Raw genomic sequence first — 72089 nt, forward strand, 5'->3', positions numbered from 1 at the left:
TAAAGGAAAGACTGGGATCTATCCCCTTTTCAAATCCATTCCTGGCCTTGGCTTCTAAAATCTGTCAGATAAATCTTTCTATGTAAACGCACCCTTAGTTCAGACAAATCGCCATGTTACACGGCCTGATTGACAATGTAAATGAGCACCAATCTGCTAGATCGACTATTACCCAGCTCAATAATCGTGCAGCATGGACTGTATATATATTTGTTGTTAGCGATGTCCGTGTAGCCCTTGTCTTTAGTGTAAAATAATAAAGTATATACATACCTGCTACGCTCCCCAATGCTTCTACCCAGTCCCGGTATCTTCCTGGCTGCTGCTGCCGGGATGATACCGAGGAGCAGGCAGAAGCACCGGAGAGTGTGGCAGGTATGTATATACTTTATTATTTTCTTTACACAGCCATCAGCCATCAGCCGCACATCACTATTACATGTAGAGATATGCAGTCGGCGACTGATGATTTTAGGTCAGGACCAAAAGACACGATCGCTCTTATTACACGGAGCAATAATCCACTGAACGGTCCTGATCCGGCAGATTCCGCTCAGTGTAATAAGGAAGAGCAGCTACCTAAACTCTTGTATGTATTTAGTGCTACGCCCACACTGATAGAGAGAAAATATTTTAAAAGAATAAAGGTGATGTTAAATGCATTAATATGGGGACGGAAAAGAGTAAGAACAAAACTGGAGAACTTATGTATCCCAATGACAAGAGGTGGATTGGGGGTCCCAGACGTGGAAAAAATACTATTATGCTTCTCAAATATATTGGTTGGCCAGATGGAAGCAGGATGGGGCAATAGCATTAGTAATGGAACTTGGGATATTTTTCAAATCCTGGAGACAGGAGTTCTGGGGAAGAAAGCTTGGAGTAATGTGGTCATGGTAAAGACCTTAGGGCCCTATTCCACCAGACTGATTATCGTTCAGATTATCTTTAAATCGTTCGAATCTAAACGATAATCGTTCGGTTGAAATGCAGTTAACGATTAACGACCGAACGAGAAATCGTTGATCGCTTTATAAGACCTGGACCTATTTTTATCATTGCTCGTTTCGTAAAATGTTCGCAAATCGTTCGCATTGAATAAGACATTGTTCGGTCGTTCGCAGTAGATACGAACGCAATAGCGAATAAATAGCGAAGAAAAAAACGATTACAATTACGATCATAAGTAACGTTTATCGTTCCATGGAAATGAGTGAACATTTTCAGGTCTTTCGCAATAGCGGTCGTTTGAGATCGTAAATCGTTAACGATTATGCAAACGATAATCGGCCGGTGGAATAGGGCCCTTAGTTAGAACGTGGGAGTGGGTAAAAAAAATCTCTAAATAATCAGGGAGTAATGGAATTTGCCCCATTATGGTTAAATGATGAGTTAGGAGAAGTTAGGAAATTGGGAGTAGTAAAAGTATTGGATGGGGTGGGGGTGAGAACAGAGATATAATGGACGGAAACATCATAAGAGTTGGGACAGTCTAAAAGCAGAATACAAGATAGAGGAAAGACACTGGTTCTCTTATGTTAGATGCAGAAAAGCGTTAGTTGCAAGTCAGAATAATAGTAAGTTGCAAGGATGTAGCCCCAGCCCATTAGTTACAAAATTAAGGAGTGGATCAATTAAAAAGAAAGAGATCACAACAATATACTCGCACCTTATAATGGAACAACATATAGGGACTAAAAGTAAGGATAAATGGGAGGGAGTAATCGGGAGGATAGATGAAGATAGGTGGGAGAAAGTGTTGAGAAGTATTAAGGAAGTGTCAAGAGTGGGTAACTATAGAATAATTCACTTCAACTGTCTCTGCTTTATATTTATTGGAATTCTTATCAAAAACCTCCCTTTCCTTATTAGCAGAAAAATGCTGGAGCCGGATGAGATGTGAAAGTCACCGCCATCAATGCTTTTGTCTACTTGGTGTTTTCCGTCACTTTGGGACCTTGGTGTGTGCTCTAGGTATGGCGTCTTTTCTTTACATATGTGTTGTGTGTTTTGTTACGTTTCTTGTTTTTCACTTTACAGTTCATGTGATTGAGGTTGGTTTCACACAAGACAGTTTTTTTGGAAATCTGCCGCTGTAATTATTGAGCCAAAGCCAGGAGTGGATCCGGCAGGTAGGAGACATATAAGCGCTTCCTTTATTGTACCCATTACTTTGAATCCACTTCTGGTTTTGGCTCAAAAACTGCAATGGCAGCTTTCCAAAAAAACTGGCATGTGTAAATCCAGCCTCAAAGGGAAACCAATGAATCACATGATCTGCTATGGGGAAAAAACCACAAAAATCAGACACAAGAAAAACACTTTATTTAAACAAAATGCGGCAAGGTTTGCTAGAAAACAATACAAGTAATGTAACATGAAAAAAAGAGAAAAAAATTCAAATCAACTGGTGACTGAAAATGCCAGAGATTTGTAATCTATGAAAAAATGTCAACTCTGCCATTACTTATCAGCTGCTGTATGTCCTACATGATGTGGTGTTTGCTTACTAGTCTGGAGAGCAGGAGAGGTTTTGTATGGGGATTTCCTGCTGCTCTGGACAGTTCATGACATGGACAGAGGTGGCAGCCCCTTTTAAAAACGAAAGCTCCAAATGCTGTTTTCATAGGTTTAATTTTTAATACCAGATCCCCCTGCAAACTTGTCTGTGTGACTGATTATATTACTATACTATATGTTACTGTGAGATACTTACTCCAAATGCTCCAGACGTTCATCGATGTCGTCGCTGCTGTTGGTGATAGAATAGGGAAGATAGTGAGAACCAAACACACATTAGAGACATCAGTTTTCTGGCCAATAAGAAAAGGATAGTTCTGCAAACATTTTTTTTTCTTTCAAATCAGCTGGTGCCAGAAAAGTGCCAGAGATTTGTTATTTACTTCCATTAAAAAAATCTGAAGTCCTCCATTACTTATCAGCTGCTGAATGTCCTGCAGGAAGTGGTATTCAGGAAAGGTTTTCTATGGGGATTTGCTACTGCTCTGGGCAGTTCCTGTCCCAGACAGAGGTGGGAGCAGGGAGCAACTGTGTTAGACTGTAAAGAATACACCACTTCCGTCAGGACATACAGCAGCTGATAAGTATTGGAGATTTTTTTTAATAGAAGTAAATTACAAATCTCTGGCACTTTCTTGCAACAGTTGATTTGAAAAAATTTTTTGGCTGAATTACTCCTTTAAAAAATAAAAAATCTCCTTACACTAATTTTCATAGGCTTGTTGTTTAAGACGAGGCTATGAGATACTTACTCCCAATCGTCCGAATCCTCCGCGATGTCGCTGATGTCGCTCCTGTTAGTGATAGAATAGAGAAGATAGTGAAAACTTAACACACATTAGAGACATCAGTGATGATCGGGGTCTATAGGGGAGGAATTATAGGGTCACACAAGTTTTACATTTTTAGTTTTACATTTAACCAAATGCTACAAATTTTGCTAGAAAAAATACAACTAATGTAAAATTAAAGGGATAGTTCAGCAAAAAAGTTTTTCTTTCAAAACAGCTGGTGCCAGAAAGTGCCAGAGATTTGTAATTTACTTCCATTAAAGAATCTCAAGTCCTCCATTACTTCTCAGCTGCTGTATGTCCTGCAGGAAGTGGTATTCTTTCTATTGTGGAAAGCAGGAGAGGTTTTCTATGGGGATTTGCTACTGCTCTGGGCAGTTCCTGTCCCAGACTTAGATGTCAGAGAGCAACAGACTGGAAAGAATACACCATTTCCTGCAGAACCTACAGCTGCTGAGAAGTACTGGAATTTTTTTTAATAGATGTGAATTACAAATCTTTGGCACTTTCTGGCTACAGCTAATTTGAAAGAATTTTTTTTGCTGAAATACCCCTTTAAAAAAAACTCCTAACACTGTCATTTTCATAGGCTTGTTGTTTAAGACGAGACTATGAGATACTTACTCCCAATCCTCTGTGTCCTCCTCGGTGTCGTCCTCGCTCCTGTAAGTGATAGAATAGAGAAGATAGTGAAAACCAGACACACATTAGAGACATGAGTTTTCTGGCAGAACGTCATTAATAAGAGACAATAATGATATTTAGAGACATCCTCACGATGATCGGAGTCTATAGGGGAAGATGCAGTAAAAATAAATAGAAAATAGGATTCTATGTCTAACTAGAGCGCCCCCTATCCTGTCCTCCCCACACTCCTCTCTCTATACAGGATGGTTAAAGAATAAACATGTATTCCCAATACTATAAGGTTTGAGCCCTCACCAGGGGATGTCCGCAGCCTCGTCCTCTTCCTCCTCTTCGTGAGTCTCACTGTATATAGATCAGAAACCAGCTCGTGTGTTAAATCTGCCCCATAGTGTTTGGGGATATGTGAATATACATATGTGAGTGTTTGGTGGGGAACACAGATATAAATGGACTCATATTGTCATATCATGTAGATGGATGATTATATCTCTGCTGCTTCTTCATACTTACACAATGGTCTCCAGGCTCGGGATCCAACTGTAGAGCGGGTACTTGTCGTCTCTGTAACAGAGAACATAGGGTTGGTTAGGAGGATTGGTACTTGGTCCCATTTGAAACTTTCAGAAAATGTTATTTATTGTGACCTCTCAATAAGAACATGAAATCCATCAGGATATTTATTAACCCCTTGTCATCACTGCCAGTTTTCCCCTTGAGGAATAGGCCAGGAATTTGAAGCAGGATCTGCTCTTAGGGTGTGTTCACACTTCAGAATCTGCACGGATAATCTCCAGTGTATTCCGCCGCTCGCCCCTGCTCGCACCCGTGTGCCTCTCCACCTGTCCCATAGACTCCATTCTATAATCGGGCGGATTCCGACATCTGCCCAAAGAATTGACATGTCAATTCTTGGGCGGATGGCGGAATCCCCCGACCATAGAATGGAGTCAATGGAACAGGAGGAGATGCGAGCAGTGGAATCCATGGCAGGTTATTCGTGCAGATTCCATAATGTGAACACACCCTAAATTTCCGCGTGAAATTCTTCCCATAAATTATGAATAGAACAATTTTCTATTGTGTTCAATGGGATTTCCGCTCTGTTATTCACACAGCAGAATTTTCCATCAGAATTTTCTGACACGGATCCGCCATCCGACAAAGAATTGACCTGTAAATTTTTTGGGCCGATTCCTCCAGGGGAATCCTATAGAAGTCAATGGGGTTTGAATTCTGCTCCTATTCTGCCAGAGCTGAATAGAGGAATTTCAAGCAGAAAACTTTCCTCTTCAATTACTTACTAGTAACCCGCCTCGGATTAGGCCACACGCGCTGGACCACATCTCCACCCGTGCCATAGACTCCGTTCTAGTGACAAGTCAATTCTTTGGGTGGGTGGCGGAATCTGACCGACCATAGAACGGAGTCTATGGAACGGGCAGAGATTTGTGCGAGCGGGGGCAAAAGCTATTGTAAAAATGATTTATTTGATTTTTTCTGCTGTTTTAATGTGGTGTAATTACCTGAAAATCCACGGGGCGTCCATCACGGCCATCTTCCACCTATTACATAATAATAAAAAATAATTGCATATTATAAAGGGGATATTAGTCTGTCCTCCAAGTGCTGCATATTGGGGGAGGTTTTATAGAAACATGTACATTGGAAATCCACTGGCCCAGATTTATTAGACCAGATGATGGGACTATAAATGCGCTGTTAGCACTGGGGATTTGGGATGAGATGTGAAAGTCACCACAATCAGTGATTTTGTCTTCTTGGTGGTTTCCGTCACATTGGGACCTTGGTGTGTGCTCTAGGTATGGCGTCTATTCTTTACATATGTGCTGTGTGTTTTGTTAAAGGGGTACTCCAGTGGGGGGGCACTTTTCTACTGGGACCGGGGAGGAGGTGGCCGAGGAAAAAGCCGTCCACTCACCTCCCCGGTTCCAGCGGCGGGTCCCGCATCGCGGTGCTCCGGTTCCCGATTCCCAGCCGCTTCCGTGTGTCTGATGCGGGCCTGAGACGTGACTTCTCAGGAGCCACTCAGTGAAGGAGGCGGGATCTGAGCGGACTTGAAACGGATCCCGCCTCCTTCACTTCAAATGGATGGATGACATTTATATTTTTGTATATTTATTTTTGATTGTTGATATGCAATGACATTCGTTGTAAAGAAAAAAAAAGTTTTTGTTTTTTCACTTTACAGTTCATGTGATTGAGGTTGGTTTCACACAAGACAGTTTTTTTGGAAATCTGCCACTGGAATTTTTGAGCCAAAATCAGGAGTGGATCCGGCAGGTAGGAGACATATAAGCGCTTCCTTTATTGTACCCATTACTTTGAATCCACTTCTGGTTTTGGCTTAAAAACTGCAATGGCAGCTTTCCAAAAAAACTGGTATGTGAAAATGCAGCTTCAAAGAGAAACCAATGAATCACATGTTCTGCTATGGGGAAAAACCACAAAAATCAGACACAAGAAAAACACTTTATTCAAACAAAATGCTGCAAGGTTTGCTAGAAAACAATACAAGTAATGTAACATGAAAAAAAAAAGAAAAAGAAAAATTCTTTTAAATTACCTTGTGCCAGAAAATGTCAGAGATTTGTAATCTATGAAAAAATCTTAAGTCTTCCATTACTTATCAGCTGCTGCATGTCCTGCATGATGTGGTGTATTCTTTCCAGTCTGGAGAGTAGAAGGGGGTTTTCTATGGGGATTTGCTGCTGCTCTGGACAGTTCATGACATGGACAGAGGTGGCAGCAGAGAGCACTGTGTCAGACTGGAAAGAATACACCACTTCCTGCAGGACGTGCAGCAGCTGATAAGTACTGGAAGAGTTGAGATTTTTAAGTAAATGACAAATCTCTGGCACTCCAAAATGCAGAAAGCTCCAAATGCTGTTTTTCAAAGTTTTGTTTTTTAATACGTGATCCCCTGCAAACATGTCTGTGACTGATTATATTAATATACTATATGTTACTGTGAGATACTTACTCCAAATCCTCCAGACGCTCATCGATGTCGTCGCTGCTGTTGGTGATAGAATAGGGAAGATGGTGAGAACCAAACACACGTTGGAGACATCAGTTTTCTGGCAGAACTTCACCAATAAGAAGGTAGTAGAAAGGATTGTTAAGCAAAAAGTTTTTCCTTTCAAACCAGCTGGTGCCAGAAAAGTGCCAGAGGTTTAGAGATTTGTAATTTACTTCCATTAAAAAATCCCAAGTCATCCATTACTTATCAGCTGCTGAATGTCCGGCAGGAAGTGGTATTATTTCCAGTCTGGAAAGCAGGAAAGGTTTTCTATGGAGATTTGCTACAGTGCAGTTCCTGTCCCAGACTTAGATGGCAGCATAGAGCAACTGTGTCAGACTGGAAAGAATACACCACTTCATGCAGGACATACAGCAGCTGATAAGTATTGGATATTTTTTTATATTGAAGTAAATTACAAATCTCTGGTACTTTCTGGCACCTGTTGATTCAAAAGAATTTTTTTTGCTGAATTACCCCTTAAAAAACAACAAAAAAAAGCTCCTAACACCTGTAATTTTTATAGGCTTGTTGTTTAAGACGAGACTATGAGATACTTACTCCCAATCGTCCGAATCCTCCGCGATGTCGTCGATGTCGCTCCTGTTAGTGATAGAATAGAGAAGATAGTGAAAAACTAACACACATTAGAGACATCAGTGATGATCGGGGTCTATAGGGGAGGAATTATAGGGTCACACAAGTTTTATATCTTCAGTTTAGATTTACTCACCCGAAATCCGATTCTTCATCTGAAGAAAAAACAATAGAAAAGCGTTAGTTTAGAGAACTGCTTTATACATTGTAGAGATACATAGATACATAGAGATATTATAGACAAAACTCACCCTCGCCGTCATCCAGTCCAGCCTGAAATAGGAAATAGAGAGAGTAAGCAGAGGACATTGGTATATTGCTGAGCATGAGACCTCCTTCTGTGCCCATCTGACCTATGTGCTTGGATGGGATAGGGTGTAGGTGGGGGCACTATTACACTGCTCATCCAGGATTAGACACACACTCATTTCTTCCAAAAACAGACGGGGGGCTGATTTAGTGGGCTATGAAGTAAAATGGTCAGATTTGTAATCCCGCTGTCAGTCCGCTCTGTGGAGAAGGTGGGGGGCAGCCCGAGGACCATATGGATAACATCTAGGTTTTTCCATGTGGTCCTGGGGCTGTCTCTACCTTTTCCATGGAGAGGGCAGACAGCGGGATTACTAAGCCGATCACATTGCTCTTGCATACTGCTCCCCAGTATCTTCATTGCTTCTGCCCGCTGTCCTTAGCCGCTGGTGGAACTCCAGAGATGGTCTGTGAAGTTCCACTGGCAGCTGCGGACAACGGGCAGAAGCCAGGAAAATATGGGGGAGCGGACAGAAGCATCGGGGAGCGGGCAGAGGTATGTATATACTTTATTATTTTCTTTATACAGTCATCAGCCATCGGCCGTGCATCATTATTACACGTAGTGATGCGCAGTCGGCGGCCAATGTTTGTAGGTCAGGACCAAAAATAACCAATCAGTCGATGATCATTGTCTTTATTACAAGGCGCAATAATCTGCAGAATCGGAGCTCTGGCTAGGAGGACCCCACTCTTTTCTAGCTGAGTGTCTGTTTGTGAACCGGCACACTTATGTTTGTGAATTTTCCCATTGGAAAATTTGCCCTTGATCCAATATGGTGGCCATCAAAATGGTGACCAGAGTCTGAACATCGGCTGTTGTTCCTGCACTAGCGGCCGTAAATAATGGACAAGTCAATTGATTGTGCAGCTGTAGCTAACAACCGCCATTGTTCAATACAGCGTGTGAATAAAAAATGCTGTTTGCATAGAGTTCAATGCAGTGCAATCTTTTATCACAAGAACGGCCATTCTTGTCATAAAAAATACATTGTGTGCACTTAGCTTAACACTGAAACTGGTGTCGCCGGCCCACAGCAACCAATCACAGCTCAGCTTTCAGGAGAATCTGTCAGGTCCATACCAGGTACAGAGCTGAAGACACAGGCAGAGAGGCGATAGAGAGAGAATACAAGGGAAGCCTGGGTCTTTGTCTAATTGCTGCATGGTATAGACCAGTCCCCATATGTATACTGCTAGTAGATGAATGGTGGTCTGCTCATCCTGAATGTGCAGGGTAGGAGGATGGAGATAGTAGGGAGCAGCTTTGTACCTAATGGGCCCCATGTCAGGTGCACCAAACTACCCCTGCTCGCTCAGGGACCTGTCAGGGCAAAAATGCCCTAATGTGGGTGGAGCCATATGCTACACCCAGGGCATGTGACTGTGCCAACATGTGATGTTCTTTTTGGGCCATTTTTTGTGTGTATTTTTTTTACAACTTTCTTTGTTTTGGCGCCGGCTACAAGCTGCCGTAACAATCTCCCCCGACTATTCCTTGTGGATGGAACCAGTTGGGAGTAAATGATAGGGTGACCATAGGGCATTGGAGAGGAATTGGACCGGGCAGGGGTCGCTTTTATTAGGGTGCTTACACCCCGACAGTTCTCTGAGCAAGCAGGGGTAGTTTGGTGCACCTGACATAGGGCCTATTAGGGACATAGGTGCTCCCTACTATCTCTACCCTCCTACCCTGCACCTTCGGGATGGGCAGTATACATATACATATACATTGTACATATACAAGCAGTATACATATGGTGAGATCGTCATATACTTTAGTACAGGGGCGTTGATAGGGTCCTAAAACATCCGGGGTATGCCGTCATAAGCGGACAGTAATAATGCCTCCTGCTGTGTCCCCATATAGTAATAATGCCTCCTGCTGTGTCCCCATATAGCAATAATGCCTCATGTTGTGCCCCCATATGGTAATAATGCCCCGTGCTGTACCCTCCGTATAGTAATAATGTCCCCTCTGCTGTTAACCCGCAATTAACCCGACCACCATCCCCACACACACTACCCCACCTGACCCCCTCCACTATCACACTACCCCACCTGACCCCCTCCACACACTACCCCCCACATGCACACTATGCCCCCCCCCCCCCCCCCCACACACACACACACATAGTTCCCCTTATGGTAGCTAATGCCCCCACAGTACCCTATATAGTAGCCAATCCCCCCATAGTGCCCCATATATTAGCCAATCCCCCCACAGTGCCCCATATAGTAGCCAATCCCCCACAGTGCCCCATATAGTAGCCAATCCCTTTATAGTGCCTGGTATAGTATCTAATCCCCCCATAGTGCCTGGTATAGTATCTAATCCCCCCAATAGTGGCCTATATAGTATGCAATACCCCCATAGTGCCCATATAGTATCCAATCCCCCCATTAGTGCCCCATATAGTAGCCAATCCCCCCACAGTGCCCCATATAGTAGCCAATACCCCATAGTGCCTGGTATAGTATCTAATTCACCCATAGCGCCCGGTATAGTAACTAGTGCCCCATATAGTATCCAATTCCCCCCAATAGTGCCCCATATAGTATCCAATACTCCCCAATATTGCCCCATATAGTAGCCAATACCCCCATAGTGCCCTATGTAGTATCCAATACCCCCCAATAGTGCCCTCTATAGTAGCCAATACCCCCATAATGCCCATATATCAAGTACCCACCAATAGTGCCCCATTTAGTAGCCAATACCCCCCCAATGGTGCCCCATATAGTATCTAATACCCCCCCATATAGTAGCCAATACGCCCCAATAGTGCCTCATTTAGTATCTAATCCCCCCAATAGTGCCCCATATAGTAGCCAATACCCCCCCTAGTGCCCTATATAGTCACCCAATCCAGCTCCTCCCCTCTGTGCAGTGCCCTACTATTGCCACCAACCCGGCCCCCGCACTTCCCCACCAGAAAAAAAAAACAAAAGCTCACCTGTCACCCGTTCCCAGCAGCTCCTCTCCCGGCAGTGTGCGGTCTCCAGTGATCTTCCGGCGCAGGCAGCATAGTACAGAGACACTGCTTGGGTCGCTTGCCTCTGCAGCCTCTATAATTTATGATAAAGGCTGCCTGACACATCCGGCACAGGCAGCGTCTCTTTACCATGCTGCCGGCACTGGAAGATCACAGGAGACCGCGGGCCGCTGAGAGAGGAGCTGCAGCCGCAGCACTGCCCGTTCCAAAAGTGTCTGACAGTGGACAGCCTCCTTTTGACAGCCACAGCAGCCCCACGCTCCCACTCTGTGCTGATTGGATTGGAGGAGCACGTCCGGGCAGGCAGTAGGTGAGCTGTGAGCCAGATGCGGCCATCAAAAGAGCCACATCTGGCCTGCAAGACCGGGGCAGCAAAGATCTGTGGCAGAAGCCTCAGTGTTAAACAGAGACTCTATGAGAGGGCTCACACGCTTCCTCTCTCCTCCGCTCTCCGCTCCAAGAATTGACATGTCAACGCCGCTTGACATTGAGGCAGGCGTCACCCGTACAGTTTGGGGCCTACAGTATAGCAGCTATTTGCCAGTAAATGTATGTTACACCTAATAATATATCAGAGTGCATTCTAATATATATATATATATATTAACCCCTTAACGACATCGGGCGTAAATTTACGCCCTCGCAGCCTGGTACTTAACGCACCAGGGCGTAAATTTACGCCCGATGTTTACCCGACCGCTGCGTGTAAACACGCGGCGATCGGGTAATGATGGCTGCTGTTACTAACAGCAGACCACCATAGCTTGTCGGCACTGGGGGGGGATTAACCCCCTCCGTGCTGACGATCGCCGCTATTAGCTGATCAATTCAGATCAGCCAATAGCGGCGATCTGCAGCTTTTCGGGTCATCGATGACCCGGAAAAAAATGGCGGTCGGTGCTGTCCGAGGACGGCACCGACCGCCATTACTGATAAAAGTAATGGTGGCCCGGTGCCACGGTCCCGATCGCCGTGATCAGCCGGCCGGGACCGACCGGCCGATCGCGGTGATATAAGTGTAGGGGGGGTCCAGAGCAGGTATTTGGGACATACTCACCGGATCCGGGGTCCCGATCGGCGTCTTCCGGGTCTGAGGCGTCCTATTCTCGCGTCGTCCTCTTCGGCTATTTCCGTCGCTCCCCTTCGGCTTTTTCCGGGTCCCTCGTCGGCTTTTTCCGGCTTTTTCCGGAATACTGCCCCCTAGCGGCTGATAAGTGTATATTATACACTTATCAGTAGCTACAGGGATGTTCAGCATGTAGAAAATTGTTTTTTTTTCCAATATTATTATTTTTTTTTTTTTCCCGCACCCTACCGCCGAGTGCTGATCAGCATTGCACGTAAGTGCGCTGCTAACCAGCGACTCATCCTTTTTGGCGTAGGGTGTTTTTTTCTATATCCTACTGCCACGGTCTGCTGATAACGCATACGCTATTATTGTCTCCGACACCAAAACAGCCAGTGAGGATGAATGGGGGGATCCTTTTTTCCTCCATTCATCCTCATCCTCATCATCCAGTGACGTGTCTGGGGGTAGCGTAGCGTACGCTGCCCCCCAGACACGTCTTTTTCGCCAGTACCGTCCCAATAAGAGATGACGGTATGGCGTGAAATTCTACAAACTCTGTGTACACTTACAGGGTACACTTACAGATTTAGGGTACGTGCACACTGCAGAATGGCGAAGGATAACCCTTTGTGCATTCCGCAGCTGGCACCTACCGGCGGACTGATGCAGGCGCGTGTCTCCACCCATGTCATAGATTCCATTATATGCACGGGCAGATTCCATTGTCCGTCCAAACAATGAACACATTGGACGGAGAGCGGAATCCGCCCGTGCATAGAATGGAGTCTATGACACAGACGGAGACACGCGCCTGCATCAGTCTGCCGGTGGGTGCCAGCTGTGGAATGCACAAAGGGTTATCCTTCGCCATTCCGCAGTGTGCACGTAACCTTAGAGTGTATGAAGGAAGGGACACCCGAATCCAGCCCCCAGATGCCCCCCCCATCATCAGAGTTAGTGGGAAGATCGTTCGGGAACTGATCTTCCCACTGCTGGATAAAGGTTACCACCCGTACGGGGATAAATTTTATACCAGCACCCCCTCTTCTGGTCCCTCGCTGCCCGAGCTACTGTACCTTGCGGCACGATCCGAGAATATCAGAAGCAGTAATAGAGCCCTAATATTTAGCAGCCATGGAGCGGACCCAGCGCTTCTGGATATGAAGGACCCCGTATCGCACCAGGACAACATTTTCCAGGTGACGTCCCCACACTGGAAAACAGGAGACCCCAGAAAAAGTGCAGAGTGTGGCGGACGCCATTTTCCAGTGTGACACCTGTCCTGATCACCCCGGCCTCTGCATACTGGATCGCTTCAAGGCGTACCACACGTCATTGGAGTTCTACATTTTCTAAATTCCTTCCCTTATTCCTATTTCAGGGCTCACGTTGATCCAGGGATTATTCTGATCGCCATTATGGAGCCAGGAAGGAATTTTTCCCCTGTGATGAGGCTACTGTCGTCTGCCTCACAAGGGTTTTTTGCCTTCCTCTGGATCAACACAGGTTGAATTTGATGGACATCTGTCATTTTCAACCTTATAAACTAATAATTGGCCTAATACCCCCAAATAAATTAATAATTGTCCCTTTTCCCCAACTAAATAGGTATGGCCGCCATTCCCATAAGAGGATGCCATGATGCAATTACAAAGCCTCTGTGCGGCCAGGACAGTAGAAACCCCCCACAAGTGACCCCATTCTGGAAACTACACCCGATAAGGAATCTAACAAGGGGGGCAGCGGGTATATGGCCCCCTGGTGACGGCCACATTTGGGACGTGAAAATGAAAAAAATGGTATTTTTTATTTTCACGGCACATGTTCTACATATGTGCCTGTTACCAGTGGGGTCCATATGCTCACTGCACTCCTCGTTAGATTCTGGGGTTAGATTATGGGGTGTAATTTCCAGAATGGGGTCACTTGTGGGGGGTTTCTACTGTCCTGGCAGCACAGGAGCTTTGTAATTGCGACATGGTCTCCATCCTCCATTCCAGCCTCTAAATGGCGCTCTGTCCCTTTGGTGGCTTGCCTTGTGCCCATATGGCACATTATGTCCACATGTGGGGTATTTTCGTACTCAGGGGAAATTACCCTACACGTTTTGCGTTCATTTTCTTTTTTAACCCCTTGTGGAAATGGAAAAAAATCAAAGCTAGACCAACATTTAGTGTAATTTTTTAAAAAAATTTTACTCTAAATCATTGATCTTGTCTTGATTTTTAAAAAGATAAAAAAGATAAAAAAAAACACAAAATGTGTAGAGCAATTTCCCCTGAGTACGGAAATACCCCACATGTGGACATAAAGCGCCAGGCGGGTGCAGGGTAAGCCTCCAAAGGGAAGGAGCGCCATTTGTTTTTTTGAGGCTGGATTTGGCTGGAATGGATTTCGAGGGCCATGTTGCATTTAAAAGGCCCCTGTGTTGCAAAGACAGTTGAAACCCACCACAAGTGACCCCATTATGGAAACTACACCCCTCAGGGAATGTAGTGAGCATATGGACCCCACTGGTGACGGGCACAAATGTGGAACAATGTGGCGTGAAAATGAAATATTATATTTTTTACACTATAATGTTGAACTAGCCTTGAATTTATCATTTTCACAAGGGGTTAAAAGAGAAAAAAAAACACAAAATGTGTAGAGCAATTTCCCCCGAGTCCGTAAATACCCCACATGTGGACATAAAGCTCCATGTGGATGCAGTGCAAGCCTCCGAAGGGAAGGAGCGCCATTTGGATTTTGGAGGTTGGATTTGGCTAGAATGGATGATGAACGCCATGTCGCATTTACAGAGTCCTCGTGCTGCCAAGACAGTGAAAACCCCCCCACAAGTGACCCCATTCTGGAAACTACACCCCTCATGGAATCTAACAAGGGGTGCAATGAGGATATGGACCCCTTGATGACGGGCACATTTGTGCCGTGAAAGTGAAAAAATGAAAATTTTCACTTTCACGTCACATTGTTCCACATTTGTGCCCGTCACCAGTGGGGTGCATATGCTCACTGCACCCCTTGTTAGATTCCTTGAGGGGTGTAGTTTTCATAATGGGGTCACTTGTGGGGGGTTTCCAGTGTTTTGGCAGCACGAGAGCTCTGTAAATGCGACGTGGCCCTTGAAATCCATTCCAGTGAAATCCAGCTTCCAAAAGCCAATTGGCGCTCCTTCCCTTTGGACGCTCGTGCTGCGCCCGCTTGGCACTTTATGTCCACACGTGGGGTATTTCCGTACTCGGGAGAAACTGCGCTACATGTTTTGTGTTTTTTTTTTCCCTTTTATCCCTTTGTGAAAATGAAAAATTGAAGGCTAGAACAACATTTTAGTGTAAAAAATACTTTTGTCTTTTTTCACGCCACATTGTTCTGAAAATCTGTGAAGCACCTGTGGGGTCCAGATGCTCACCGCACCCCTTGTTACATTCCTTGAGGGGTGTAGTTTTCTAAATGGTGCCCCTTTAGGGGTGTTTTTTAGGTTTTGGCACCCCAGAGCCTCTGCCAACCTGAAGTGGTACAGTCAGAAATGACCAAATATAACAGAGCCATTAAAATTCACTAGGCGCTCCTTTATATCTGAGACTTGTGGTTGCGTCAAATAGCGCAATAGGGTCACATATGGGGTATTTCTATAAACTGCAGAAACGGGGCAATAAATATTGGGGTGGATTTCTCTGGTAATTGGTTTATAATTATGAAAAATATTGGATTACAATAAAATCTCTGCACAGAAAATTAAAATTTTCAAATTTCTTGCACACTTAGCTTTTATTTCTGTGACTCCCCTAAAGGGTTAAAAAAAACTTTCTAGATGTGCTTTTGCAGAGTATTGGGGGTGCAGTTTCTGAAATGGGGTGCTTTGTGGGGCTTTCTAACATACAGTCCCCTCAAATACACTTTACACCTGAACAGGTCTCTAAAAATATCTGATTTTGACATTTTACAGAAAATTTGGAAATTTGCTGCTAATGTTTTACGCTTTCTATTGTCTAAAAAAATGAAATATAGTTTAATAAATGCTGCCAACATAAAGTAGACATGTTGCTAATGCTATTTAATATATAATTTATGTGGTATAACCATTTTCTGTATAAGCAGAAAAGTTTTAAAGTTGGAAAAATGCATTTTTTCACAATTTTTAACGTTATTTGGGGTTTTTTCATAAAGATTCGTTATAAGTATCGACTCCAATTTACAAGAAATGTGAAGTACAATATGTCACGAGAAAACAATCTCAGAATCAGCCGCATAGGTAAAAGCATCCCGAAGTTATTAATGAATAAAGTGACACTGGTCATATTCATAAAATTTGTCTCTGTCATTAAGGCCATTTCAGGCTCTGTCCTTAAGGGGTTAAAGGAGTACTCCAGTCATCATGCAAAAAATAAATTTATTCTTTGAACTTATCTAGCAGACAATACACAGAATCCTGCTGACATGGTCATTTTTGTAATTACATATCAATAAATAGTTGTACCATGCCGGGTTTGTTACAGCGCGCTCTCCTCCAGTGCTCTCCTCCATTTGCGGCAAATCCGGAGCTCCATGCTGTCTCACACACGGAGAGTGACCGGCACAGTTCCTCACCGCTCACAGCTAGGCCGCTATGGAGGATGGCCGGGCTGCTGTGCACTGGGGGGGGGTCCATAGCTGTGCTGCTTGACAACGTTCCGGCTGTACAAGCAGACGGGGAAGCCTGGCTCCACTACTGGCTTCCCCATCTGCCCGTATAGCCAGGACAATGTACAGCAGTCGTTGTGCCTTCCCCTCCATAGGCCATCCCCAGGACATTGTGCAAGAGAAGCGGTGGCCCCGTTTATCCATAGGGCACCTCCCCCTTGACAAACCCGAGCGACATGTCAGCGGTGCTGTATGATGGGGGATTACACTCCAGGCTTCCCCATCTGCCTGTAGAGCCCGTAGAGGGACAATGTCCAGCGGCACCCCTCTTGTATGTCAGCATCTCAGTGGCTGTGTAATGGGGGGGGGGGATATCACTGCAGGCTTCCCTGCCACCCCCTCTGTGACTCTCCAGCTGTTAAATTCTTTATTTAGAGAAACAGCAGGGAAACACAACAACACTCCAGTGCGCCAGTACACATAGCAAGTTGCGCACCAAAATAACACAGGAGCAGCTGTGTACAACTCCCATTATGCCCTGGTGACATTACATGACGGGAGTTGTAGTGATGCAACTTGGAGAGCTCCAGATTGCAGAACTACAACTCTTATCTTGTACTGTCACCACAACATGAGGATGGGGCTTGTAGTTATGCAACCAGGAGAACTCCAAGTTGGAAAACTACAACTCCCATAAAGTGTTGTCCCCACACCATGATCATGGGAGTTGTAGTTCTACAACCTAGAGCATTCCTGGTTGCATAATTACAACTCCCATCTTGTACCATCACCACAACATGAGGATGGGGCTTGTAGTTATGCAACCAGGAGAGCTTCAGGTTGCAGAACTACAAATCCCATACTGTACCATATATATTATAATTGTTTTTTATTATTTGACCTTAGAGATCACACAGTAGATCCTGATCCAGTGATAGCATTGTCACATATTACTGCACATCTGGATAAAGTCTTAGGCCAGGCCCATGTATGTGTGCTATGTGATTTCTCCCTCTATCTTATAGGAGTATATTCCTTCCTATGTCCGCAGAGGTGCTGGAGATCACATAACACACACAGTGCATGAGCCCGGCCATAGACCACAGCCACCACCCAGCAGTTATCATGGCCAACTAAGCCCCGCCCCCTGCATGGAACATGGCAAAATGGCAGTTGGAAATGGCTGAACATGGGGAATAAGTAACAGGGTGTAAGGTATTTATAGCTCCCCATTCTACACATCTCCTCCCATCACCACTGTCTCCTATGGGGGGGGGGCACCTATGTGATCATGTGACCAGGGAGGAGTATCTACAGGTACAGATACTCCTGGACAGGACACCCCACTATGTACACAACCCCATCTCTATACAAACATCCCACAGTGTATCCTATCTGCTATACCCTGCTATACTGGATGGGGAATTCTCACTCACATGTTCCTCGTAGACAACGGGAAAGTCCGTATCCTCCACGAACTGGTCCTCCTCGCTGTAGATGATCTTCAGCTCTTCCTCCATGACTATAAGTCTTTTTCCGTAGTCAATCTCTCACAAATCGCCTATGTGTGTGAGAAAATAAAAGATTACATGGAGAAAACTGATTAAAAATAGAAAATAACAAAAAATACCAGGAGCCAATGGATATGCATACTTACAGTCCAACTCCTAATAAAGCTCTGAAGGGTCCAGTTTGTAAACAAATTACATCATGATTTTCAATAATCTTTATTTAAACATCTTAATACAAACACGTGTACTAACCATACAATGAACAGTCGGCAATTGGCAGGAATTAGGGTGAATAAAATCTTGGTCTATGCGCTCGGCTGTAGTTTTTTATTATGATTTATACTGATATTTGATAATGTTGCTAAAAAAAAAAAAAATACATTTAATAAAAGGTTCCAGTCCCTTCCTATAAGAATAGTTTTCCCATATAATTACTATTTTATTCATAGTTTTATATAAGGGTAATAAGTGATTATTATTACATATCTGCCGCTACTTTCCCGCCTGCTCTGCCTGTGTAGGGTTCAGGTCTCTTTTGGGGTTTAGTGTTTATGTTCATCTTGACTATTGTGCACAGTTTGCCATAGGCGGCCATTATAACAAATATGTGTATGGAGAAGTCCAGTCTCCTACACTCAATACACTTCAGCCTGTGACAATATGGGGCATTGCATCTGGTTACAGGGGGCATAGCTAACTACTATTGTTATTGTATATGGCGACAGAGAGCCTCTCTAGCTACATAGGGCATTGTTTCTGGCTTCAGGGGCCACTGTATCTGGGTAAAGGGGCCATAATGTATATGGTTAAAGGAGACATTGTGTTTTGTTATGGGGGCATATCTAGTGGTAATGGTCATTCTGACTGGTTATAGGGGCATTGTATCTGGTTATAGGGGTATTGTATCTGGTTATAGGGGTATTGTATCTGGTTATAGGGGCATTGTATCTGGTTATAGGGGCATTGTATCTGGTTATATGGGTATTGTATCTGGTTATAGGGGTATTGTATCTGGTTATAGGGGTATTGTATCTGGTTATAGGGGTATTGTATCTGCTTATAGGGGTATTGTATTTGGTTATATGGGCATTGTATCTGGTTATAGGGGTATTGTATCTGGTTATAGGAGCATTGTATCTGGTTATAGGGGTATTGTATCTGGTTTTAGGGACATTGTATTATAGGGGGTTATATATTGTATCTGGTTATAGGGGTATTGTATCTGATTATAAGGGCATTGTATCTGGTTATAGGGGCATTGTATCTGGTTATAGGAGCATTGTATCTGGTTATATGGGTATTTTATCTGGTTATAGGGACATTATATCTGGTTATAAGGGCATTGTATCTGGTTATAGGGGCATTGTATCTGGTTGTAGGGGTATTGTATCTGGTTATAGGGGTATTATATCTTCTTATAGGGGCATTGTATCTGGTTATAGGGGCATTGTATCTGGTTATAGAGGTATTGTATCTGGTTATAGGGGCATTGTATCTGGTTATAGAGGTATCGTATCTGGTTATAGGGGCATTGTATCTGGTTATAGAGGTATCGTATCTGGTTATAGGGGTATTGTATCTGGTTATAGAGGTATTGTATCTGGCTGCAGGAGGCACAGTGTTAAATTGGTGGGAAGTAAGTGTAACTTTCTTTCTGTTTGCAAGGCATTGTTTTGGGTTATATGGGGCATTGCTGGCTACAGGGGGCATTGTATCTGGTTTTAAAGGACATACTGTATCTGACTACAGGGGACATTGCATCTGGTCATAGGAGGCATATCTGGTTATAGGGGGTGTTGTATCTGGCTGTAGGGAGCATTGTATCTAGCTACTGAGGCATTACCACTGGCTATAGGGGTCCTATCTGTCTACAGGGACCACTGTATCTGGCTGCAGGTGGCATATCTAGCTACAGGGGCCTTATTATTTTATTATTGGCAAAAGGGGATGTTATTATAGGGGAATGTGGTCATCATAATGGATTATGGAGCCTTGTTTCTGGCTGCAAAAGAGTTTTATTACTTGTTACAGGGTCATTATTGCTGACTACTGGTGACACTATTACTGGGAATGGGGGCTTTATACCTGGCTACAGGGGGCACTATTACTGGGAATGGGGGCACTATACCTGGCTACAGGGGACACTAATATTTGAGAAGGAAGCATAATAACTGGGACATACAGGTCAGTTACATTGTTATTGAGGATCTGATCTAGGAAGGAGCTGTGACAGAGCCTATGGCTGCAGTGGGATCTTAGTCCTTGGGGGTCTCATTGAGTAAATCATATCACTTGGGGGTACTCTTCTTCCTTCTTTAATACCTGACCCTCTGCATCTCTTTCCTTCTGCCTATGGAGACAGCATATGGAGACAGCATCCAAAAATCGTGAAAAAAGTGTAGCTTTATTCACAAAGCCATGCAACGTTTCGGCTGTACATCAGCCTCTCTCAAGCATAAGTGATAAGTTCCAAAAAGCAGTCTTTAAATACACAAGTGAAGTGCATACAGTGTAATTATGTAATTAATTTATCACAAACATAATCAATATATTCACAGCAATCAAACAACATCATAAGGGATACGATATCTATAACTCATCAGCAAGGTGGCAAACATAATAAATAAATGTGATACAAGTGTCATAATGTGAGCATATATTATCTACAGTGAGGCAGGTTAATTATACAGTGTCAACATGATTAAAAACATGATTACCAGTCATGCCGCCCAATGGAGATGGCGTCCTGCATCGTGTAAAGCCGGTCAGTGCATACTGGGCATGCGTGGAACGTGTACCTTAGGATGCGGATCACGTAGCTGTAGCCCACAACAACGTCGGAATAAGCTGAGCTGTGATTGGTTGCTGTGTGCAGTTTACAACAGGTGTATATTTACACCCTTTCATAAATCTCCCCCTATGTGTATATGCTCCGGGTTGTATGGGTAAAGGATTACGTTGAAAAAACACTGAGTAACAAGGAATGTCACCATTCTCGCCAGAAAAAGAGATCAAAGCGTAGCATATCTCCTTCTGTTTCCCAGCCTGTAAGTACGGTCTTTTTTGCTGGAGTTCCCTTTCTCCTCCTCCGGTTCAGTCTGTGAATTATTTTTTTCCTAGGGGTCTATTGTAAAGGTGATTAATGAAGATAGATCATCGTCATCGTCGGAATAAGCTGAGCTGTGATTGGTTGCTGTGTGCAGTTTACAACAGGTGTATATTTACACCCTTTCATAAATCTCCCCCTATGTGTATATGCTCCGGCCGAGATCCCATAGAAGAAAAGACAACGTATGATTCCGTAAAAAGTACGGCCGTTGTTGCCAATTTCAACAACTGCCGTACTTTTACGGAAACATACTTTGTGTGAACATAGCCTAATACAGGATGTAACTCAGGATCGGTACAGGATAAGTAATGCATGTACACAGTGACCTCACCAGCAGAATAGTGAGTGCAGCTCTGGAATATAATACAGGATGTAGCTCAGGATCTGTACAGGATCAGTAATGTAATGTATGTACACAGTGACCCCACCAGCAGAATAGTGAGTGCAGCTCTGGAGTATATTACACCTTTGTTCATAGGCTGAGCCTAGTGTTGCAGTTTAGCCCCATTTGACACTACAGATGACATGTAAGTTACGTTTCAAAGATTTTTATTGAAAGAATTTTTTCATACAGGAAATTTTGTACATAAACAATAAAGATATAGGAATACAAAGGTATAGGTAGGAGTGGGAACCACCATATCATAAATCGGTAAGTAAGGACCAGGGACCAGCAGAGTCCATGGGTCAACGACCCCTCCTGAAGGGGGTAGAGTATCGCCTTTGCTTGTATTCCATACGGTATTGCAGATCAGGGCGATAATGGCTTCCTTGTAGGTGGTCCCGTTAGGATCCAACAGTAATCACATAGAAGAGGTAACTGTAACTTTGTAAACAAGACGACCTGTCATCAGGTCAAACAGATCAACCAATCAAATAGAAAGGCAGGGCAGCGTCCCCAGGCAAGTAAAGGTAGGTATTGTACACAGTCGGGGGGGGGGGGGGGGGGGGTTAGGTCAAGTAGCTAGTACTCCGTATATTAGTTGTACCCATATATGAGGCAATCAACAAAGGGCGTTGGCAGAAAAGGGGGGGGGGGGGAGGGGGGGGATGGAAATGTCTCTATGTGAGATCAGGGGTCAGGGGTAGTGTGGTGTTTACTGTTAGTCCACACCTCCTATGATGACATGTAAGTTGTCTCTTCTGCTTGGAGCATACAAGTCTCTGTTACAGTTGAATGTGGATCATCAGCTGTGGCCGCTCTCAGCCTCTTAGCCCTATTACACGGGACGATTATCGTGCAAAAAATCGTTAAATCGTTGTATTTAAACAATAATCGTTTTGTGTAATTGCAGGCAACGATCAAAAAATCATTCGTATGTCGTTGATCGTTGATTTAGATCTGAACCTAAAATTATCGTTAATTGTTCGCTAATCGTTCTCTGTAATTCCGCGTTCGTTCGCTCAAGTTCCGCATTTTTTCACTAATCATTCACTGTAATTGCACATTGTTCATTGTTTTTCTGGGATCAGAAGGAATAAACGATCATAGTAACGATCGCAATAACGATCGTAACTAACTGTCATTCTGTGTAATGTGGTGAACAATTTCAGGTTAACGATAAACATATATCTCGTTTGCGATCGTTAATCTTTAAAAATCGCTCAGTGTACACCTCTAGGATGAGATGTGACAAGTTCAATGAAGCTGCAGGATCAATACTCCCCATCCTCGTCTTTAATAAGTAATGGTGCAGGGGCGCCTGGAAAGATGCCCCTAGGCGACTGCCCACATGGCCACCGCTCCAGCACGGGCTCACCGGGAAATGAAGGATCCGGTTTTATCTTCTATATCTAATTGTGTAAAATAAAATCTGTGCAGTGTCTCCTTGGAGAAAACGATTCAGCTCATTTACATCTCACCTTGTTTCCAGGCTAAAAATAACCCAAAAAAGCAGGTGAAAATATACAGGATATAAATGAGGGCACCCAGCTTTCCCACAACCCTGCAGCCCAGGGATTGTATAGTCATTGTAGGAGTCTGGGAAAGCTGGGTGACAAAGCATGAAGGAGCTGTAGTTATACTCTCTCACATCCTGCTCTCCCAGATCAGACACTAATCCTATGTATTACTGGGAGATATGGTGCGTTTACACAGGCAGATAAATCTGACAGATTTCGGATTTGAAAAGAGGAGAAATCTCAGTCTCTCCTTTGTGACCTGTTCCCTGTTTATAGTCTGTTTCTGGCTTTGGCTTCAAAAATCTGTCAGATAACTCTGTGTAAACACATCGATAGATAGATAGATAGACAGATAGAATCTGGCATATATATATGTAAACATAGAATAGCATCCACCTGCGCCAGCCTCCAGTATTTAGGCTTATAGGGAACAGAGTTTTTATGTGATATGCTGCCCTCTTGTGGTAGAAATGTAGAACTATAGCTGGGATGATGCACTGCTGATTTTTTTGTTTGTTTGTTTTTTACATATAACTTGAGCACTAAAATCGTTACCCCAGGTCACTGCGCTCATGCACGCTACAATGGTCGGGATAGGAGATAACTCCAGTCTTGGCTGTTTAAATCTTTGAAGTTGGGTAAATAGTGAAGGGGTTATAAAGATCATTGTGGGTCCATCAGATGACAAACACTTTTTCTCCATGGCAGTCATGTAGTTTATTACATGGGCTCCTACCTATGTACAGCACTGAATATTCCTACCTTTACTGTTGCCTACTGGATTTGCATGGGGCTTCCTTGCTGCTTTGATAGGACCCTAGGTCTTTGAGACTTTGGGCGTTTTTCAGGTCTGCATTTTTCCCCTGATGCTGGAGCATTGTCATCTCAGCCAGTCAGTGGCTGCAGCTTCTGTTTTGAAGGCTCCATCTTTGAAGAGGCAGAGCCTAGCACACTTGTAGCTCAGTGCACCAGGCTCTGCTGAAGAAGAGACGTCGGAGGAGAGTATCAATAGCGCTCCCCTTCTTCTCCCAACACTGCACCCATCCCAGCAAGAAAATGGGGCAATTAACCCCCTACCTTGCTGGGAAGGGTACATTGTGACATCAATGTGCCCCCCCCCCCCCATGGGGTTAAGTGAGGATGGCATGCATCCTCACTTAACCCCCTGGGGGCCACATGGTTCAGTCTGGCACACAAAGGGTTAAGTGTGGATGCCATGCATCCATACTTAACCCCTTGTGTGCCATACTGTAAGCTGCATCTGCCAAGATGCTGCATACTGTAAGGTGCGGAACACCTGTCACAATGATGTGGGCTTTTTGTCTGTGTTTTTCCCTTTTGTCATTCAGATATCAGTATCCAGAGGATTATGTTGGATTTGTTGGACTACGTCTATGCCCAGCATTTTTTTTTTATAAAATGATCAAAGAGGGGTGTGGGGGTGTTCTTTTTTAATAAAAAACTTTTCTCTATTGTCTCGTGTTTTATTTTAGGCTTAGTAATGGAAGCTGTAATGTAATGGAAGCTGTCTGACAAAATCAATTAATAAGTCGGGGAATAGTTTTAACGTGTATAAAATAGCTAACACTAACCCCCCCCCCCCCCCATTATTACCCAAGTCCCAAGTACCCCCCGCACCAGTGGTACTGGCAAGAGCCGGGTACCAGTAGCCAGGTTTGACACTGTGGGACTACTGGTACCCGGCTGTCCCCAGTACCCCTGGTACAGTGGGTATTGGGGTAATATTGGGAGGAGGGTTAGTGTTAGCCATTTTATACCAGCTAACAATAGGCACTGACTTAGAAATGGATGTCGTCTATCAGACAGCTTCCACTACTAAGCCTGAAATAAAAATAGAACAATACAATAGAGAAATGTCCATTATTCAAAAAAGAACACCCCCACACCCCTCGCTGACCATTTTATTTAAAAAAAAAAAAATGCTGGTCATAGCCATAGTCTACCGAATTTGATGCAGTCCTCTGGATACGGATATCTGAAAAATAAAACACACAAAAAAGGCCCGGGGAGAACACCCATCATTGTGAGAGGTGTTCTGCACATTACAGTATGCAGCATTTTGGCAGATGCTGCTGACAGTATTCCACACAAGGGGTTAAGTGAGGATGCATGCCATCCTCACCTAATCCCATGGAGTAAGGGGGCACATTGATATCGCAATGTATCCATAATTGCTGCCCTCCCTTGCAGAATTTGGTTGCCGTACTAGGGGGGAGAGAGGGAGCCCTATTGATACTCACCCCAATGTCTTCTCTCTTCAGCAGAGCCCGGCACATAGAGCTACTAGTAGAAAACCTGAAATTAATTAATAGAAGTAAATTACAAATCTCTGGCACTTTGACACCAGTCGATTAGAAAGAAAGTTTTTTGCTGGCATTGCTCTTTAAGGAAGTATGGAGTGGGTATATCTGCAGTTGTCACCCGCTCTCTCACTCCAACACTGTTCGTTTAACCCCCTAGATGCTTTACCCCCAAGCAATGAAAGAATATGGTGTCAATCAGCTGTCTTGGCAGCCTTCTCAAGGCTTCTGTAGCTGCCATGATAGTTTCCCTTTAATAGGAGAGCAGTCACTAAGACAATGCTATCTAATCTATGGAGAGAGGAAGTTCACAGCTCCAAATAAAGTCCAAAAGTTTATTGCATGTCCATAAAAAGGGCGTGTATTTTAAAACTTTTGTATGTATTTTATGGACACCCAATAAACTTTTGGACTTTATTTGGAGCTGTGAACTTCCTCTCTCCATGATTACCCAGCTGGTGGTGTAGCCCAGCCCTCTACACGTGCTCCAGTCCTACATTGGGAAACCATTGACTCTACTACGTTACCCTGCACATGGTGAGCTGACTCAGTTTCCTTATTCCCTATTTAATCTATGGCCATCATATTATAGAGCAGGAAGAACAGAGCGGATTGATGTATATCTTTGTGCGAACAGATTCGGTGTAACTTGTTGATTGAAATCCCTGACCATTCTGTGGTAAAGAGTCCAGTGGGCGGAGTCACTAAAAATCTGATTTCTGTAAAAAAAAACTTTTCCCACATTCTGAACATTAAAATGGCTTCGCCCCTGTGTGAATTATTTGATGTTTAGTAAGACTGTATTTCTTTGTAAAACATTTCCCACATCCTGAACATGAAAATGGCTTATCCTTTGTGCGAATTATTTGATGTTGAGTAAGACTGTATTTCTTTGTAAAACATTTCCCTCATTCTGAACATGAAAATGGCTCCTCTCCTGTGTGAATTTTTTGCTCTATATACAGACCAATATTACTGCCATAGAGTAACCACCACATAATGACTCTAAATACACCATATACAGATCAATATTATGCGGCAGTCACTGTATGGCAGTAATATTGGTCTGTATATAGTGTGTATATATAGTCATTATGTGGCAGTCAATCTATGGCAGTAATGACTGTATATACACACTATATACAGACCAATATTACTGCCAAAGAGTGACCACCGCATAATGACTCTATATACACTGTATACAGACCAATATTACCGCCATACAGTGACCACCACTTAAAGTGACTGTACCACCAGGCCCAGGCTGAAGCACTGGAGGCGGGCCGACCAGACCCTTAGTGGGAGGAAACCCCAGCCCCTCCATGACGTGACTCCATTAGAATCAATGGAACCCTATCATAGAGGGGCAGGGGTTTCCTCCCACTAAGGGTGGATTGGCCCGCCTCCAGTGCTTCAGCCTGGGCCTGGTGGTACAGTCACTTTAAGGACTGAATACCACTTTATTTTTTCCTCAATAAAATACACCGTATCACCTTATTGACATTATAATACACTATACATAGGAGCTGCAGCCAATCACCGGCCTCAGTTACACTATACATAGGAGCTGCAGCCAATCACCGGCCTCTGTTACACTATACATAGGAGCTGCAGCCAATCACCAGCCTCAGTTACACTATACATAGGAGCTGCAGCCAATCACCGGCCTCAGTTACACTATACATAGGAGCTGCAGCCAATCACCGGCCTCAGTTACACTATACATAGGAGCTGCAGCCAATCACCGGCCTCAGTTACACTATACATAGGAGCTGCAGCCAATCACCAGCCTCAGTTACACTATACATAGGAGCTGCAGCCAATCACCGGCCTCAGTTACACTATACATAGGAGCTGCAGCCAATCACCGGCCTCAGTTACACTATACATAGGAGCTGCAGCCAATCACCGGCCTCAGTTACACTATACATAGGAGCTGCAGCCAATCACCGGCCTCAACCATCCAGCCCACACCCTATACACATGACATGTAACACACACTACATTCATGCATTATACACATAACATTCAAACACATTACACACTACATGTACAGTACACTTACTCCCTCTAGCAGCATGCTGGGTGTAGTGGTCCTTGGCAGGGCCGGACTGGCACTGAAAAGCAGCCCTGGCACACGAACCCCACCAGCCCACATATAAATCTCCCCGCACCCATTACACCAAATTTTTCAGATACCAGGTGTACGGAGGTGCTGAAGAGTAATATCACCCAGCAGACTATAGAGAGTACAGCAGCGATCAGATGCAGCATATAGAACAATAACTGAGGATCTGTATGCTCTCCTGTCAGTTGTCATTCATAATAATAAAGGTAAAGGTATTTTTGCTCTGAAAACTATTCAGCCCATTCTTCAAGAAACACAGCACCTCAAGAAACACAGCACCTCAAGAAAGTTATAGTACTGAAATAATTCCGGGGCATCTTTCCTTCCTGCCTCTGTATTGTGCTGTTCCCCTGTTATTCCTCCTGAAAATCTATGTATAAATTTCTGACTTGTTGTTCCTGTTCCCCTCGTTCCTAAACACTGACCCCGTCCTATCACCACTCACATTATCAGACTTGGAGACCCATCCTGGTGAGCAGAGGATTGGTAACACCCAGATGTCACTCAGGCCCGGCATACATAGTGTGTAGTTATATTGTATTATTGTGTCTCTAAAAGTCTCCATATAGACCAGGCCTGTTATCTTACCTTTCTGGGAGGAATTATAGAGGAAAAGCACAACACAGAGTTGTGTGTAAGATGCAGCAACTAGAAGAGATATCCCGGCACTCACCCACTTGATAAAACAATGCTTTTATTAATTATTAATCTAACTTATGATGCTCCAGGACTCATGGGCAGCACAGATATTTCCTATAAGAGATGTCAGGAGAGCGGAGAGGGACTCCATCAGCCAGGGACTTTCATCTTCTCTCATCCCATCTCTAAACTATGACTCAAGCACCCTAAAAAAAAATCATACCCCAGACATCTGAATAAATTTATATCCCAGACCCCTTAATAAATTCATACCCATGTAAGCGCAGTCCACCATGTTAACATACCCCAAACACCAAAAGAAATTCAGATCCCAGACTTCCTGTCCCCACACAATAACCACACGGCTTAACACCCCTGAACCCCAATTCTTTCTAGTGCACCAACACCCTACTCCCATTATTTATAGTGTGCACCTCCTAACTAAACTATAGGGACTGAGAAGGTGATGCACCATAAAGGATGGGGGGAGTATACAATGAACAAGTATAATCCCACACATGGTACCATCATACTGACCATATCCAGTACACACAGACCAACTGTATAGGAGGGTTAAATGATAACACCACACCATTACCAGGTATTACCACCACATAATAACTATATGTTACCATTATAGTCTTACTAAATAAAACAAAAGGTAATATTACCAATAACACTATACAGGGAGCAAATAATGCTGCCATGCCATGACCACACATCACCACTACATAATGACTAATACCATCATACTGTGTATAAAACCCTTTATGTAGACCATTTATACCTCCATACATTGAGAACAGTACAGCAAAGTTACAGTACATTGAGTGACTCACAAGGGACGTCTTCTCTGACTGGAGTCTTCCTCTTTTGTTGTCTTCCCCACTTGGACCAATACATCATGATGACGTCTTCTGGTCACCACTCATCTCCACAGAATCTGTCAGACACACATTTTAGGCTCTGCACTTTCATAACACCACCTACCCACCTCTATACAAGTTACCCATCCGAATTGCCCCAAATGCTAATAATGCCCTCCTCGGTAGCCCATTCAGTATTAGTTCCCTTAACAGTACCCCTTATTATTGCCCCATACAGAAGTTACCCCATAATAGTGCCCCTGCACAGTAGTAATTCAATAATGCCCCCGTACAGTAGTTACCCCATTATTTCCCCCATGCTGTAGGTAATCCTATAAGTGTCCAAAATAGTAGTAACTCCCCAATGGTGCACCATAAAGATTTTTAATCCCCTCCTTAGCACCCAATATAGTAGCTAACTCCTCCCAGTAATGCCTCATATACAAGTTTTTCCCTCCAATAGTGCCCCCCATAGTAGCCATTCCCCCACTAGTGTCTCATATAGTATCTAATACCTCATAGTGCCCCGTATAGTATCCAATCCCTCACATAGTTCCCCGTTTAGTATCCAATCCCTCACATAGTGCCCCGTATAATATCCAATCACCAGATAGTGTCCCATATAGTAGCCAAACCCCCCAATAGTGGCCTACGTTGTAGCCAATCCCCCAATAATTTCCCATATAGTATCCAATCCACCCAATAGTACCCCATATAGTATCCAATCCCCCAATAATTTCCCATATAGTATCCAATCCCCCCAATAGTACCCCATATAGTATCCAATCCCCCAATAATTTCCCATATAGTATCCAATCCCCCCAATATTACCCCATATAGTTTCCAATCCCCCAATAATTTCCCATATAGTATCCAATCCCCCCAATAGTATTATTGCCCCATATAGTGGCCTACGTTATAGCCAATGCCCCAATAGTATTATTGCACCATATGGTGGCCAATCCCCCCCCCAATAGTCCCCCTATAGTAGTCTATCACCCAATAGTATTATTGCATAGTGCATCCATATAGTGGCCAATCCACCCCAAAAGTATCAGTGTCCATATAGCCATCCCCCCATAGTATTAGTGCCCCATATAGTAGCCAATCCCCCCCAATAGTGCCCCATATAGTAGCCAATCCCCCCCAATAGTGCCCCATATAGTAGCCAATCCCCCCCCAATAGTGCCCCATATAGTAGCCAATCCCCCCCAATAGTGCCCCATATAGTAGCCAATCCCCCCCCAATAGTGCCCCATATAGTAGCCAATCCCCCCCAAATAGTGCCCCATATACTATCCATCATTGCCGCCCCACCCCCACAGTATGCAGCGCAGTGCCCCCACCGGAAAAATAACAAAACAGTAACTCACCTGTAACCCAATCCCCAGCAGCTCCTCTCCTGGCAGCCTTCTCCTCTGCCATCTTCCTCACCGCGCGTCCTCCTCGGTCTCTCTCCGCTGTCATCTTCCGGCAGGCTGTCCTTCCCTGGAGGTCCCGACTCCCGGCAGCCTCTATCGTTTATCTATCCGGCGCAGGCAGATAAGTACAGACACTCTGTCCTTCCCCGGAGGTCCTGGCAGCCTCTATCATTCATCTATGTGTGTGTTGCACAGATAAACGATAGAGGCTGTCGGGACCTCCGGGGAAGGACAGAGTGTCTGTACTTATCTGCCTGCGCTTGATAGATAAACGATAGAGGCTGCCGGGAGTCGGGACCTCCAGGGAAGGACAGCCTGCCGGAAGATGACAGCGGAGAGAGAGACCGAGGAGGACGCCTGGAGAGGAAGATGGCAGAGGAGAAGGCTGCCGGGAGAGGAGCTGCGCTGCAGCTGGTGACACTCTGAGTTTGTCGGCGGTCCTCAGTAGCGCGGCCGTGGCGCTGCTATGTAAACTTGGCACAACATTTTTTGCAGGCCGGGCGGCCCCCCGGACTGGCAGTCTGGGCAGCCCAGCTGGCATTTGCCCGGAATGCCAGATTGCCAGTCCGGGCCTGGTCCTTGGCCATGACAGCAGCAGCAGGAGAGGGTCATGTGCAGTAAGAGGAGCTGGGGGGAGGGTGAGCCACACATGGAGCACACACCGGAGCCCAGCGTCCTGCAGCCTCTGTGTGACCCCTGATAGCAGCCATTAGCTGTAGCCAGGGATCACTGCCAGAGCCTGCAGGACGCTGTCTGTGCTCTTCTGCCCTACTGTATCTGCGGTTGGGGGCCCCTGGGGGTGTATATACAATGAGGTGTATATACAATTGCAAAATGATCCAAAATTTGCTATTGCTAGAAAACTAACAGCTTTGGTTAAAGAGGCACATGACAGCAACATAATACATGGTGACTTGAAAGACTTTTTAATAGTGGAGCACCCGATTACACCTATACTATACTTCATTCCTAAGATTCACAAGAATCTAAAAAAAAAAACCTGGGAGACCGATAGTATCGGGAAGAGATTCTGTGGTAAATCATGGATCCATATTTTTGGATAAAGTCTTTCAACCATTAGCCGCAGGGGCCAGATCCTTCTTAAGAGACTCAACACATTTCCGGAACATCATCAAATCACTGTCCATTCCATCAGGCACTTTACTTGTCACTTTAGACATTTGTAGCTTATATACGTCTATTGAAATCAGCAGGGGGATGTCAGCCATGATGAAAGTTTTACCTAAACTTCAGATGCTCCCGCAGGAGAAGGAATTTTTACTACAATTGCTGAATTTAGTCCTCAGTAACTATTACTTTGTTTTTGATGGCCAATTGTACATGCAACAGAGAGGCCTGGCGATGGGTGCCAATGTGGCACCCACCTACGCAAATATAGTGGTTGCTGAGTTGGAGGAGCGCGTCATCTATGGAACCCACCACTTCCAACATGTCCTGGGGTGGTGGCGTTCCATCGATGACGTGTTCCTTCTGTGGACAGGTCACACAGTTCAATGAGTTCTTAGTGCATTTGAATAGCGTGGATGAAACAATTACATTCACAGCCACCCACTCACATGATCGTATACATTACCTGGACGTTGAAGTGATCTTAATAGGGGATAGACTGGTCAGCAACATCTATAACAAAGAGACGCACTGTAACAATACACTCAGGTGTGACAGCTGCCATCCCCGACAAATGATCCGATCCCTCCCATATAGTCAGATGATCAGAGCCAAGAGCATCACAGACCCAGAAATGGATATTGTTAGAACACTTGACAAAATGGCCAGGGAATTCACAGACAGGGGATATCCACTGTGATTAGTGGAAGAGAGCAAAGAAAGGGTTAATAGACTGGACAGACATACATTACTCACACAGAGAAAATCCAGAAATTAATTAAATCGTATTCCCTTCATAACAACCTACACACATCTATCCCCGCAAATAGGTCAAATTATTCAAAAACATTGGCAGATTGTCAGGAATAGCTACAAAAATATACATGAATTTCAAAATCCACCATTATTGTCATACCGCAGGAACAGCAATTTAAGAGACAGAATTGTCAAGACGGATGTAGCATTGCCCAAGGAGGACACACAAAGATATTTAGTACCACGTAAAAAAGGATCGGACCCATGTTTATCTTGTGTTAACTGCAAACACATGTGTAAGGGCGAGAAATTCATTCACCCCGTGACCCTAAAAGAGTATCCCATAAGACAGTATCTAACGTGTAACTCGAGTTGGATCGTGTATGTATTATGGTGCACTTGTAAAACAATTTACGTTGGGGAAACCACCAATGACCTTAAAACTAGGTTAACCCAACACAGATATTTGATCCGTAAGGGCAAAATGGACTTACCTGTACCTAAGCATTTCCTCAATGTCCGGCACACCGAAAGGGATCTAAAATTCATGATAATCGATCAAGTTGTTCAGCCAAAGAGGGGAGGTGATAGGCACACACTCCTAAAAAGGAGAGAGAGTGGATTCACAAACATGGAGCATTGGGGCCGTATGGCCTCAATATTGAATATAAAGTTACTAGTGGTATGTATAGGAGATGACTTGCTATTGAACTGCCAAATATATCCTGTGTTTGCATCAACATGTACTATATGAGACTAGTATCTAATGTCCTTTTTTTGCTTAATTTATATATCTTGTGCAAAAGGACGCCGGGATCCATGTCATGATCGGTTGATCACCCGAGCAATAACTAGAGGGTCGTTATGGGAGGTTTTTACTTATATATTTATCCATATGTCTGAGGAGGATACCACAAGGAGAGTCTCCAGGCATGTCTAACCAGAGGGCACGAGAGTACCGCTATGGACTCATCGCCAGGACGAGAGGAGCGCAATAACTGTGATCACTTACCTGATCGATGCGGTTTAGCTCCTGCTCGGAGTGAGACCCAGGCTTGGGACTAATTCACACCGAGAAGTAGGTTGGGAAGACATGCCAACATGAGACACAGCTACTTCATTAAGTGGCCCTCCTACAAGACAGCTACAGCACTCCCCTGGATACGACCTGACCATAATATCTTCATGCCGCATTGCCTACAATGTGAATGAAACCCTGCAGATAGATAGATAGATAGATAGATAGATAGGAGATAGATAGATAGATAGATATGAGATAGATAGATAGATAATACTTATCAGCTGCTGTATGTCCTGCAGGAAGTGGTGTATTCTTTCCAGTGTGACACAGTGCTCTCTGCTGCCACCTCTGTCCATGTCAGGAACTGTCCAGAGCACAAGAGGTTTTCTATGAGGATTTGCTGCTGCTCTGGACAGTTCCTAACATTGACAGAGGTTGCAGCAGAGAGCACTGTGTCATACTGAAAATAACACACCTCTTCCTGCAGGACATACAACAGCTGATAAGTACTGGATGACTTGAGTTTTCTTAAGAAAAGTAATTTACGAATCTTTGTCACTCTCTGACAGCAGTTGATTTGGAAAAAAAAAAACATTTGTCGGAGTATCCCTTTAAGCCTCCATTGATGTACATACAGTATCTGCACCATGCTTTGCCCTGTTAGTTCTTTTTGGCTTTAATGTATCCATTGTACGAGAAGATAGTCAGGGTCCTATTACACGCGCTGACTACGGCCCAATCATTTTAGTTTACTGGACCTATTACACGGCCCAATAATTGGGCAGTAAGGGCTGCATGGACATTGTTAGTGATGTCCCTGCAGTCTTTGCCCAAACACCTTATAACTTACCTCTCCCTGCTCCCGGTCTTCTCTCCTGTGCTGTGCAGATTCCCGGCCCCAGCAACAGCAGTGTCTGAGCGGCCTCTGATTGGCTGAGCGGACTGTTAGCTGACAGGCCGCTCAGACGCTGCTGCTGGGACTGCAAAGCTGCGAAGCAAAGTAGAGAAGACCGGGAGCGGGGAGAGGTAAGGTAACAGGTGTTTGGGCAATCGATAGCCGTCAGCTGTGCACCGCTATTATATGTAGTGATGCATGGTTGGCACCCAGTGATTTTTGGTCCTAACCTAAGCCAACGATCAGCCGATTATCGCTTCAGCGACTGATCCTTGTCTCTATTACATGGAGCGATAGATAGATAGATAGATAGATAGATAATATTTGAATGTTTTTACCATTTGCAGATTTCGGCTGTCCTCAGTATCCCATTCTGGCAGTGGTTTCTACAAAGATTTGGCAAAAAGATGGCAGCTTTTGGAATATCTGTAAGTATTACTGCAGAACCTGGCACTGTATAAGTGTATAAGTTCTAATAAAAAACACATGCTGGGTACAAAAAGCCACACACCTAACATGTAACCAATCTAGTACTTACGACGCTAAGGGCCCTATTCCACGGGCCGAGGAGGGCCCAATCTACGATGTAAATGAGCGCCAATCTGCTATATCGCCGCTCGTCTACTGGGCCTATTCCACGGCCCAATGATCATTGAGCGAGGGCTGCAGGGACATCGTTACCGATGTCCTTGCAGCCCTTGCAGCATACATTACCTGTCAGGTCTTCTGCTCCGCTCTGTCTTCCTCCCCGGGTCCGGCGCGCTCTAGCTTCAGAATGGCCTGTCAGCTGGCTGTGGCGGTCCCGGCCTGTGATTGGCTGAGTGGCCTGTCAGCTGACAGGCCATTCTGAAGCCAGAGCGCGCGGGACCCGGGGAGGAAGACAGAGCGGAGCAGAAGCCCTGACAGGTAATGTATGCTGCTGCTGCTGCTTCTCAAATCGTCGGTCGCCCGCTGCGCACCGCTATTCCACTGTAGTGATGCGCGATGGGGGAACGATGATTTTAGGTCTGGCCCTAAATGAACGATCAGCCGATGACACGATCATCGGCTGATCGTTCTCTCTATTTCACCGAGCGATAATCGGCTGAATGGGGCCGATTATCGTTCCTGTGGAATAGGGCCCTAAGATTAATTAAAGAGTTTGTCTCCCCCCCCTAACCCCGTCCATATACCCTATTAGGCATCATAAACAGGATGTCACGCTGACACTCACCTCTATGGGCAGGAATGTGGAGCTGCTAAGTAATTGTGGTACTCGACCAGTGACGTGCTGGGCTGTTACTGGTGACGCCACTTCTGTGATGGTTGGTCGGTTGTGTTGTACAGCTCTGCCAGGGATGGTATGTGTGATGCCAGTGATAGTCCAGCACACAGGTGCGATGTTGGTACCTGCTTTAGTGTTGTGGCTGGCTGTACTTCCTCAAAATGGTCGGTGACCTTCCAGGCTGTGATGGGTTCCTTGTGCTCTTGTCACGGCAGTACTGAATGGCAATTGACCCACCTGGACTATCGGTACTGCCACCCACAGAGAGGGGAAAAATGACCCAAGGTGTGTGGCGGATGTGTATAGGTGCTGGTGCGGATGGAAAGATGACTGAGTCTCAGTGATAAAAATAGAAAAGCTTTACTGTGCAGTCTCTGAATAATATAAAACACTTTGGCAGCAAATAGATAATCTGGATACGGACTTTAGTACAGGTGATTTTAAGAAACTTTGTAATTCGGTTTATTAGCTGAAAAATACATTTTTATCATGCGAAAGCAGTTTGAAGCTCTCCCCCCTGTCTTCATGGTTCTCTTACGGAGAGGGGAGGGGTTGAGGGAGATGAGGAACCAAAACAGGACAACAAAGAGTTAATTTACAACTACATCACCAGCTATCTCCTCTGAAGCCAGCACTGACCTCTCTGACCTCTGAATACCGTGCCCAAAGTAAAATATGTGACGTAAAGACCTATAGTGTCTGGTAACAACTGTTTGACACAGGGGGCGAGCAAATACAATATTTTGTCACCTCTGGTATCCTCTTTACCATCCTATGTTAAGGACACGAAAGATATGGTTACAAAATTAATGGATCTAACTGTGAACGAAAATACAGTGCTTGCCAGTCTGGATGTGGAGAGCCTATATAGCAATTTACGTCATAATGTGGGGATTCAGGCCACCTCTTATTTTTTGAGCACAAAAAGCAGACACTTTCGGGCACATAATACTTTTGTTGTTGATTTGTTAGAATTCATTTTGACACACAATTATTTTTTGTTTAATGGACAATTCTATCATCAAACACAAGGCACTGCTATGGGGTCTTCTTGTGCATCAAATAATGCTTTTAGGATGGTGGGAGAACACGATTGTTGTTGGTGATGATGATTTGAGTTTGTTTACGTCACATATTTTACTTTGGGCGCGGTATATCGACGACATCCTCATCCTATGGGATGGGGATGCGTCCTTATTACAGGTATTTGTTGACACTGAATAGAAATGATATTGGGATGCTTTTCACGTATGAATTTGGTGGCCGGAGTAGTAATTTTTTGGATTTACAGATCTATATAGACGATGCTCTCTAAATCCAGACTGGTATCTACCGCAAACCAACATCTGCCAACTCTCTGCTCCAATGGAAAAGCTGGCATCCTGGGTCCCTGCGACGTAGTATACCAATTGGCCAATATTTAAGGGCCCGTCGCAATTGCTCGGAAGAGCATAAATTCCAGCTGGAATGTAAAAATCTCTATCAGAGATTTCGGCATAGGGGGTACCCTAGTAAACATCTACGGATGGCATATCATAGAGCTTGCAGTAGTGATAGATCTAGCCTGTTACAGAATACCCGTCCTTGTGAGACGGAGAAGATGATTAGATGCATTGGCAATTATGATGGTCATACGGATAAAGTAATGGCAATTCTGAGGCGGCACTGGCATTTGTTGAAGGCAGACACAGATCTAGCCCCCGTGATTAGTAAACATCCGTGTGTGACTTTTAGGAGAGGTCCTAATCTTAAGGATATGTTGGTGCATAGTCACCTTCAATCTACATCTGGTCCGCGCACATGGTTAGAGAGTAACGTGAGGGTTTTTTTTTCCTTGTGGTCATTGTGGTCTGTGTAGACACATGACCAGAACCAAAATATTTCGAAACCCTGTGGATGGGAGAACATATGAAGTTAGGCAATTTCTGATCTGTAGTAGCAAAAACGTGATTTATATTGCACAGTGTACATGCCCACTAATATATGTTGGGAAGACAACTCAGGAGTTACGTCGAAGAGTGTGAAAACATATGAGCACTATCCGGACAGAGTCAGATACACCTCTGGCGAGACATATCCAACATATTCATGGTGGTAGAGTTGATGATATCAAATTCTGGGGCCTTTGTCAGATGAAATTGGGTCCACGTAAGGACGATATTGATAAAATTCTTTTGAAGGAAGAGGCGAGATGGATATTTCGCCTCCAGAGTCAAGTTCCTCTGGGGCTGAATGAGGGCTTCTCATCTGCTGCTTTCCTCTAATATTTTTGTAAATATATTTTTTACCTGTGAGCAGTAATGTTCTTAGGTATAATCAGTGTCGGACTGGGGTACCTTGGCCCACCAGGGAAATTGATTCTTGGGGCCCACCCAACATATAAAGACATAATCAGCGCCAAACCTTTCACGTTAGTACAGCGACTTTGCATAGAGCTGTGTATGTGACCAGCAACGCTAGTGCACTGCCAGTCACTTATACAGTTGTTACTGATTTATGCAGTTGTGGTAAAACTGCACCATTTAAGTAGAAACTTTAATGAAATTCCAACAATATTGCTGTAAAAACACATAAAAAATGTCATGTGTGAACACAGCCTCAGAAGATGAAGGAAAAAAAGACCATCTAGTCTGCTCCTCTATTACAATCTCCAGCAGAGGAGACCCATGACGGTTTTGCCTCACCACAAGGTGTTGGGCTAGAATAAGACTTTAAAGGACCATCATGAAAGGCATATCAGTGGTCATTAAAGCGTTAAAGAGGTACTCTGGTAAAAAAATATATATATTTTTTAAATCTGATGTCAGAAGTTACAGATTAGTAAATTACTTCTAATTGAAAATCTTCAGTCTTCCAGTACTTATCAGCTGCTGTATGTCCTGCAGGAAGTGGTGTATTCTCTCCAGTCTGACACAGTGCTCTTTGCTGCCACCTCTGTCCATGTCAGGAACTGTCCAGAGCAGCAACAAATCCCCATAGAAAACCTCTCCTGCTTTGGACAGTTCCTGACATGGAGAGAGGTGGCAGCAGAGAGTACTGTGTCAGACTCAAAAGAATACACCACTTCCTGCAGGACATACAGCAGTTGAAAAGTACTGGAAGACTGGAGATTTTTAATTAGAAGTAATAAACAAATTCGTATAACTTCCTCACACCAGTTAGTTTGAAAAAATATTTTTCACTGGAGTACCCCTTTAAGGTCAATACAAAATGTCAGACAGACGTGATTAAAAGTTTAATCTGTCTCAGGGTTGAGACACCCAACAATGTCCAGAATGTCACTCAGTCCATCACAATGCAAGTGAGGGGCTGAGCACTCATTATAGGAGATGGGTTCCATTATAGTCTATGGGCCCGTCATGTGTAACATGACTGATGGAGTGATGATCTAGCCAGCACAGGAGGTCTCAGCACTGACACTGACTGATCAAAACATTTTACATGTCTGCATGATGTCAAAAGTTTTTATAATTGCAGTGGAAAGAAAGCGGTAAGCATGGTGTCACACAGCTAGGTTCACACAGTAGTTTGGTCATTTTTTTGTAACCAAAACCGGGAGTGGATTTGAAGCACAGAAAGGCTCTGTTCACACACTGTTAAAATTTAAAATAACGCCAATTATTTGCCATTAAATGGCGGCCATCCACTAAATTTCTACAGTGTGGGAACAGAGCCTTTCTGTGTTTTCAATTTACTCCTGGTTTTGGTTGCAAAATACTGGGCAAAATACTGAGCAAAAATACTGTGTGTGAACCTAGATTTAGGCTGGGTTCACACCAGATATAACACCGGCCGGTGTTACTGGAGATCATCCCGGATAGTACTGCAGTACTGGCCGGATGATCTTCATTTCTGCTGAATTCGGATGCAGGTGCACCAGTGTGCACCTGCATCCGAATTCACCACTGCACACAATGGAGCGTGTGGCTGGAGCTGCACGCTCCATTGTGTGAACTGCCATGTCTGTACGGCCGCTATTAGTGGCCGCAGAAAAATGCCATGACAGTTTTTTGTGCGGCTGCAGCGTATACTATGTTTATACGCGCCGTCTGGGATTCCATTCATTACAATACAACGTATGTTTTGCATAAATCGCGGCTGTTATTGCAAATTGCAACAACAGCTAAGATTTATGCAAAACATATGTTGTGTGAACATGGCTTTAAGATGTAATCTGCCATTTTATACTAGTAGAAGAGAGAGAACACCATGCGGCGCACATAGCTTATTACTGCAGAACAAATGTGTGTAAGTGGCTAAACTTGCTGCTCACCTTGGGCGGTCATGTTACAAGCCCAAGACCGCCAGTCACTTTAGCGGTGGTTTGTACACCTTGATGCCGCTTGCAGCCCTTTCAACGGAACCAGGAGACTTGGTACAATAATTCAGCAGCGAAGACAGCACCAAAGTAGTAAAAAAATCTTGTGACTTTATTCACTCCCTCTTGTGCAATGTTTTGCCTTACTCAGAGCTAAAATGAAACATCGCGCTAGAGAGTGTGAATAAAGTCACAAGATTTTTTACTACTTTAGTGCTGCCTCTGCTGCTGCTCCGGAGGGGGTGTAGTCTGGTGAGGGGGGCATAATCCTAACTATCACTGATACTACTGCTCCGGAGGGGGTGCAGTCAGATGAGGGGGGCATAATCCTACCTATCACTGATACTGCTGCTGCTGCTCCAGAGGGGGTGCAGTCTGGTGAGGGGGGCATTATCCCACTTGTGTCTGTGTCTGCTGCTTATATCTTTATTTTTGAGTCGGTACACGCGGCCACGTCATCAGCCGCTCAGCCGCGATTGGCTGAGCACAGTTATGCTCAGCCAATCGCGGCTGAGCTTCGGATGACGCTGCAGAGGGCGGCCAGCACTCGGGAAGATCCGCTGGCCGCCCGAAGAAGACGTCACTGCTGAGGATCGGAGACCGTGGTCGGCATGTGACAGGTATGAATAGCGCACCACACTTCCGGGTACACGGGTGGGGGTGGTGGGACACGGGGAAGGGGGCCATTCACAGACATAACATACATTACAAAGTTGTATAACTTTGTAATGTGTGTTATTCTGTGAATAATTTTTTTGCGCCGGACAACCCCTTTAAGAAGAAGTTTGCACTCTGGAGGTCCCAGTTGTGCAGGAGATCCGTGAGGCTTGGGCGCTGATCAGCTGATTCAGGATTCTCACATCAAAGATGATAGGAGTTGTAGTAGACGTAGGAGTAAGACAAATCAATGGATAATGTGTTTCTAAGGGAATCCTCAATAGATCTAATGATCTCATCTGATGAAACACGTCATCCATTGATTAAAGTCTTACTGTTATATCAACTACAACACCTATCATCTTCGATGTGAGAATCCTCAGCTGATCAGAGCCTAAGCCTCACGGATCTCCGGCACAACTGGACCTCCAGAGTGTGAACTTCTCATCACATACATACAGTATACATATATACACAAATAGACATACTGCAGACATACATACTGTATACATGTATACACAAATAGACATACTGCAGACATACATACAGTATACATATATACACAAATAGACATACTGCAGACATACATACTATATACATATATACACAAATAGACATACTGCAGACATACATACAGTATACATATATACACAAATAGACATACTGCAGACATACATACTATATACATATATACACAAATAGACATACTGCAGACATACACACGGTATACATATATACACAAATAGACATACTGCAGACATACACACTGTATACATATATACTCAAATAGTCATACTGCAGACATACACACTGCATACATATATACACAAAAAGACATACTGCAGACATACACACTGTATACATATATACTCAAATAGACATACTGCAGACATACACACTGTATACATATATACTCAAATAGTCATACTGCAGACATACACACGCTATACATACTGTATATCCACAAATAGACATACTGCAGACATACAAACAGTATACATATATACACAAATAGACATACTGCAGACATACATACTGTATACATATATACACAAATAGACATACTGCAGACATACACACGGTATACATATATACACAAATAGACATACTGCAGACATACACACTGTATACATATATACTCAAATAGTCATACTGCAGACATACACACTGCATACATATATACACAAAAAGACATACTGCAGACATACACACTGTATACATATATACTCAAATAGACATACTGCAGACATACACACTGTATACATATATACTCAAATAGTCATACTGCAGACATACACACGCTATACATACTGTATATCCACAAATAGACATACTGCAGACATACAAACAGTATACATATATACACAAATAGACATACTGCAGACATACATACTGTATACATATATACACAAATAGACATACTGCAGACATACACACGGTATACATATATACACAAATAGACATACTGCAGACATACACACTGTATACATATATACACAAATAGTCATACTGCAGACATACACACTGCATACATATATACACAAAAAGACATACTGCAGACATACACACTGTATACATATATACTCAAATAGTCATACTGCAGACATACACACTGTATACATATATACTCAAATAGTCATACTGCAGACATACACACGCTATACATACTGTATATCCACAAATAGACATACTGCAGACATACAAACAGTATACATATATACACAAATAGACATACTGCAGACATACATACTGTATACATATATACACAAATAGACATACTGCAGACATACATACTGTATACATATATACACAAATAGACATACTGCAGACATACATACTGTATACATATATACTCAAATAGACATACTTCAGACATACATACTGTATACATGTATACACAAATAGACATACTGCAGACATACATACTGTATACATATATACTCAAATAGACATACTGCAGACATACATACTGTATACATGTATACACAAATAGACATACTGCAGACATACACACTGTATACATATATACACAAATAGACATACTGCAGACATACATACTGTATACATATATACACAAATAGACATACTGCAGACATACATACTGTATACATATATACTCAAATAGACATACTGCAGACATACATACTGTATACATATATACACAAATAGACATACTGCAGACATACACACTGTATACATATATACACAAATAGACATACTGCAGATATACATACTGTATACATATATACACAAATAGTCATACTGCAGACATACATACTGTATACATATATACACAAATAGACATACTGCAGACATACACAAACATGCAGACACAACACACCTTACATATATACATCTAATCATACTAACACACACAGACTCACCAACATGGATACACAGATACAAAAGCATGCAGATTACACATATAAACCATCTATAGAACTACATTACATAATATACACTATATACATGATAGAAAACACACACTATATATATATATATATCACTCACATGCATAAACACATGACACATGTACAGACACACACTGATGACAGATAGACAAGTATATACACACACACTCACATGTTCAGCAGGGCAGGAAGCTTCAGTCTTCTTGTCTCCATCTTCTCTTCTCCCAGCCAGGCCGGGCAGCCTGCAGCCTCTCCCCATCTCCTGTGCACCGACTGCACACAGCAACAGGAGAGTCACGTGATTGCAGAGGGGAGGGGGATGGAGGAGGCCCTGCTGCTGCTGCTGCTGCTCTGGTGACAAGCAGGAAGAGGTCAGCGCTGAGGCCCAGAGCTGATGTAAGGAGCCAGGTGAGCAGGGGGAGGGGAGGGCCAATGATTATACAAAGAACAGGCCCTGATGCCGTGCTGAACTCACCCCAGCAGTGTGGGAGCTCCCGATATAAGGCAGCTTCCAAACGGGAGGCCCCTCTCTGGCTTAGGGGAAGGGCCCTGCAAGAGAGAGGAGGGGGTGGGGCCCACCGGGGGATCCCCCGGCTCCCCGGTGGCCCAGTCCGACCCTGTGTAGGACATTAGGGAGAAGTTGCTGAGCCAGTGTGATAATAACTCCCCTGGTATCTGACCGGCCATTTATGAAGGAGCAGGAGTCGGGAGTCGGGAGTCGGAGTCGGTCCTGATAAAATTCAGGAGTCAGAGTTGGAGTCGGTCCTGATAAGATTCAGGAGTCGGAGTTGGAGTCGGAGCTGCGGCTAACCGACTCCACAGCCCTGTCTGCAGGGCCATTTCGAAGGAAGTATTGTGCTATCTGGCGTAATCCAAGCCAGGTTCTATTCATCCTTGTTACACCTAGTCGCTGACTAGAGTGCATCCCGGCCAGCTGTACTGATTCCCCTGGATATAATAGCTCTGCATAGAGCTGTGCTTAGTGCACAACCAACTAAGGTGAGTGTGCAGTTACAGGCACCTTGTCTGCACTGTTTGTCTGACCTACTTTATACCAGGGCTGTAAACTCGGAGCTAGTTTTGGGTGGAGTTGGAGTCATGAAAAATTTACCCACTCCGACTGCAGCTTTTAAAAAATCTTTATAAGTTTTGCTCATCAATATATTTTATGAGCAACATTCTAATAGGACACTGCCCCTATTAGATAAGGGTGAAAAAGTTGTCGGTCACTATTTGGCAGTTTGTTTCTGAGCTTAAAGAGTCCATTGTTTGGGGGGAGATCTGTGCTGTTCTCTTCCTGGATGTTGGATGATTGTATATGAGCAGCAGTGTAATGAAAAGGAGGAGGAGAAGCCATAAGCCATAAGTAGTGTAGACTGTGTGTTTGTGCGCTATGACTGCAGCAGATTATGTGTGTGTGTGTGTGCTATGGCTACAAGATTATTAGGTATGCATTAAAAGTACATCTAGTACCAATATTTACAATGAAAGATTCTCCAAACAACATAAGGCCATATCAGAGAGCTAAAAGTCAGTCTGTCTCGTCGTGTCTAGGAACCATCTGTCCAATGTCCACAGATATCAATTCCAAAGTTCAAACACTCACAGAAATTTCTGACAGCTCTCGACCAATTCATAAATGCCAATGAACAACAATATGTATCGTGCTCCTAGTGGTCCAAAACCATAATGTCCAGTTGGAGCCAGGAGACTGTTAGACCATATTTCCCATTAAACCATCTCGCCCAACGCGTTTCAGTAACACCGTACGTTACGTTATCAGGGGCCGTAGGGTAAAGGGTCAGTATAAGTAAGGGTACATAGATCATGTCACATAACAAAAACAATATTCATAGGCATGTTTAATACGCCAATAGGTAATGTGACAGCAATTAATTGTTAATCTTCTCTAAAGCAGAATGCGGTCGGCACCACTGACGCTGTGATAGCAGGAGGATATGCAGTGACACAGAAATTCCAACGGGGTGCTCCGTACAACAGAAGAATGTGCAATGTAAACAGTGAAGACAGAGGTCCGGGCACTCACCGATCTTCAGGGTATAAACCCACACACCGTATACACAGCGTATTTACTGCTGCGATACGCAGCAAATACGCAACAAAAATGCAGCAGATTAGATCTAAATAACTGAACTCAGCATTAAATCTTCACCATCAAACTGCTGCGTATTTGTTGCGTATTTGTTGCGTATTTGCTGCGTATACGGTGTGTGGGTTTGTACCCTCAGGAATCTTTATTCAGGCACAGTATACATCAGGGAAGGGAGGACAGGTGAAAGTGCGGGCGTACGCTACCCCAGGACAGCTGTTTCCCGGCTGATTGCCGCTTCCTCAAGCTAGGGAAACCCTAGCTTGAGGAAACAAAATGGAAGGCCGTAACCTGTTACTTACAGTATGCGTGCAGCTTGGAGGTGTGCTCCTGACATCTGCTTTGGCAGAGTGCCGGGAGTGCCGCCAGCCGCCAACTCTTGTAGCTGCTGCACAGCCCGGCGCGTCTGACGTCACACGTACCAAAGGTGCGCGCTGGAGACTCGTCCCTCCCCCTGCACGCCCCGAGAGATAACATGGTGCTCGTGGGAGTGCCAATTCTAGATGTAGCAGGCAAAGTTAAGGGCCTCATTAAGACCGTGAGGTGTGATGGTCTGCAGGGTATAAATTCATCTTGTTTCTTCTGGAGTAATGTTTTATCCATGTCTCCCCCTCGAGGGGATGGATTGAGGCTTTCTATGGCTATGAATTTGAACGTATCATTGTTACCTCCATGGTGTTCGCGGGAGTGTATAGCTAGAGGAGTATCCCGTTTGTTCCTTATATCCCCTAGATGTTCTAAGATACGTTTTCTCCACTCCCTTATAGTTTTGCCCACATACTGTTTCCCACACTAACAAGTAGCCAAATAGATCACAGCTTTGGAGCTGCAGTTAATAAAGGAGCTAATTTTGTAGGTCTTGGATGTTTGGCTACTTCTGAATGTCTTAGTTTTGAGCACAGTAGGACAGGCCCTGCAGTGTCCACAGCTGTATGTACCTGCACCCTGTTGTGTATGTAACCATGTTTTGGGTTTTTCAACAGGTGATAGATGGCTTTGTGTCACCTTATCACCTAAACTCCCTTCCGGTAGGTGATTAAAGGATAATCTCCTATGACTTCGCTCAAATCCGGGTCCATTTTAAGGATGTTCCAATGTTTTCTAAAGATTTTCCTGATTGGTCCAGATTCACTATCATAAGTTTCTATAATACGCATAAGCCCCTTGGATTCTTCTCTCTTCCTGGGGTTCAGTAGCTCCTCCCTCTGTTTATTTTGGGCTAGATGGAAGGCATCCCTTAATGTATAGTCCGGGTATCCCCTTTCCCTGAATCTGTCCCTAAGGTCTTTAGCTTGCTTAAGGAAATCATCCTCGGCCGAACAATTTCTTCTATTACGGAGGTATTGTCCCCTAGGGATTCCCCTCTTGAGGGGTGCTGGGTGACAACTTTCCCACTCTAGAAGGCTATTCGTAGCCGTCTTTTTCCTAAAGATGGTCGTCTCAAGATACCCCTGTGTGGTTTTCGTGATCTTAACGTCCAGGAACGTCAGGGAGAGCTCATCGATTTCATAAGTGAATCTCAATCCTATCTTCTTATTATTCAGTAGATCGATAAAACGGGAGAACTCTGCTCTGGTCCCTTCCCACAGGATGAAAATATCATCAATGAAACGTGACCAATAGGTTGGCATGGCTCCAAACGTCTCTCTCTCGTCGCTAAAAACAACGTTGGCCTCCCACCAACCCAGGAGCAAATTTGCGTATGTGGGGGCACAAGGGCTCCCCATCGCGGTGCCCCTGAGTTGGTGGTAATAGCAGCCATCAAATAAAAAGAAGTTTCTAGTTAAGATGAATTTAACTAGACAAAGAACAAACTCATTATGCCGTTGCATATGTGTGCCCCTTGTAGAAAGGAAGTGACCCACCGCTTTCAGTGTCCAATCATGTGGAATAGAAGAGTAAAGGGCCTCCACATCAATGCTACCAAGTAAAGTGTTCGGTTCAACTATGAGGTGTTCAATATTTTTTAGTAAATCCATTGTGTCCCTTGTGTATGATGGGAGGGCTACAACAAATTCTCTAAGGACTTTATCCACATATATTCCTAGATTATGCGTGATACTCCCAATACTGGAGACTATTGGTCTACCCTTTAGTGGTGTTGTCCCCTTATGGATCTTTGGCAGTGCGTAAAATGTAGGAGTAATGGGTGCCCTGGGGAGGAGAAAGAGAAATTCATTCTCATCAATTAGATCTAGCTCTCTGGCTTGTCGTAGGATCCTTTTTAACTCATCAGTATAGGTTTTTGTGGGGTTAGCAGTCAAGATTTCATAGGTGTTCTGGTCCTTCAAAAGTCTGAGACACATATCTACATAGTCCTTCCTGTTCAGCAACACGATATTACCCCCTTTATCCGCAGACTTGATTACAAGTTGGGGATTCTTTTGCAGGTCTCTAAGTGCCGAACGTTGGCTGTAGCTGAGGTTGTGGAAGTGCTGTGTTGGTGTCAGCTGTTGAAGGTCCCTAGTTACCAAGTCCTGGAATACCTCAATACAAGAGATGCCTCCCACCGGTGGGAACTTGGTGCTTTTAGGCTTACAGTCTGTGAAGGGGCCGCTTCCCCTAGATCTCGTGTTAGTCTCAAGTAGTCCTGTAAGCTCCCTAACTGCAGGTAGGTCTTCTATACAGATGCCAAGCTCCTGGCAGTCCCTTCTGTCCTTCTGTCTGTATGTTTTGTGCCATTTCAGTTTTCTTGTAAACAGATTGATGTCCTTCGTCCAGATGAATGGGTCATAGTCAGTGGTGGGTACAAAAGAAAGGCCATATGAGAGTACTTTTATGTGTTCATCGGTTACGGGGACGGTGGACAAGTTTAAGACCTGGGTCTGTTCTACCGTCCCATGTGTTTTGTGCCTCGTGGTGGTTGTTGACAGGATGGAGGTCTATACTTTCCCCTCCCCCGTTTCTTCCCTAAAAAAGGTTGGGCTGAGGAAGGTGCATACGATGTAGAAGAGCTGTCGCCACATGTGTTGTTGTTATATTGTCCAGATGCGGGCGGTCTACTACGTGACCTATTAGGGTCGTCTCTAGTCCTCCCTGTTCTCCTGTTTCCCTCCCTTGGTTGGGTGTCAGTGTCAGAGGCCTCTGTATCTGATGATGACAGGTCCGTTTCCTGCTCCCTACTCTTCTTTTGTTTTTCCAAAACTGTATAGGCTCTGTTCTCTCTGAAATCCTGGAGATCCCCTGGAGAATTGAGCGTGCTTCCTTTCCTTCAGATGGTATTGGTAGTGTTCAACTGATGATTTCAGTTGGTCCTCCTTGTTAGCAAATTCCGGGTCACTACTAAATTTTAGCACAATCTCCTTTTGTTCCGCTACATTTTTTACTAGCTACCTCTAAGTTAGTTTTTTCTTCTTCTAGGAGAAAAGCCAGTGTTCATGTTCATTGCCTATACAAGAAAAACTGGCCCCTACATCGCCATACCTGCCTTTGGTAATTCTCTTAATGCCAACCCCTTACACTTGAGGTTCACATTGGAGTGGAATACCTAAAGCATTTCCTTTATAGACTTAACTTTAGTTGGCAATATACACGAACAGACAGTGAGTACCAACACGTATCACAAGCCCATAGCTGGCAATACTATTGTTCGCCCAATCATGCCATCCACCGCACACAATTAAAGCTGAACCACTAGGGGAAATCACAAGAGCAAAACGTAATTGCTCTGGTGAGGGGATGTGGCTACAAGAAAAACGCCAAGTGTTGGACGGATTGTCCTGAACGTGGCTATAAAAATGGATGATAGATCGTGCTGAGAAGAGGGTAGCTGGATGCACACGTGACACTAAATAGGGGAACTTCTTGGTCATTCTTCTGCTAAATTCCCCTCTTTGTTGACTGGTTGTCAGGCCAGGCTGTGAAGGCCTCATCCCCTGGAGCAGCAGGAGAAGGATACAGGTAGAATATGAAGCGATAGAGGAGACTGACAAAAAGCTCAACAACTGGAGAACGTCCGGCAGATGAGGAGCGGGCGTGACGCCCCTGAGGATCAGGTGGGGACAGAGATGGCTGAGCCGCAGGTATCACCTCATACATAGACCCACATTAGATTTCCACTGTGGTTATTGGTGTGGAAATGGCACAGATTTTCCCTTTGACAAATAATCCCACAAGATTTCTGCTGCACTTAATCCCTCCTTGACTGTAGTGCTGCAAAAAAATTTTTGAAAAAAAAAAAAGATACGAAGATGGTAAATAAAGATATTGGGGGAGATTTATTAAACCTTATGAGGAACTATATGTTCCTATAGTGCACGGAGCGCTGAGGATGAGAAGGATTCTTGTTTTCATCCTCAGCACCGTTTCCGGGATATGAGGAGATTAATCCGTATGCTAATAAGTTGTTTTGGTGCACTGTCCAGCCCGCTCTGCTGATATTCATTAGGGGGGGGGGAGCGGCCAGGGGGCAGATCAGTACATGTTGGAGCCCCACCCCCAGTGCACCAAAACAACTTATAACATAGGGATTTAACTCCTAATATCAAAGAAATTGTGCTGAGGATGAATGGAAGAAACGTAACTTCATCCTCAGCGCCCTGTGTGAGAGACAGTGGCGTAGCTATAGGGGGTCTCAGCGGTCACCATGGCGACAGGGCCCCTACGCTAGGGGGGGCCCGCGTGGCCCCCCTTGCCACTTGTCTCTGAGCATTCCGAGAAGCTGCGGCCGCGCAGCTTCTCGGGATGCACAGATCGCTTTGATGTTCCGCCCGCACAGTGAGCGGGCGGAACATTAAAGCGATCAGAATACATGAGCAGGACCTGTCAGCGTCCTACTCCTGTATTCCCTCCCATAGGCTGCCGGCACTTCATACCAGCAGCCTATGGGATGCCGGGACATGACCTCTCCGGCAGGCGTGATGATGTGACGTCATCACGCCTGCCGGAAGTCCCATCCCTGTGGCTCGCAAGATGGAGCCAGAAGAGGAGGAAGAGCTGCTGCCTGCAGCCACACAGGTGAGTATGATGTTTGTTTTTTTAGGGGCACCACTGGGGGCATTATTAGTTCATGGGGCCACCTCTGGGGGCATTATTAGTTCATGGGGGCACCTCTGGGGGCATTATTAGTTCATGGGGGGCACCTCTGGGGGCAATATTAACTCATGGGGGCACCTCTGGGGGCATTATTAGTATATGGGGGCACCTCTGGGGGCATTATTAGTTCATGGGGGCTTCTCTGGGGGCATTATTAGTATATGGGGGCACCTCTGGGGGCATTATTAGTTCATAGGGGGCACCTCTAGGGGCATTATTAGTTCATGGGGGCACCTCTGGGGGCATTATCAGTATATGGGGGCACCTCTGGGGGCATTATTAGTTCATAGGGGGCACCTCTGGGGGCATTATTAGTATATGGGGGCACCTCTGGGGGCATTATTAGTTCATGAGGGCACCTCTGGGGGCATTATTAGTATATGGGGCATCTCTGGGGACATAAGTTCATGGGGGCACCTCTGGGGGCATTATTAGTTCATGGAGGCACCTCTGGAGGCATTATTAGTATATGGGGGCACCTCTGGGGGCATTATTAGTATATGGGGGCACCTCTGGGGGCATTATTAGTATATGGGGGCACCTCTGGGGGCATTATTAGTTCATAGGGGGCACCTCTGGGGGAATTATTAGTTCATTGGGGCACCTCTGGGGCATTATTAGTTCATGGGGGCACCTCTGGGGGCATTATTAGTATTTGGGGGCACCTCTGGGGGCATTATTAGTTCATAGGGGGCACCTCTGGGGGCATTATTAGTTCATAGGGGGCACCTCTGGGGGAATTATTAGTTTATGGGGGCACCTCTGGGGGCATTATTACTATATGGGGGCACCTCTGGGGGCATTATTAGTATATGGGGGCACCTCTGGGGGCATTATTAGAATATTTGGGCACCTCTGGGGGCATTATTAGTATATGGGGCACCTCTGGGGGCATTATTAGTTCATGGGGGCTTCTCTGGGTGCATTATTAGTATATGGGGGCACCTCTGGGGGCATTATTAGTTCATAGGGGGCACCTCTGGGGGCATTATTAGTTCATGGGGGCTTCTCTGGGGGCATTATTAGTATATGGGGGCACCTCTGGGGGCATTATTAGTATATGGGGGCATCTCTGGGGGCATTATTAGTTCATAGGGGGCACCTCTGGGGGCATTATTAGTTCATGGGGGCACCTCTGGGGGCATTATTAGTATACGGGGGCACCTCTGGGGGCATTATTAGTATATGGGGGTACCTCTGGGGGCATTATTAACTCATGGGGGCACCTCTGGGGGCATTATTAGTATATGGGGGCACCTCTGGGGGCATTATTAGTTTATAGGGGGCACCTCTGGGGGCATTATTAGTTCATGGGGGCACCTCTGGGGGCATTATTAGTTCATGGGGGGCACCTCTGGGGGCATTATTAGTTCATAGGGGGCACCTCTGGGGGCAATATTAACTCATGGGGGCACCTCTGGGGGCATTATTAGTATATGGGGGCACCTCTGGGGGCATTATTAGTTCATGGGGGCTTCTCTGGGGGCATTATTAGTATATGGGGGCACCTCTTGGGGCATTATTAGTTCATAGGGGGCACCTCTAGGGGCATTATTAGTTCATGGGGGCACCTCTGGGGGCATTATCAGTATATGGGGGCACCTCTGGGGGCATTATTAGTTCATAGGGGGCACCTCTGGGGGCATTATTAGTATATGGGGGCACCTCTGGGGGCATTATTAGTTCATGAGGGCACCTCTGGGGGCATTATTAGTATATGGGGCATCTCTTGGGGCATAAGTTCATGGGGGCACCTCTGGGGGCATTATTAGCTCATGGAGGCACCTCTGGAGGCATTATTAGTATATGGGGGCACCTCTGGGGGCATTATTAGTATATGGGGGCACCTCTGGGGGCATTATTAGTATATGGGGGCACCTCTGGGGGCAATGTTAGTATATGAAGGGACCTCTGGGGGCATTATTAGTTCATAGGGGGCACCTCTGGGGGCATTATTAGTTCATGGGGGCACCTCTGGGGCATTATTAGTTCATGGGGGCACCTCTGGGGGCATTATTAGTATTTGGGGGCACCTCTGGGGGCATTATTAGTTCATAGGGGGCACCTCTGGGGGCATTATTAGTTCATAGGGGGCACCTCTGGGGGAATTATTAGTTCATGGGGGCACCTCTGGGGGTATTTTTAGTATATGGGGGCACCTCTGGGGGCATTATTAGTATATGGGGGCACCTCTGGGGGCATTATTAGTATATTTGGGCACCTCTGGGGGCATTATTAGTATATGGGGGCACCTCTGGGGGCATTAGTTCATGGGGACACCTCTGGGGGCATTATTAGTTCATGGAGGCATCTCTGGGGGCATTATTAGTATATGGGGGCACCTCTGGGGGCATTATTAGTACATGGGGGCACCTCTGGGGGCAATGTTAGTATATGAAGGGACCTCTGGGGGCGTTATTAGCTTATAAGGGCACCTCTGGGGGCATTATTAGTTCATGGGGGCACCTCTGGGGGCATTATTAGTATATCGGGGCACCTATGGGGGGATAAATAGCTCATGGGGGCACCTCTGGGGGCATTATTAGTATATAGGGGCACCTCTGGGGGCATTATTAGTATATAGGGGAACCTCTGGGGGCATTATTAGTTCATGGGGGGCACCTCTGGGGGCATTATTGGCTCGTGGGGGCATCTCTGGGGGTATTATTAGCTCATGGGGGCACCTCTGGGGGCATTATTAGCTCATGGGGGCACCTCTGGGGGCAATATTAACTCATGGGGGCACCTCTGGGGTCATTATTAGTATATGGGGGCCACTCTGGGGGCATTATTAGTTCATGGGGGCACCTCTTGGGGCATTATTAGTTCATAGGGGGCACCTCTTGGGGCATTATTAGTTCATAGGGGGCACCTCTAGGGGCATTATTAGTATATGGGGGCACCTCTGGGGGCATTATTAGTATATTTGGGCACCTCTGGGGGCATTATTAGTATATGGGGGCACCTCTGGGGGCATTAGTTCATGGGGACACCTCTGGGGGCATTATTAGTTCATGGAGGCATCTCTGGGGGCATTATTAGTATATGGGGGCACCTCTGGGGGCATTATTAGTATATGGGGGCACCTCTGGGGGCAATGTTAGTATATGAAGGGACCTCTGGGGGCGTTATTAGCTTATAACGGCACCTCTGGGGGCATTATTAGTTCATGGGGGCACCTCTGGGGGCATTATTAGTATATCGGGGCACCTATGGGGGGATAAATAGCTCATGGGGGCACCTCTGGGGGCATTATTAGTATATAGGGGCACCTCTGGGGGCATTATTAGTATATAGGGGAACCTCTGGGGGCATTATTAGTTCATGGGGGGCACCTCTGGGGGCATTATTAGCTCAGTGGGGGCATCTCTGGGGGTATTATTAGCTCATGGGGGCACCTCTGGGGGCATTATTAGCTCATGGGGGCACCTCTGGGGGCAATATTAACTCATGGGGGCACCTCTGGGGGCATTATTAGTATATGGGGGCACCTCTGGGGGCATTATTAGTTCATGGGGGCCTCTCTGGGGGCATTATTAGTATATGGGGGCACCTCTTGGGGCATTATTAGTTCATAGGGGGCACCTCTAGGGGCATTATTAGTTCATGGGGGCACCTCTGGGGGCATTATCAGTATATGGGGGCACCTCTGGGGGCATTATTAGTATATGGGGGCACCTCTGGGGGCATTATTAGTTCATGAGGGCACCTCTGGGGGCATTATTAGTATATGGGGCATCTCTGGGGGCATAAGTTCATGGGGGCACCTCTGGGGGCATTATTAGTATATGGGGGCACCTCTGGGGGCATTATTAGTATATGGGGGCACCTCTGGGGGCATTATTAGTATATGGGGGCACCTCTGGGGGCATTATTAGTTCATAGGGGGCACCTCTGGGGGCATTATTAGTTCATGGGGGCACCTCTGGGGCATTTTTAGTTAATGGGGGCACCTCTGGGGGCATTATTAGTATTTGGGGGCACCTCTGGGGGCATTATTAGTTCATAGGGGGCACCTCTGGGGGCATTATTAGTTCATAGGGGGCACCTCTGGGGGAATTATTAGTTCATGGGGGCACCTCTGGGGGCATTTTTAGTATATGGGGGCACCTCTGGGGGCATTATTAGTATATGGGGGCACCTCTGGGGGCATTATTAGTATATTTGGGCACCTCTGGGGGCATTATTAGTATATGGGGGCACCTCTGGGGGCAATGTTAGTATATGGGGGCACCTCTGGGGGCGTTATTAGCTCATAAGGGCACCTCTGGGGGCATTATTAGTTCATCGGGGCACCTCTGGGGGCATTATTAGTATATCGGGGCACCTATGGGGGTATAAATAGCTCATGGGGGCACCTCTGGGGGCATTATTAGTATATTGGGGCACCTCTGGGGGCATTATTAGTATATAGGGACACCTCTGGGGGCATTATTAGTATATAGGGGAACCTCTGGGGGCATTATTAGTTCATGGGGGGCACCTCTGGGGGCATTATTAGCTCATGGGGGCATCTCTGGGGGTATTATTAGCTCATGGGGGCACCTCTGGGGGCATTATTAGCTCATGGGGGCACAGCAGGGAATCCTACATACAGGGGGCACAGCAGGGGATCCTACATACAGGGGGCATCCCAAACAGCGCAGTTACTTTGGGAGCCTACAGGAGAGAGAAAGGGAAGGAAGTTGCTATAAATGTGCGGAGCCTAAATTGCTTGTCTCGCAGGTTCTGAAAAGATGAAACGTATCTGGAAGGAATCATCAGGGAGGTCTGGGCCGGATGGAGAGGAAAAGGGAAAGTGACGCCTCAGATCAAAGAAGACGTCACCTGTGAATCCCTGTATGACACTTTTCTTATTTTGTAGAACATCATTTAGTACGGGTGCCCCGAGGTGACAGCTACTACATTATCTGTACTCAGAGATATCACTGTTATCTGTGGTGTTACATAGGACTGCAGGTGATATCAGGTGACTTCTCCAGGTTGCAGAAGTTCAAACTTCATCGTGCCCTGCTGACAGTTTATTATGGGAGTTGTAGTTTTGCAGCATGTGGCTCTTCAGGTTGCAGCACTAAAACCCCCATTGTTTCCAACTGGCAGTTTATGATGAGAGTTGTAGTTTTTCAGCTGGAGAGTCAAAGATTGGAATACAATGATTAGACAATGAAACAGTACAGTCCCTTAATTATAGGGGGAAGTAGTGCAGTACATGAGGTGGAGGCAGTGACAGTGCATTATAACATGGTGGCACATTAGAGTAATTGGATATAACGTTAGATATGACTTTGCCTGATCGGGTGAGATGGGGGGCCCCAAGCTAACATTTTGCACCAGGACCCATCAGCCTTTAGTTACGCCCCTGGTGAGAGATATCACCAGTAGTAATAGTTTCCCTTTAACATTGCAGTACAAAGTGTATAACACTGTCATTTGTTCTGTAGGTGTTCAATGGATGACAGATTCGCTTTAAAGGAATTATCTAGGATTGGAAAAACATTCTTCCACAAATAGCGACATACGTGTCCTCAGGTTGTGTGTGGTATTACAACTCAGTTCCATTGACTTCAGTGGATCTGAGCTGCAATTCCATAAACAAACTGAGGACAGGAGTGGTGCTGTTTCTATAGGAATACGGTCATGTTTTACCAATCCTGGATAACCTCTTTAAGGTTTTTAGTTGCCAAACCACTAAAGGTTGTTCTGGAGACGCAAAAATACCCCCCTTAATTTACTAATACATTGCTTTAATAAAGTTACATTACTTTATAAGATAACTTTATTAAAATAAATGTATGTATTTTGGTAGCAAATAGTCGACCATTTATTCATACATTTCCAGCAGAAATAAAAGGAGTGACACAATGCAGAGCGCTCAGAAGAGACGCTCCACAATTGCTTTCGGGAATATGAGTTTTTCCTAAACCAGACTTTGTCAGGAGAGCTGACCGATCCTCCAGATCCTCTGATCAGTGCTTTACTCTCTCATATAGTCGGCAGTGTGATAACTTGTGTACAAATGATTCTGACCACTGTATGGCGGTATTATTGGCTGTATTGTTCTTTGTGTAGCGGTAATGGATACTTGTCACCTGTGCCTGATCATGTGACTTGGTGTTTCCATGGTCCACTGTTATTTTCCTTCTTATGACCATAGTGTAGTTCTCATGTTTAAGCAGGTATCGAAGACTGTCATAAAGTAAAGCAAGAGTGCCGTGACATGCGTTGTGTACTGCAATAGGAGGTAACCCCCCCCCCCCCCTCTACACACCTAATGGGGAAATTGCCTAACTACCGGGGGCATCTACTTATGAGGGGGGATTAACCTACTGCACTTCTGCCCCTTCATTCCAGCAATCAGTAAGGGTCTCAGCACCTTTTCCCCACCCACACAATCTTCTAGCGTGTCACTATGACATATCAGAAGTTTGTCCAAATAATAGGAAACCTTTAAAAAATGTTAAATAAAAAATATAAGAAAACTGCCCACTTGATGAAAATTTAACTCACCCCCTTTTTCCCATTTTTCAAATAAAAATGTAACTAAAAACTGCCAGACTTGGTATCACCATGTGCGGAATGATCCGGACACTACCTGGAAGTAAAGACACAGACACAAAGATGTAACGGGGCAAAAAAAGATATTTTATTTCAAGTTATAGGGAGAGTAATTTGACATGTATGACTGTGGGGGCTGTGAGGCTGAGATGATCCTGAGGAAGGCAAAAACCCCTAAGAGGGAAGAGTCAATTGTCCTCAAGGGGAAAAATTCCTTCCCGACCCCAAATGTGGCGATCAGAGCAAGTCCCAGGATCACAGCCGCTATCTATGTGTAGTGCATGTTTATGTGTATATATATATATATATATGTGTGTGTGTGTAGTCGTCATGTGTCTGTGAGGTGCGATACTTACCAGGCCTGTAGCGGAGAGTTCAGGGATAATAGCGCTGTGGTAAGATCACTGGTGTCAATGGCCCCAGGGCTACAACAAGCAGCTATTATTCCTGAACTCTCCAGGTGCCAGATGGGAAATACTCACCGGCTGCTCCTGGGGTGTAGAGGGTCATCAGGAGGTGGTGGTTTCTGATGCCAGACGGATATTGGAGGATGCCCAGTCAAGTTCTGATGGATGTTAATTTGCCTACGGATGCTACAGACACCTCCTCCCGACTCCTACAGATGTTTAAAGGAGTCTTCTCCCCCTTTTTCTGATGTTATAGGGGGCCTCCTCCTTTTCCCCATTTGAGGCAAATGAACCCCAATGATGTTAATGGCGCCTCATTTGCCTCTAGGTGTTACAGTGGTTATCTGGGGAGCTGAACAGGCATTTCCTTTCCTCTCTCACCGGCATCTCACTTCCAGTTTGGTGACATCTCATCCCGACAACTTCTGACCTGGTATAGGTGGCGGCTGAGGTGGGAGATCAGGTACTATGGTGTGATAACCACATGTGGGTGAATCCAGTCCCACCGGTAGTGGCCAATATATGCATAATGATGGAATATCATGTGTACATTGGCTACCACTGGTTTCACCCACATGTGACAATCGCAGCCCAGTACCTGCCCCACTATCTCAGCCCGCCGCCTTTATGCCAAGTCAGATAGTGTAGAGTGAGAAGACACCAAACCAGAGGAGAGACAAAAGGAAAGATAATGCCTTCTAGCTCCCTAGCTAACTTATCTAAGGGCGCCTCCTCCAGACCCCTCTAGGTGTTCTTAGAGTCTAGTCCTCCTATTTTTGATGGTAAAGGGGGCTCCTCCTTCCCCCATGTGAGGCAAATAAACCCACCTGATGTTACGGGCCCCTAATTTGCCTCTAGATTTTAAAAGGGGTTATCTGGGGAGCTGAAAAGATATTTCCACCATTACCAGCATCTCACTTCCAGTTCGGACTCATCTCATTCCAACATCTTCTGACCTGGCAAAGGTCTGAGACAGTAGATCAGGTACTATGGTGTGATCGCCAAATGTGGGTGAAACTCACCTCCAGCAGTGGTCAATGTACGCGCAATGTTGTGATGACATCGGCAACATTGTTTGTACATTGTCCGCCACTGGTTTCACCCACATGCAACAATCGCAACAAAGTACCTGCCCCACTGTCTCAGGCCGCCTCCGTTTTGCTAGGTAAGAAGATGATGGTGTGAGAGGAGACCAAACCAGAAGTGAGACGCCGGCGAGGAAGGAAATGCCTTTTTAGTTACTTAGATAACCCCTTTAAGGGCACCTCCTCCAGACCCCTCTAGGTGTTGTGAGTGTCTACTCCTCCTATCTCTGATGGTAAAAGGGGGCTCCTCCTCCCCCATGTGTGGTAAATATATCCTCCGGATGTTATGGGCGCCCCATTTACCACTTGATGTTAAAAGGGGTTATCTGGGGAGCTGAAAAGATATTTCCTTTCCACCATTACCAGCATCTCACTTCCAGTTGGGACTCATCTCATCCCAACATCTTCTGACCTGGCAAAGGTCTGAGACAGTAGATCAGGTACTATGGTGTGATCACCACATGTGGGTGAAACTCACCACCAGCAGTGGTCAATGTACGCGCAATGTTGTGATGACATCGGCAACATTGTTTGTACATTGGCCGCCACTGGTTTCACCTGCATGCACCAATCACAACAAAGTACCTGCCCCACTGTCTCAGGCCGCCTCCGTTTTGCCAGATAAGAAGATGATGGTGCGAGAGTAGACCAAACCAGAAGTGAGACGCCGGCGAGGAAGGAAATGCCTTTTTAGTTGCCTTGATAACCCCTGTAAGGGCGCCTCCTCCAGACCCTCTAGGTGTTCTTAGAGTCTAGTCCTCCTATTTTTGGTGGTAAAAGGGGGCTCCTCCTTCCCCCTTGTGAGGCAAATAAATCCTCCGGATGTTACGGGCCCCTAATTTGCCTCTAGATGTTAAAAGGGGTTATCTGGGGAGCTGAAAAGATATTTCCACCATTACCAGCATCTCACTTCCAGGTCGGACTCATCTCATTCCAACATCTTCTGACCTGGCAAAGGTCTGAGACAGTAGATCAGGTACTATGGTGTGATCACCACATGTGGGTGAAACTCGCCGCCACTGGTTTCACCCGCATGCGACAATCACAACAAAGTACCTGCCCCACTGTCTCAGGCCGCCTCCGTTTTGCCAGGTGAGAAGATGATGGTGTGAGAGGAGACCAAACCAGAAATGAGACACCGGCGAGGAAGGAAATGCCTTTTTAGTTACCTAGATAACCCCTTTAAGGGCACCTCCTCCAGACCCTCTAGCTGTTCTTAGAGTCTAGTCCTCCTATTTTTGGTGGTAAAAGGGGGCTCCTCCTTCCCCCTTGTAAGGCAAATAAATCCTCCGGATGTTACGGGCCCCTAATTTGCCTCTAGGTGTTAAAAGGGGTTATCTGGGGAGCTGAAAAGATATTTCCACCATTACCAGCATCTCACTTCCAGGTCGGACTCATCTCATTCCAACATCTTCTGACCTGGCAAAGGTCTGAGACAGTAGATCAGGTACTATGGTGTGATCACCACATGTGGGTGAAACTCGCCGCCACTGGTTTCACCCGCATGCGACAATCACAACAAAGTACCTGCCCCACTGTCTCAGGCCGCCTCCGTTTTGCCAGGTGAGAAGATGATGGTGTGAGAGGAGAAGAAACCAGAAATGAGACACCGGCGAGGAAGGAAATGCCTTTTTAGTTACCTAGATAACCCCTTTAAGGGCACCTCCTCCAGACCCCTCTAGGTGTTGTGAGTGTCTACTCCTCCTATCTCTGATGGTAAAAGGGGGCTCCTCCTCCCCCATGTGTGGTAAATGTATCCTCCGGATGTTATGGGCGTCCCATTTACCACTTGATGTTCCGGACGCCTCCTCCTCCAGACAGCTCCAGATGGTCGGGTGTCTTCTCCTCACTCTGGCGGCGCTGTGTTACCTAGATAGGATATATAACAAGCAATGTGTTAATAATGACAGGTTACATATATAGGCTCCATATGAATATACAGTCAGAATAAAAGTGATCTGAGGTGTGAGGGGATTTTGGGTACTCACCTTTACTCCTCCTTGGTGGCGCAGCAGCAGCAGAACAGCGCCCGCAGTCTATAAGGGAAGGAGAAAAACCAGCATGACTTTCCTGAGATCAGACCCGTCAGCAGTGATGGGGAATAGACATTACACTGGAGAGAGAGGGACTCAGTGCTATCCTAGTGGGTGAGATACAGGCGGCACCATGTCACTTGTATGTCTGTATTATGTACATGAGGCCTTTCGTGGTTATTATATGTGACTGGATAATATAATATATAGTGATGACATGAGGATATACAGTGCAGCAATAGAGGTGTGTTATCATGTAAATGTATCATCCCATATATTTACCTGGATAAGATGGATCTCCTCCTGCTGCTGCTTCTGCCGAGGAGAAACGACCAAGAAATGGAGGGAAATCAATGGTTAGTGTAAGGAAACCAGAATTTCTGAGCAGATTATATAGAAACAATGCTCTTTTACCAGCTCTATTCACACCTGCAGTAATATACTATTCACCATTACCCACAATAGAAATTAGATCCCACCTCCAAATAGAGCGCCCCCGTCCTCTCTCTATATACAGCATGATAAATAACAATTCCTTGCTTCACAATGTTATAGGTTTTGATTCATTACCTAGGGATCTCCATGGCCGTCCCTTCGTCCTCCTCGTCCTCCTCTTCTTCTCTGTGTATAGAACGTAAACCATCTCATATATAAATATATTGTTATATTACACATTAAATATTTTATTGTAAAGAAGGTGATTGCAATAGTAATGTAGTGAGCTGTACACTGCTCTATACAATGACCATATAGTACTGTATATTGCAGGTACAGCCAGCTAAAGTATAAAGTGTATGGGGACCTTAACAACTAAGTCCCAGTGTCAGCAGTTTGTAATGTGAATAAATGCTGTTAAAATAAATAGAAAAATATGATTCTATGTCTAACTAGAGCGCCCCCTATCCTGCCCTCCCACTGCTCTTCTCTCTATACAGGATGGGAAAAAAATAAACGTGTATTCACAATACTATAAGCTTTGAGCCCTCACCTGGGGATGTCGTCAGCCACGTCCTCTTCCTCGTCGACGTCGATTTCACTGTGTAGAGAACATACACCAGCTTGCATATATATATATATATATATATATATATATATATATATATACACACACACATTCTATCTTCCTGTCGCTCCTCTCTCTATACAATATAGTAAAAAAAAAAAAAAACTTGTATTCACAATACTATAAGCTTTGAGCCCTCACCTGGGGATGTCCGCAGCCGCGCCATCTTCCTCGTCGTCGTCGATTTCACTGTGAACATACACCAGCTTGTATATATATATATATATATATATATATATATATATATATATATACACACACACACACACACACACACACACATATACACATCATGTCTTCCTGACGCTCCTCTCTCTATACAGGATGGTAAAATAAATAAACATGTATTCACAATGCAATAAGCTTTGAGCCCTCACCTGGAAAAGTCTGCAGCCTCGTCCGCCTCCTCCTCTTCGTCAGTCTCACTGTATATAGAACATAAACCAGCTTGTGTGTATAAATATATATAGACATTTATTAAGACCAGAGTAAATCCAGCAGGACCTGTACCTACCACAAGGCAGCTGCAGAGATCTACAAGTGATCCGCAGCAGGTATAGAAATCTACAAGTGCTCCGCAGCAGGTATAGAAATCTACAAGTGCTCCGCAGCAGGTGCAGAAATCTACAAGTGCTCCGCAGCAGGTATAGAAATCTACAAGTGCTCCGCAGCAGGTGCAGAAATCTACAAGTGCTCCGCAGCAGGTGCAGAAATCTACAAGTGCTCCGCAGCAGGTGTAGGTTTCTGCCCTGATTTTTCCCTGTTTTTCGGCATAAACCAGGATAAATTAGTAGCAGATGGAGGCCACAGCTTTTTGTGCCCCTTTCTCAATGTGCTCAGGGCTGCACATATATAAATCTGCCCCATAGTGTTTGGGGATATGTGAATATACATATGTGAGTATTTGGTGGGGAACACAGATATAAATGGACTCATATTGTCATATCATGTAGATGGATGATTATATCTCTGCTGCTTCTTCATACTTACACGATGGTCTCCAGGCTTGGGATCCAACCGTGAAGCGGGTACTTGTCGTCTCTGTAACAGAGAACATAGGGTTGGTTAGGAGGATTGGTACTTGGTCCCATTTGAAACTTTCAGAAAATGTTATTTATTGTGATATCTCAATAAGAACATGAAATCCATCAGGATATTTATTAACCCCTTGTCATCACTGCCAGTTTTCCCCTTAAAGTGACACTGTCACCCCCTTTGTGCATTCTGACATCTCTACACAGGTGTAAAGGGTAAATTTAGCGGTTTTCATACCTTATTTTATATCATACGTCATGAAGCTTGTTTAAGTAAAAAGTGTCCTTTTATCAACTGCAGATTGTGTTAAGAGGGCGTGGCCTTGTGGCATAAGCGCCACTTAGTCCCGCCCATAATGCCACAGTTGGCCCCGCCCCCTCGTTGGCTATTGGAACAGGCTGGCCGAAAGGTCTAGACCCCACCCCCTTTACGTACGTCGGCCAACCAATAGGCGTCAAGGAGGTGGGGCCAACAGTGTTGTTGTGGGCGGGGCTAAGTGGCGCTAATGCTGCAAGGCCACGCCCACTTAATACTATCTGCAGTTGATAAAAGGACACTTTTTACTTGAACAAGCACCATGACGTATGATATGAAATAAGGTATGAAAAACGCTAAATTTACCCTTTACACCTGTATAGAGATGTCAAAATGCACAAAGGGGGTGACAGTGTCACTTTAAGGGGATGTGCACATTGAGGAATAGGCGAGGAATTTAAAGCGGGATCCGCTCTTAGGGTGTGTTCACTCTTCAGAATCTGCACGGATAATCTCCAGTGGATTCCGCCGCTCGCCCCTGCTCGCACACGTTTGCCTCTCCACCTGTCCCATTCTATGGTCGGGCGGATTCCGACATCTGCCCAAAGAATTGACATGCCAATACTTTGGGCGGATGGCGGAATCCCCCCGACCATAGAATGGAGTCAATGGAACAGGAGGAGATGCGGGCAATGGAATCCATGGCAGGTTATCCGTGCGGATTCCATAATGTGAGCACACCCTAAATTTCCGCTTGAAATTCTTCCCATAAAATTTGAATAGAGCAATTCCATTGTGTTCAATGGTATTTCTGCTCTGTTGTTCACACAGCAGAATTTTCTGCCGCGGATCCGCCTTCCGACAAAGAATTGACTTGTCAATTTCTTGGGCCGATTCCAGCAGGAGAATCCTATAGAAGTCAATGGGGTTTGAATTCCGCTTGAATTCTGCTCCTATTCTGCCAGAGCTGAATAGATGAATTTCAAGCAGAAAACTTTCCTCTTCAATTCCTCACTGGTCACCCGTCTCGGATTAGGCCACTCGCGCTGGAACACATCTCCACCCATGCCATAGACTCTGTTCTATGGTCGGTCAGATTCCGCCATCCACCCGAAGAATTGACAAGTCAATTCTTTGGGTGGACGGCGGAATCCGTCCGACCATAAAATGGAGTCTATGGCAAGGGCAGAAATGTGTGCGAGCGGGGGCGAAAACTATTGTAAAAATAATTTATTAGATTTTTTTGCTGTTTTCGTGTAGTGTAATTACCTGAATATCCATGGGGCGTCCATCACGGCCATCTTCCACCTATTACATAATAATAAAAATAATAATTGCATATTATAAAGGGGATATTAGTCTGTCCTCCAAGTGCTGCATGTTGGGGGAAGTTTTATAGAAACATGTACATTGGAAATCCACTGGCCCAGATTTATTAGACCAGATGATCTGACTATAAATGCGCTGTTAGCACTGGGGATTTGGGTTGGAATATTTTTGTGACAATTTTGCACAAAATCTATGCAAAAAAACTCTGTATAAAGTACAGTATGTGAGTTCATCTTAAAAAAAGTCTTCTTACTTTTTTATATTAAATCAAAGGACATTTTTTAAAATACCCAAGGGGATGTTGCTAGGCATCAGATCCCTCCTGTGTACCTGTAGGTGTCTTAAAGGTGTGGCTTAACCTGTAAGGTGCCACTGCTTTCCTAGCTCCAATCAGCATTTAGACGGTACAATATATCGTACGAAAATTCGTTTTGTGATCGTTTTAAGATCGCTTTAGCCGGCCAAAGGCCCGCCTGCAGCCCTCCCGTCTGCAGCCCGGCCCGCCCACAGCCCGGCCCGCCCACAGCCCGGCCTCTGCCCGCAGCCCGGCCCCTGCTCCTCCGCAGCCTGAAATTCCCGGCTCCCCTCTTTAGCCAATCAATGCACTGAAGAGGGGAGGCAGGAATTTTGAACACCCGCTACGCCGAGCAGGTAAGGTATGCTCGTGGCGGGGGTGGCGATCGAGCCGGCGCAGGGGGCTGTAGGATGCGTGGCCGGGCTGAATTTGACTGTTATCGCGCAAATTCGCGCGATAATCGTTACGTGTAAACGCAGCATAATAGTGCATTTACACAGACAAATTTATCTGACAGATCTTTGAAGCCAAAACCAGGAACAGACTATAAACAGGGATCAGGTCATAAAGGAAAGACTGGGATCTATCCCCTTTTCAAATCCATTCCTGGCCTTGGCTTCCAAAATCTGTCAGATAAATCTTTCTATGTAAACGCACCCTTAGTTCAGACAAATCGCCATGTTACACGGCCTGATTGACAATGTAAATGAGCACCAATCTGCTAGATCGACGCTCATTTACTGAGCCTATTACACAGCTCAATAATCGTGCAGCATGGACTGTATATATATATTTGTTGTTAGCGATGTCCGTGTAGCCCTTGCCTTTAGTGTAAAATAATAAAGTATATACATACCTGCCACGTTCCCCAATGCTTCTAACCAGTCCCAGTATCTTCCTGGCTGCTGCTGCCGGGATGATACCGAGGAGCAGGCAGAAGCACCGGAGAGTGTGGCAGGTATGTATATACTTTATTATTTTCTTTACACAGTCATCAGCCATCAGCCGCACATCACTATTACATGTAGAGATATGCAGATATGGAGACAGGAGTTCTGGGGAAGAAAGCTTGGAGTAATTTGGTAATGGTAAAGGCCTTAGGGCCCTATTCCACCGGACGATTATCGTTTAGATTATCTTTAAATCGTTCGAATCTAAACAATAATCGTTTGGTTGAAATGCAGTTAACGATTAACGACTGAACGAGAAATCGTTGATCGCTTTATAAGACCTGGACCTATTTTTATCATTGCTCGTTTGCAAAACGTTCGCAAATCGTTCGCATTGAATAAGACATAAGTAACGATTATCGTTCCATGGAAATGAGTGAACGTTTTCAGGTCTTTCGCAATAGCGGTCGTTTGAGATCGTTAATCGTTAACGATTATGCAAACGATAATCGGCCGGTGGAATAGGGCCCTTAGTTAGAACGTGGGAGTGGGTAAAAAAAATCTCTAAATAATCAGGGAGTAATGGAATTTGCCCCATTATGGTTAAATGATGAGTTAGGAGAAGTTAGGAAATTGGGAGTAGTACAAGTATTGGATGGGGTGGGGGTGAGAACAGAGATATAATGGACGGAAACATCATAAAGAGTTGGGACAGTCTAAAAGCAGAATACAAGATAGAGGAAAGACACTGGTTCTCTTATGTTAGATGCAGAAAAGCGTTAGTTGCAAGTCAGAATAATAGTAAGTTGCAAGGATGTAGCCCCAGCCCATTAGTTACAAAATTAAGGAGTGGATCAATTAAAAAGAAAGAGATCACAACAATATACTCGCACCTTATAATGGAACAACATATAGGGACTAAAAGTAAGGATAAATGGGAGGGAGTAATCGGGAGGATAGATGAAGATAGGTGGGAGAAAGTGTTGAGAAGTATTAAGGAAGTGTCAAGAGTGGGTAACTATAGAATAATTCAATTCAACTGTCTCTGCTTTATATTTATTGGAATTCTTATCAAAAACCTCCCTTTCCTTATTAGCAGAAAAATGCTGGAGCCGGATGAGATGTGAAAGTCACCGCCATCAATGCTTTTGTCTACTTGGTGTTTTCCGTCACTTTGGGACCTTGGTGTGTGCTCTAGGTATGGCGTCTTTTCTTTACATATGTGTTGTGTGTTTTGTTACGTTTCTTGTTTTTTACTTTACAGTTCATGTGATTGAGGTTGGTTTCACACAAGACAGTTTTTTTGGAAATCTGCCGCTGTAATTATTGAGCCAAAGCCAGGAGTGGATCCGGCAGGTAGGAGACATATAAGCGCTTCCTTTATTGTACCCATTACTTTGAATCCACTTCTGGTTTTGGCTCAAAAACTGCAATGGCAGCTTTACAAAGAACTGGCATGTGTAAATGCAGCCTCAAAGGGAAACCAATGAATCACATGCTCTGCTATGGGGAAAACACCACAAAAATCAGACACAAGAAAAACACTTTATTTAAACAAAATGCTGCAAGGTTTGCTAGAAAACAATACAAGTAATGTAACATGAAAAAAAGAGAAAAAAATTCAAATCAACTGGTGACTGAAAATGCCAGAGGTTTGTAATCTATGAAAAAATCTCAACTCTGCCATTACTTATCAGCTGCTGTATGTCCTGCATGATGTGGTGTTTGCTTACTAGTCTGGAGAGCAGGAGAGGTTTTCTATGGGGATTTGCTGCTGCTCTAGACAGTTCATGACATGGACAGAGGTGGCAGCAGAGGGCACTGTGTCAGACTGGAAAGAATACACCACTTCCTGCAGGACATACAGCAGCTGATAAGTACCGGAAGAGTTGAGATTTTTAAGTAAATTACAAATCTCTGGCACTCTGTAGCACCTGTTGATTTGAAAGATTCCTTTTTTTTTTTTTTTTGCTGAATCGCCCCTTTTAAAAAAGAAAGCTCCAAATGCTGTTTTCATAGGTTTGTTTTTTAATACCAGATCCCCCTGCAAACTTGTCTGTGTGACTGATTATATTACTATACTATATGTTACTGTGAGATACTTACTCCAAATGCTCCAGACGTTCATCGATGTCGTCGCTGCTGTTGGTGATAGAATAGGGAAGATAGTGAGAACCAAACACACATTAGAGACATCAGTTTTCTGGCCAATAAGAAAAGGATAGTTCTGCAAACATTTTTTTTTTCTTTCAAATCAGCTGGTGCCAGAAAAGTGCCAGAGATTTGTAATTTACTTCCATTAAAAAAATCCCAAGTCCTCCATTACTTCTCAGCTGCTGCATGTCCTGCAGGAAGTGGTATTCTTTCCAGTCTGAACAGCAGGAAAGGTTTTCTAAGGAGATTTGCTACTGCTCTGGGCAGTTCCTGTCCCAGACAGAGGTGGGAGCAGGGAGCAACTGTGTCAGACTGTAAAGAATACACCACTTCCGGCAGGACATACAGCAGCTGATAAGTATTGGAGATTTTTTTTTTAATAGAAGTAAATTACAAAGTAAATTACAAATCTCTGGCACTTTCTGGCAACAGTTGATTTGAAAGAATTTTTTGGCTGAATTACCCCTTTAAAAAATAAAAAATCTCCTGACACTAATTTTCATAGGCTTGTTTTTTAAGACGAGGCTATGAGATACTTACTCCCAATCGTCCGAATCCTCCGCGATGTCGCTGATGTCGCTCCTGTTAGTGATAGAATAGAGAAGATAGTGAAAACCTAACACACATTAGAGACATCAGTGATGATCGGGGTCTATAGGGGAGGAATTATAGGGTCACACAAGTTTTACATTTTTAGTTTTACATTTAACCAAATGCTACAAATTTTGCTAGAAAAAATACAACTAATGTAAAATTAAAGGGATAGTTCAGCAAAAAAGTTTTTCTTTCAAAACAGCTGGTGCCAGAAAGTGCCAGAGATTTGTAATTTACTTCCATTAAAGAATCTCAAGTCCCCATTACTTCTCAGCTGCTGTATGTCCTGCAGGAAGTGGTATTCTTTCTATTGTGGAAAGCAGGAGAGGTTTTCTATGGGGATTTGCTACTGCTCTGGGCAGTTCCTGTCCCAGACTTAGATGTCAGAGAGCAACAGACTGGAAAGAATACACCATTTCCTGCAGAACCTACAGCTGCTGAGAAGTACTGGAATTTTTTTTAATATATGTGAATTACAAATCTTTGGCACTTTCTGGCTACAGCTAATTTGAAATAATTTTTTTTGCTGAATTACCCCTTTAAAAAAAACTCCTAACACTGTAATTTCCATAGGCTTGTTGTTTAAGACGAGACTATGAGATACTTACTCCCAATCCTCTGTGTCCTCCTCGGTGTCGTCCTCGCTCCTGTAAGTGATAGAATAGAGAAGATAGTGAAAACCAGACACACATTAGAGACATCAGTTTTCTGGCAGAACGTCATTAATAAGAGACAATAATGATATTTAGAGACATCCTCAGGATGATCGGAGTCTATAGGGGAAGATGCAGTAAAAATAAATAGAAAATAGGATTCTATGTCTAACTAGAGCGCCCCCTATCCTGTCCTCCCCACGCTCCTCTCTCTATACAGGATGGTTAAAGAATAAGCATGTATTCCCAATACTATAAGGTTTGAGCCCTCACCAGGGGATGTCCGCAGCCTCGTCCTCTTCCTCCTCTTCGTCAGTCTCACTGTATATAGATCAGAAACCAGCTCGTGTGTTAAATCTGCCCCATAGTGTTTGGGGATATGTGAATATACATATGTGAGTGTTTGGTGGGGAACACAGATATAAATGGACTCATATTGTCATATCATGTAGATGGATGATTATATCTCCGCTGCTTCTTCATACTTACACGATGGTCTCCAGGCTCGGGATCCAACTGTAGAGCGGGTACTTGTCGTCTCTGTAACAGAGAACATAGGGTTGGTTAGGAGGATTGGTACTTGGTCCCATTTGAAACTTTCAGAAAATGTTATTTATTGTGACATCTCAATAAGAACATGAAATCCATCAGGATATTTACTAACCCCTTGTCATCACTGCCAGTTTTCCCCTTGAGGAATAGGCCAGGAATTTGAAGGAGGATCAGCTCTTAGGGTGTGTTCACACTTCAGAATCTGCACGGATAATCCCCAGTGTATTCCGCCGCTCGCCCCCGCTCGCACCCGTGTGCCTCTCCACCTGTCCCATAGACTCCATTCTATAATCGGGCGGATTCCGACATCTGCCCAAAGAATTGACATGTCAATTCTTTGTGCGGATGGCGGAATCCCCCGACCATAGAATGGAGTCAATGGAACAGGAGGAGATGCGAGCAGTGGAATCCATGGCAGGTTATCCGTGCAGATTCCATAATGTGAACACACCCTAAATTTCCGCGTGAAATTCTTCCCATAAATAATGAATAGAGCAATTTTCTATTGTGTTCAATGGGATTTCCGCTCTGTTATTCACACAGCAGAATTTTCCATCAGAATTTTCTGACACGGATCCGCCATCCGACAAAGAATTGACATGTAAATTTTTTGGGCTGATTCCTCCAGGGGAATCCTATAGAAGTCAATGGGGTTTGAATTCTGCTCCTATTCTGCCAGAGCTGAATAGAGGAATTTCAAGCAGAAAACTTTCCTCTTCAATTACTTACTAGTAACCCGCCTCGGATTAGGCCACACGCGCTGGACCACATCTCCACCCGTGCCATAGACTCCGTTCTAGTGACAAGTCAATTCTTTGGGTGGGTGGCGGAATCTGACCGGCCATAGAACGGAGTCTATGGAACGGGCAGAGATTTGTGCGAGCGGGAGCAAAAGCTATTGTAAAAATGATTTATTTGATTTTTTTCTGCTGTTTTAATGTAGTGTAATTACCTGAAAATCCACGGGGCGTCCATCACGGCCATCTTCCACCTATTACATAATAATAAAAAATAATTGCATATTATAAAGGGGATATTAGTCTGTCCTCCAAGTGCTGCATGTTGGGGGAGGTTTTATAGAAACATGTACATTGGAAATCCACTGGCCCAGATTTATTAGACCAGATGATGGGACTATAAATGCGCTGTTAGCACTGGGGATTTGGGATGAGATGTGAAAGTCACCACAATCAGTGATTTTGTCTTCTTGGTGGTTTCCGTCACATTGGGACCTTGGTGTGTGCTCTAGGTATGGCGTCTATTCTTTACATATGTGTTGTGTGTTTTGTTAAAGGGGTACTCCAGTGGGGGGGCACTTTTTTACTGGGACCGGGCAGGAGGTGGGCGAGGAAAAAGCCGTCCACTCACCTCCCCGGTTACAGCGGCAGGTCCCGCATCGCGGTGCTCCGGTGCCCGATTCCCAGCCGCTTCCCGAGACGTGACTTCTCAGGTCCGCTCAGCCACTCAGTGAAGGAGGCGGGATCTGAGCGGACTTGAAACGGATCCCGCCTCCTTCACTTCAAATGGATGGATGACATTTATATTTTTGTATATTTATTTTTGATTGTTGATATGCAATGACATTCGTTGTAAAGAAAAAAAAAGTTTTTGTTTTTTCACTTTACAGTTCATGTGATTGAGGTTGGTTTCACACAAGACAGTTTTTTTGGAAATCTGCCACTGGAATTTTTGAGCCAAAGCCAGGAGTGGATCCGGCAGGTAGGAGACATATAAGCGCTTCCTTTATTGTACCCATTACTTTGAATCCATTGAACCCATTACTTTGAAAATCTTAAGTCTTCCATTACTTATCAGCTGCTGCATGTCCTGCATGATGTGGTGTATTCTTTCCAGTCTGGAGAGTAGAAGGGGGTTTTCTATGGGGATTTGCTGCTGCTCTGGACAGTTCATGACATGGACAGAGGTGGTAGCAGAGAGCACTGTGTCAGACTGGAAAGAATACACCACTTCCTGCAGGACGTGCAGCAGCTGATAAGTACTGGAAGAGTTGAGATTTTTAAGTAAATGACAAATCTCTGGCACTCAAAAATGCAGAAAGCTCCAAATGCTGTTTTTCAAAGTTTTGTTTTTTAATACGTGATCCCCTGCAAACATGTCTGTGACTGATTATATTACTATACTATATGTTACTGTGAGATACTTACTCCAAATGCTCCAGACGTTCATCGATGTCGTCGCTGCTGTTGGTGATAGAATAGGGAAGATAGTGAGAACCAAACACACATTAGAGACATCAGTTTTCTGGCCAATAAGAAAAGGATAGTTCAGCAAACATTTTTTTTTTCTTTCAAATCAGCTGGTGCCAGAAAAGTGCCAGAGATTTAGAGATTTGTAATTTACTTCCATTAAAAAATCCCAAGTCATCCATTACTTATCAGCTGCTGAATGTCCTGCAGGAAGTGGTATTCTTTCCAGTCTGGAAAGCAGGAAAGGTTTTCTATGGGGATTTGCTACAGTGCAGTTCCTGTCCCAGACTTAGATGGCAGCATAGAGCAACTGTGTCAGACTGGAAAGAATACACCACATCATGCAGGACATATAGCAGCTGATAAGTATTGGAGATTTTTTTATATTGAAGTAAATTACAAATCTCTGGCACTTTCTGGCACCTGTTGATTCAAAAGAATTTTTTTTTGCTGAATTACCCCTCAAAAAACAAAAAAAAAAAGCTCCTAACACCTGTAATTTTTATAGGCTTGTTGTTTAAGACGAGACTATGAGATACTTACTCCCAATCGTCTGAATCCTCCGCGATGTCGTCGATGTCGCTCCTGTTAGTGATAGAATAGAGAAGATAGTGAAAACCTAACACACATTAGAGACATCAGTGATGATCGGGGTCTATAGGGGAGGAATTATAGGGTCACACAAGTTTTACATCTTCAGTTTAGATTTACTCACCCGAAATCCGATTCTTCATCTAAAGAAAAAAAAATAGAAAAGCGTTAGTTTAGAGAACTGCTTTATACATTGTAGAGATACATAGATACATAGAGATATTATAGACAAAACTCACCCTCGCCGTCATCCAGTCCAGCCTGAAATAGGAAATAGAGAGAGTAAGCAGAGGACATTGGTATATTG

General features: G+C 44.6%; 2 protein-coding genes across 10 annotated transcripts in view; both read right to left on the reverse strand.

Annotated features, from left to right (window-relative positions):
- Positions 1-2657: 2657 nt before the first annotated feature.
- On the reverse strand, positions 2658-18148 carry LOC138776684 (uncharacterized). 4 transcript variants are annotated; one of them, XM_069956177.1, is made up of 11 exons: positions 18030-18148; positions 7848-7869; positions 7733-7745; positions 7561-7602; positions 6961-6993; positions 5483-5521; positions 4470-4520; positions 4254-4301; positions 3936-3974; positions 3273-3314; positions 2658-2752 (listed from the first exon to the last, which is right to left on the reverse strand). In XM_069956177.1, the coding sequence occupies exons 1-11, from the start codon at positions 18111-18113 to the stop codon at positions 2713-2715; spliced, it is 453 nt and encodes a 150-aa protein (XP_069812278.1). In that variant the 5' UTR covers positions 18114-18148; the 3' UTR covers positions 2658-2712. The 4 variants fall into 4 exon arrangements, with proteins under 4 accessions (XP_069812278.1, XP_069812277.1, XP_069812276.1 ...); XM_069956176.1 differs by having other exon boundaries at positions 6961-6996; XM_069956175.1 differs by having other exon boundaries at positions 7733-7751.
- Positions 18149-59771: 41623 nt separating this feature from the next.
- The window catches only part of LOC138776683 (probable DNA-directed RNA polymerase subunit delta), a 51155-nt gene continuing 38837 nt past the window's right edge, over positions 59772-72089 (reverse strand). For 2 of the 6 annotated variants that reach the window (XM_069956167.1, XM_069956168.1), the window contains 19 exons: positions 72022-72043; positions 71907-71925; positions 71735-71776; positions 71150-71185; positions 69937-69975; positions 68922-68972; positions 68706-68753; positions 68388-68426; positions 67726-67767; positions 67138-67173; positions 63787-63825; positions 62218-62268; positions 61605-61652; positions 61369-61416; positions 61153-61200; positions 60735-60785; positions 60447-60479; positions 60120-60167; positions 59772-60000 (listed from right to left, as the gene is read on the reverse strand). In XM_069956167.1, the coding sequence (XP_069812268.1) occupies positions 60122-60167; positions 60447-60479; positions 60735-60785; positions 61153-61200; positions 61369-61416; positions 61605-61652; positions 62218-62268; positions 63787-63825; positions 67138-67173; positions 67726-67767; positions 68388-68426; positions 68706-68753; positions 68922-68972; positions 69937-69975; positions 71150-71185; positions 71735-71776; positions 71907-71925; positions 72022-72043 (738 nt within the window). In that variant the 3' untranslated portion in view covers positions 59772-60000; positions 60120-60121. The remainder of the gene's footprint in view (positions 60001-60119; positions 60168-60446; positions 60480-60734; positions 60786-61152; positions 61201-61368; positions 61417-61604; positions 61653-62217; positions 62269-63786; positions 63826-67137; positions 67174-67725; positions 67768-68387; positions 68427-68705; positions 68754-68921; positions 68973-69936; positions 69976-71149; positions 71186-71734; positions 71777-71906; positions 71926-72021; positions 72044-72089) is intronic. The other 4 variants (XM_069956173.1, XM_069956169.1, XM_069956172.1 and 1 more) reach the window with 4 other exon arrangements.

The sequence above is a fragment of the Dendropsophus ebraccatus genome, unplaced genomic scaffold, assembly GCF_027789765.1.
Source record: "Dendropsophus ebraccatus isolate aDenEbr1 unplaced genomic scaffold, aDenEbr1.pat pat_scaffold_462_ctg1, whole genome shotgun sequence".
Classification (NCBI taxonomy): Eukaryota; Metazoa; Chordata; class Amphibia; order Anura; family Hylidae; genus Dendropsophus; species Dendropsophus ebraccatus.

Excerpts from the sequence above, each read along its gene's own strand:
- LOC138776684 (XM_069956174.1), bottom strand. The coding sequence starts at position 18,113 with ATGGAGGAAGAGCTGAAGATCATCTACAGCGAGGAGGACCAGTTCGTG. Across the intron at positions 7,870-18,029 it reads CCGTTGTCTACGAGGAACAT|GCTGGACTGGATGACGGCGA; the intron begins GTGAGTGAGAAT and ends TTCCTATTTCAG. Across the intron at positions 3,975-4,253 it reads GAGGCTGCGGACATCCCCTG|GAGCGAGGACGACACCGAGG; the intron begins GTGAGGGCTCAA and ends TATCACTTACAG.